This window comes from Martes martes, assembly GCF_963455335.1.
Source record: "Martes martes genome assembly, chromosome: 17".
NCBI lineage: Eukaryota > Metazoa > Chordata > Mammalia > Carnivora > Mustelidae > Martes > Martes martes.
The window spans coordinates 35,393,393-35,465,481 of record NC_137905.1 but is presented as its reverse complement, the minus strand read 5'-3'; the positions used below and the strand labels follow the sequence as shown (position 1 = coordinate 35,465,481).

The 72,089-nt window shown below is 37.3% G+C and overlaps 1 protein-coding gene across 1 annotated transcript; it reads right to left on the bottom strand.

Moving 5' to 3' along the window:
* Window positions 1-17,226: 17,226 nt before the first annotated feature.
* Window positions 17,227-70,403, bottom strand: NETO2 (neuropilin and tolloid like 2; the record flags this gene model as incomplete). The annotated part of the gene is made up of 9 exons (XM_080828525.1): window positions 17,227-19,279; window positions 20,643-20,756; window positions 40,777-41,005; window positions 59,766-59,893; window positions 59,976-60,020; window positions 64,095-64,343; window positions 65,000-65,140; window positions 67,809-67,865; window positions 70,268-70,403. 9 exons carry the CDS (start codon window positions 70,401-70,403, stop codon window positions 18,699-18,701), a joined length of 1,680 nt encoding a protein of 559 aa, XP_080684651.1. The 3' UTR covers window positions 17,227-18,698.
* Between the last annotated feature and the right edge of the window lie 1,686 nt (window positions 70,404-72,089).

Below are 72,089 nucleotides of genomic sequence, written 5' to 3'. Positions count from 1 at the left end.
AGCGTTCACTTCATCAAGCAGAATTTGAGTCTCTCAAGTCTTTGGAGTTATTTGAAGAAACTGTGATCCTTTCATCTCTTCCGGTTTCCTTGGAGCTTATTCTATTCCCTTTCATCTCAGGCTCAGCACTATGAAAAGGTGTAATCGTGTGAGATCCTGGAGTCTGGATGTGTAAGAAAGTATATTGGCATATTCTGAGCAATCAGAATTAATAATGTGGCATCCATATCCTACTTGCTTTATCATCACAGTCTTTTTTTTTTTTTTTTTTTTAAAGCATGCCTGGATGAATGGGACATCCCAGGGAGGCTTGTGTAGTCCTCTCTGTCTGGTGGCGGTGCAGGAACAAGGTTGGTCGCATGTAGTCAGGGACACAACAGGCTGACACCTTATTGCCAGTTTGAGGATTCCTCTGCAGTCTGAGGCTGTCTTCCCATTGTCTGGGAATTCCACCCACCTTCTCATCAGGTTGTCCCTCTCTCCTTTAGGAAACTGCTCAGAACATTTCCGAAAGCCTTCTGGCTTGATTCCTTTCAGCGCCAGTAAATCCAACATTTGTTTTTTCTTACATGTGCTTTTTTATTTCTTTGAGCCACCGATATATTACTTGGGGGACCAGAACAGTGTATCCTTAGATTTCCTTTAAGAACATCATAGAAAAAGCCAGGGATAGGGCTCAAGGCCAGTTTAATGGGTTCTAGGGTATGTCTAGATTCCATCATGGAGGTGAGGATATAGGACTGGAAGGAATATGCTTTGTGGTGTTGTACTCTCTAGGATAGAAATACTGAGAGCTGTGACCAATTTAGGGTTTTCAGTTTCATAAAATTCATAAGAAGAAATAAAAAGGATGTTTTTCCTACTCTTTATTTCATTTATCTCTGCTCTAATCTTTATTATTTCCTTTCTTCTGCTAACTTTGAGTTTTGGTTTGTTCTTTTTCTGGTTCCTTGAGATGTGAAGTTAGGTACTTGATCTGAGATCTTCTTTCTTAGTGTAAGCGTTTATGGCTATAAACTTTACTCTTTGTGCTGCTTTCACTGTATTCCATAAGTTTTGGTGGGTTGTGTTTTCATTTTTATTTGTCTCAAGTTACTTTGTAATTTCCTTTATGAGTTCTTTGACCCATAGTTGTTTGTGTGTTAATTTCCACATTTCTGTGGATTTTCCAGGTTTCCTGCTGCTGTTTGTTTTAGTTTCAGTGTATTGTAGTTGAAAAAGATTGTATGATTTCAGTCTTCTTAAATTTGTTAAGAATTGCTTTATGGCTAACATGTGGCCTATCCTGGGGAATGCTTCATTGTACTTGAGAAGAGGTATGTTCCGTTGCTCTTGGTGATAAAGTCTCCCTCCTCAACTACCCTGTAGTCGGGTTCCTCTAAGGTGGTGAGGCCTTAACCTTAGTGATTGTCCTCTTTGGGGCTGCCTCACCCAGCTGTAGCAATAATCTTGTGATTAACTTAGAGAGAATCCCCCAACACTTGACATCTGATTACCCTCAATCTCTGATCAACTTCCTCATCCCCCTACATCACTCCCAGGTGACGTCTGGTCACTTTGGCCTGCCTTCCTGTTCAAGTCTGTTTACTAGAATCTCTCCTTATGTCAGATGTTTCCTTTTAATAATTTTCTATCCACTGACCCCACCCTGCTCCTTGGCAATAAATATTCACTTGTCCATGTTGTATCTGGAGTTGAACCCAGTTCAATACTGAAGTCTCTTTTCTTTGCTTGCAACAGTTCATGAGTAAAATTTGTTTTGGCAGGCTTTGTTTTTCCTTAACATTGGGAAGAGGAATTTTTTGAATATTCACAAAGATACATATAAATGTGCAAGTGACTTTTTGGCTTGATTTGTTGGCATTTGCAAATATAAACGCTACTGTGATAACTTCATTACAAACCAGTCAACCAGTGATATCTGAACAAAAAAGGATCAAGACTTCCAACCAATGTCCTAGTGGGTCTCTCTAGAGCCCTAAGGGGTCAGCAAAAGTTGTGGACCCCACCAGTGATAAAGTGATAAAGAGAAAATCTTAAAAGCAGTCAGAAAAAGAGGCTCATTATATATAGAAACAACAAATGGCCACAGACTTCCTGCCAGAAATGATGCAAGCCAGAAGACAATAATAATCCATCTTTAAAATGCTGAAAGACAAGAAAAATCTGTCACCTTAGAATTATATAACCAGCAAACATATTTTCCAAAAATACTTTTTCAGACAAACCCCATGAGACCTATACTACAAATTGTATGGAAGTTCCTCAGGCAGAAAGAAAATGATACCAAATAGATACTTGAATCTTCACAAAGAAAGAGTACAGGAAATAGTAAATATGTGGGTAAATGTAAGCGATCTCCTTTCATTAACATTTAAAAAAAATAGTTGACTACTTAAAACAAAAGTAGTAACAATGTATTGTGGGTTTTTAGCATAAATAGAAGTAATATGTATAACGACTGATAATGGAAAGGATGGAAGGGAGAAAAAGAATGCTACTGGTATAAGGTTCATATATTACACACAAAGGGAAATAAAATTATTTGAAGGTAGACTTTATAAGTTAAAAATATGTATTGAAAACCATAGAGCAACCACTTAAAAAAGAAGCAAACCTGTAACAGCTAATAAGCCTTTAAGTGAAAATAAAATGGAAAAATGAAAAAAAAAAAACCCAGTCTAATATAAAAGAAGGCAGGAAACAGAAAAAGAATAAAGAGCAGATGGGACAGATAGGACACACAGAAAACGCATAGCAAGATGGTACATTAAAACCTAACTATATCAATAATTACATTAAACGTAAATGGTCTGCATTGTCTGGGTTCAAATGTGTAGGTCTATAATCATTACATTGTCAAGGATAAAGTGGATAATTTCATAACAATAAAGGGATTGATTCAACAAGAAGATAATCTTATATGAGTTATGCATATAACAGAACTTCAAAATACATGAAATAGAAACTGACAGAAGTGAAAGAAAAAAACAGGCAAATGTACAAGTATGGTTTAAGATTTCAAAATACTTCCCTTAACAATTGATTAAAAAGCAACAGATATAGGGGCACCTGGATGACACAGTTGGTTAAGCAACTGACTCTTGATTTCAGTTCAGCTCATGATCTCAGGATCATGAGATCAAGCCCAGCACCGGGGTCCGTGCTCAGCAGAGAGTTTTCTCCAGATTCTCTCTCTCTTCCTCTGCCCCACCCCCGACTGCCTCTCTCTCTCTCCGATAAATAAGTCTTTTTTAAAAAGCAGTAGATATATAGAAGTCTTAAATAATGGAATGAAGACTATCGATCAACTGAACCAAATGATATTTATAGATCACTACACCCAATAACATACAGCACGCATTCTTTTAAATTTCAAATGAAATGTTTACCAAGAGAGACCATATGCTGGGCCATAAAATGAATTTTAACAAGTTAAAATAACAGAGATCATACAAGGTGTGTTTTTTAACCACACAAGAATTAAACTAGAAATCAGTAATGGAAACTTTGCTAATAACAAAAGTCTAAAGCCAATGATCAAAGCTTCCATCTTAAGAAACTAGAACAATAACAAATTAAACTGAAATCAAGAAGAAAGAAGAAAGCAAAATTATAGGAGTAGAAATCAGTAAATAGAAAATAGACAAACAATAGAAAAAATCAATTAAATCAAAGGCTGGACCTTGGTAAAAATCAATAAAGTTGCAATCTAGCTGGACTGATAAAGAAAAAAGGAGAGAAGATATAAACTGTTAATGTCAAGAACAAAGGAGGAATCAACAAAATTAAAAGGCAACATAATGAATAGGAGAAGATATTTGCAAATGACATGCCTGATAAAGGGTTAGTATCCAAAATATATAAAGAACTGACACAACTCAACACTCAAAAAACAAATAATCCAATCAAGAAGTGGGCAGAAGGCATGAACAGAAATTTCTCCAAGGAAGACATCCAGATAGTCAACAGACACATGAAAAGATGTTCAATATCACTCATCATCAGGGAAATGCAAATCAAAACTACGATGAGATATCATCTCATACCTCTCCGGTCAAATGGCTAAAATAAAAAACAGAAGAAACAACAGGTGTTGACGAGGATGTGGAGAAAAAGGAACGCTCTTACACTATGGTGGGAATAGAAACTGGTGCAGCCACTATGTAAAACAGTATGGAGTTTCATAAAAAAATTAAAAACAGAACTACCCTATGATCCAATAATTGCACTAGTGTGTACCTATCCTAAAATACAAAAACACTAATTCAAAGGGATACATGCACCTCTATATTTATAGCAGCAACATTTACAATAGCCAAGTTATGGAAGCAGCCCCGTGCTCATTGATAGATGAATGGATAAAGAAGATGTGGTATATATACACAACAGAATATTATTCAGCCATTAAAGAGAATGGAATCCTGCCATTTGCAAGGACATGAATGGAGCAAAAGAGTATAATGCAAAGCATTATTTGATTTGAGTCATATATGGCATTTGAGAAACAAAACAAATGAACAAAGGAAAATAGACAAACCAAGAGACAGACTCTTAACTCTAGAGAACAAACTGATGGTTACCAGAGGGGAGATGGGTGGGGGGAATGGGTGAAATAGGGGATGGAGATTAAAAAGAGCCCTTGTCATGAGCACTGGGTGATATGTAGGATTGTTGAATCACTATATTGTACACCTGAAACATATAACACTATATGTTAACCATACTGATATTAAAAAAAAAAAGAATAAAAGAGGAGTGCTTGCTTTGGAAGCACATTACACTAAGAACAAAAAAGGAGACATCACAAGAGATGTACAGAAATCTAAAGGATAAAAAAAAGAGATTATGACTGATTTAAGTGAAATGCTCACATTCTTTGATTTCCAGAACAAACCCAAGAAGAAACAGAAAAACAAAATGGCCCTGTATCAATTTTTTAAATGAATTTTCCATTAAAAGTCTTTAAACAGGTTTAGTCATGGCTTCACTGGTGAATTTTATCAAACACTTAAGGATGAAATAATACCAATTCTATGCAAAATCAGAAAATGCAGGAAGAAGTAAGTTATTTCCCAATGAAATTTCATGAGGCTAGTATTGCCCTTACACCAAAATCAAAGACATCACAAGAAATATTATAATTCAATATTCATCAACATCGATACAAAAAAACCCATAATAAAATATTAGAAATTAAATCTAGCTATGTATGCGAAGTATAATACACTATGAAAAGTGAATTTATCCCAAGAATGCAAGTTTGGTTTAACATTTGAAAAATCAATCAATGTAATTTTTGTATAAGAAAGAGGGAAACCATATGATCATCTCAATAGATGTCAAGAGAGCACTGGATAGAATTCCACACCTCTGTGTAATAAAATCTCTTAGTAAACTAGGAATAGAAAGGACCTCCCTCAACCTGATGAAAAGCATCATGAAAAATGTATATCTAAATAATACTAAATGGTGAAAGACTGAATGTCTTTCCTCCCAGATCAAGAACAATAAAAGGATATCCACTCTCACTATTTCTATTCAAAATCTTACTGAAAGTCCTAGCTAATGTAAAAGGCAAGAAAAAGAGAAAATGCATGCATAATGTAAAACTGCTTTTACTCACAGATATTATGTTTGCATATGTAGAAAATCTAAAGGAATCTGTAAAATACTACTAGAATAAGTGAGTTTAGCAAGCTTGTATATCAAGGCAGTATATAAAAGTCAACTTCATTTCTATTTATCAGCAACAAGCAATTGGAAATTTAGATAATGAATCATTGAACACAGAATATGATTATATTTAAATGTTTAAAGAAAAAAAAGAGAATAAAAATCAGGAAAATTTCACATGCATATATCTGATACAGGACTTTTATTCAGTATATATATAAGTATTATTGCACTTAAAAAGAAGACAACCCAATCTAAAAAAATATATTGGCAAAATATTTGTATAAAAGCCTGACCAAGGGAGGTAAAGAAGCACAACATCACTAGTCATTCGGGAAATACAAATTAAAACAATGTGGTGTCATACTCATTAGCATGGTTAAAATTAAAAAGACTAATCATACCAAATGTCCATGTGCCATAGAGCAGTTGGAATTCTCATACATTGCTAGTGAGGTTGTAAAATGGCACAACAACTTTGGGAAAACAATTTGGGAATTTCTTAAAATGTTCAACATGTACTTATGCATGATCTATTAATCCTACTCTTTGATATTGATGTGAGATATATACATATATATGTCCACAGGAAGAATTGTAGGTGAATGTACACAGAAACATTCTTCATAATAACTGAAAATTAAAAACAATCCATATGTTCAACGAAAGAATAAATAACTTGGGGTATACCCAACTATGGAATACTACTCAGCAATCAAAAGTTATGTACTCTTGATACACACAATAATATAGATTAATGGGAACACTATCTTCAATGAGAAAGCCAGATACAAAAGAGTACATAAGATACAATTCCACTTATAGAATATGACTCTGGGGGCGCCTGGGTGGCTCAGTGGGTTGGGCCTCTGCCTTTGGCTTGGGTCATGATCTTGGGGTCCTGGGATCGAGCCCCGCGTCGGGCTCTCTGCTTGGCGGGGAGCCTGCTTCCCCCTCTCTCTCTGCCTGCCTCTCTGTCAAATAGATAAACAAAATCTTAAAAAAAAAAAAGAATATGAATCTGTACTATGGTGACAGAAAGCAAATCAGTGGTGCTAGGGGTTAAGGGTTTAGGTGCTCAAGGGAATCTTTTGTGGGTGATAAAAAGGCTTTATATCTTGATTAAGATATTTATATCTTGATTAGATAGGTGCATACAATTATCAAAACTCATACAACTTAAATCACATGCATTTTATTAATGTCAATTACACTTCAACGGAGTTAATAAAGAATTTAATATTATCTGTGGTTTTTGAAAATCCCAATATGAGAATTAGTCTAAAGTCATCCTGGGTTGAAAGTACCCTGGAGGCATCTCACAGAAGCAAATACAAATCCCTTGGGAGATTCCCAGAGATATAAAACTTTTTCACAGATGCATTCACAATAAAAAGAAAATAAGCAGATAAGCCACCCACAAAAAACAACTACCATGTGTGTAAGTCAACAGAAAGAATAAGTAACTACAACTTTCAAGGAATTTTGGTAATGAAATTATACAGAATATAAAATATGTATAAAGTTGTTTAAAAGAGAAAAGAGAATAAAAACGCAAGAAAAGCAAAAGGTACCATAGAAAGAAGAGCAGATAGATTTGGAAAAGAACTAAATTTCTTGAAATAGCCAATATAATCATTCAAGATAAGTATTCATTGGGATCCAAGAAAATCAACTACCATGAGTTAAATAGAAGTTAAATAGAAGTTGGAAGTTAGGGGGGCACCTGGGTGGCTCAGTGGGTTAAAGCCTCTGCCTTCGGCTCAGGTCATGATCCCAGGGTCCTGGGATCGAGCCCCACATTGGGCTCTCTGCTCAGCAGGGAGCCTGCTTCCTCCCCTCTCTCTCCCTGCCTGCCTCTCTGCCTACTTGTGATCTCTGTCTGTCAAATAAATAAATAAAAATCTTAAAAAAAAAGTTAGAAGTTAGATACCATGAGCTAAAGAGAATATGTAGCAAATGGAAAATATAAAGGGATAGAAATACTACTGAGAGATTAAGAGACATGCAAGATAGAATTTTCTACAACAGAAGCATTTGGAACCACAAGAATAATATAAAGTAAATCCATATGTAGACATATTATATTGAAAAGGCAGGGGCCAAAAAAAAAAAGAAAAAAGAAAAGAAAAGGAAAGTCAGTGGCACCTGGGTGGCTCAATTGGTTAAGCCACTGCCTTCGGCTCAGGTCATGATCCCAGAGTCCTGGCATCAAGTCCCGCATCAGGCTCTCTGCTCAGTGAGGAGTCTGCTTCTCCCTCTGACCTTCTCACCTCTTATGCTCTCTCTCACTCTCTCACTCAAATAAGTAAGTAAAATCTTAAAAAAAAAAAGAAAAGAAAAGGCACAATAGTAAAGAATATTGTATAATCATTAAAAAGGAAAAGAGGTTATAAATAGAGGAATTTAGATTTATAAAAGAAGCTAGATCATCCTGTGATAAACACTGGGAGAAAATAACTGGCAATGTGACTTTTATACCCAGATAACCTATCATGCAACAATGAGGAAGAAATAAAGTTTCAGAAAAGCAAGAATTGGACAGATCACTAGGTAGAGTGTCCATAAATAACTTCCAAAGAAGGCAGAAGGAAAGCGAGCCAGATGTAAAGTCTGGGATGCAAGAGCATATGAAGAGCAAATGAACTAAAAATCATAAAGGTCTATATATTCACTATAGAAACAAAAATATTGACCATTTGGTGGATATATAAACAAGTTAGAACTAAAATAACATGTAAGATGGAAGGGGTGACTGAAGATATTATATGATTCTAGTTCTATCAGGAAGAAAGCAGGTAGATTAATTTTAGACTTGATGCATATATGAGAAAACATGAAGGTCAGTCACCAAAGTAAGAGGTAGATATATGACTACTACTTCTCCTCCTCCTCTTCCCCCTCCTCCCCCTCCCCCCCTCCTTCTTCTTCGTCTTCTCCCCCTCCTCCTCTTCCCCCTCTTCCTCCCCCTCCTCCCCTCCTCCTCCTCCTTCTTCTTCTCCTTCTCCTTCTTCTTTTTTCTTCTTCTTCTTTCTTCTTTCTCCTTCTCCTTCTTTTTTTAAAATTTTATTCATTTGGGGTGCCTGGGTGGCTCAGTGAGTTAAAGCCTCTGCCTTTGGCTCAGGTCATGATCCCAGGGTCCTGGGATCGAGCCCCACATCGGGCTCTCTGCTCAGCAGGGAGCCTGCTTCCTCCCCTCTCTCTCCCTGCCTGCCTCTCTGCCTACTTGTGATCTCTCTCAAATAAATAAATAAAATCTTTTGACCCATTCATCTGACCCACAGAGAGAGAGTACAAGCAGGAGGAACGGCAGGGAGAGGGAGAAGCAGGCTCCCACCGAGCAGAGAGCCCAATGCGGGGCTTGATGCCAGGCCCCTGGCATCATGACCTGAGCTGAAGGCATACGCTTCACTGACTGAGCCACACAGGCACCCCTATAACTTCTAACCAATGTAGACATGGGAATAATAAAAACCAAATTTGGGACCTCTGAGGGATGGGGCCAGAAGGAGGGAGATGAAACTGGGCGATGTTAACTAGGAGTCTGGATATGTGGGTACTCACTATTCTTTATAACTTTCCAGAAGTCTGAAGTATTTCTTTAAACTTAAATTCAACAGTTTGGGGCACCTGGGTGGCTCAGTGGGTTAAGCCTCTGCTTTCAGCTCAGGTCATGATCTCGGGTCCTGGGATCGAGTCCCACTTCGGGCTCTCTGCTCAGCAGGGAGCCTGCTTCCCCCTCTCTCTCTGCCTGCGTCTCTGCCTACTTGTGATCTCTCTCTCTGTCAAATAAATAAATAAATAAATAAATCCAACAGCTTCTGTTTATTATTTGTTAAACCCTTTAATCTCTCTACAGCAGTGGTTCTCAACCAAGGTTGATTTGACCTCTCTCCCCCATGGTACCTGTGGCCGTATATGGAGATATTTTTGTCAAGTGGGGGGCAGTGCTACTGGAACCTAGTGGGTAGAGGCCAAGACTGCTGGTCGACATCCCACAGTTCACAGAACATTCCCCTCCATAACAAAGAACTATTTGGCCTCAAATGTAATGGTGCCAAGTTTGAGAAATACCACTCTATTAGGATAAGAAATTTTTTTCCTCCCCCTTCTATTTTATATTTTATTTTTAAAGATTTTATTCATTTGACAGAGAGAGATAGACAGCAAGAAAGGGAACACAAGCAGAGGGAGTGGGAGAGGGAGAAACAGGCCTCCTGCTGAGCAGGGAGCCTGACCCAGGATTTGATCCCAGGACCCCGGGATCATGACCTGAGCTGAAGGCAGACACTAAACCAATTGAGCCACCCAGGCACCAGTCTCCTTTCCATTTCAAAGGAAATGAAACTCCATTTTGAAAATCATGAGAAGCAGAAATGATCAGATGGTGACTTCATTCACAATAATTTCATGTACATAATTATTTTCAGAAAGTAAAAGTGTTTGATAAAGTCTTCAGGAAAAACATGAACTTTGTAAATAAGCAGTGTTAACAATTAATTTACCTTTGGTTGATTGATAAAGTGCCATGAGCAAACCACCAACTACTATAGGTTGCTTTCGACTGGAAATTATGAGATGAGGTTTCTACGAAATAGTTTATTGCTTTCATTTTCTCCATCAAGTAAGGGACAAAAAAGGTAACCGAGAAAGAGGTCATTTGTTCTTTTGTTTTCTTGTTAGTGGCACATTAGTATTCGACGGTTGTACTGTACTAAATTCTGGGGCTGCTACTGAAATGTCGTCATTAAATTCTGAGTTTATACATCTGGCACACTGCCAAAATGCAGCTCAGTGTGTTATAGTGTAGATTACAGTCCAACAAATCAATGCTTTTTGATTGTGGCTTTATGTAAACCTGCAATTAAAAACAGTGTGCAATCACTTCTTTGCTTACCTGATGAGGGGAAGAGGAGCAAGTTGTTTTCCAGGGTGAAGAGGTGAGAATGCCAGCTTGAAATAGAAGCATTCTCTAACACATCCTTGAAGACATGGCTTTTGATAAAGGCAGTTTCTCTGTATACATCTTAGCCTACTACTGCCCATACTGTTCAGGGAAGTTCCTTCCTTTTCACTGACAGACTTGGGAGTTTCTTTAAAGAGCCGGTTTGGTGTTTCAGTATTTCCTTAAAAAATCTGTGAGTCTTTGTGGGCAACAAAACAAGAGCCATGAGGCCCCTGGTAGAAAAGCAGGCAACTTCTAATCCCACAGAAAATGAAAAGCTTCAAGCAGCATAGTGTAGTCTCTGGACTACCATCTAGCGTTAAGAATGGCAGGATGGGGAATACCAAGATTCATTTGATGACTCTTTTGCAGAGATCAGAGTACAAGGAACAGGTACCATCCTATTTCTAGAGGCTAAGGTTTCATGGATTCATATTAGAAAAAGATTTAGGACACAATTATACCCACAGGGCAGAACAATGTCAGTAATAGCTGGCTTCAAATTCAAAGGAAAAATTTACACACAGATACAATTAAAGATACAATTTTAGCTTTATAGCAGGTAGCTGTGGCTGTCAGCCAGCTATTGAAAACAATTTCAGAAAGAAAAACTCTCCAGGGTTGGTCTTTCAATCACATCGGCCAAAATAAAGCAAAGAAAGTCAAAGCAAAGCAAAACAAAGCAAAAAAAAAAAAAAATCATTCTTCCAAGAAATCTCTTTTCTATCACATCAGGAAGATCTCTGTATGGAAATGTTTTGGCCACATTTCTCATTTGGAGGGTAGGTAGGATCTGGACATGAAAGGCTAGTGACAGTCCCCTCCACCCTTTTTTTTTTGCAGGGGTTTTTCCATTGCTTTCTAAATTAGTTGTCCTAAGAATCACCTTTTTGGGGCGCCTGGGTGGCTCAGTGGGTTAAAGCCTCTGCCTTTGGCTCAGGTCATGATCCCAGGGTCCTGGGATCGAGCCCCATGGGCTCTTGGCACAGTGGGGAGCCTGCTTCCCCCTCTCTCTCTACCTGCCTCTCTGCATACTTGTGATCTGTCAAATAAATAAATAAAATCTTAAAAAAAAAATCACCTTTTCGTGTAATGATAGAGTTGTAACCAGCCCTTCAGTCTATAAACTGTTAATGTGATTGGGAATGAGCAAGATGTTGACTGAATTATGGGAATACCATATAGAATCTGAATAGAATTTTATCCTTTACTCATTTTTAGATAATTTCATTTTACTCAAAGGAGACTTGACGAGTCACTTAAAAGGGACACTATTCAAGAGTTAGGATTTAATATAATTTATAATTCAAACGTAGAATCAAATTCCAGTATTCTGCCATATTTGGTATATGTGCTGCCGAAGCGAGCACTATTTTGCCATATTTGGGAGAGAACAGATCTAGGTAAGAGCTTTTATCTGTGGCTAGGGAGGCAAGGTAGCTGACAGGTTCATGCTGGAGGAACACCAACTCTCCTTATTCCATGTTGCCAGATTCAAGATGATATGCCCATTGCTTTGAGGACTTTTTTTTTTCCCCCAACTCAAAACATATCGTTAAATTTCATCAACTACTTTTCCCCCAGGGGTCGAGTTGGGATAGCCATTGTCCTTTTCTAGCTTTGTATTAGTTATCGATGGCTGTGTAACAAATTACCCCAAGATTCAGCAGCTTGAAACAGTATATATCTTGGATTTCTGACCAGTGATCTCTCTTGGTATTCAAGGTCTTTTACAAGGTACAATCAAGGTGTTGTCTGTGGTCATCTCAAGGCTCCAGTGTGCGGAGGATTTTCTTCCAGGCATGTTGCTGGCAAGATTCATTTCTTTGAAGGTGGGTGGATTGAGGCCCTCTGTGCCATGTTAACTGTTGGCTTGAAATCCCCATCTCTTGTCATATGGGCCTCTCCATAGTGCAGCTCAGCACATGGCAATTGGCTTCCATCTGAGCAGGAAATCACAAAACTACTAGTAGGTGAGCAAGACAGAAGCCAGCCTGTCACCTAGTCTCAGAAGTGACATGGCACTTTCGGCACATTCATTGGAAGCAGTTCCCAGATCCAGCTCACACTCAAGGTCAGGGAATGATACAATCTTGTGAACACTAGGAGGCAGGGATCATGGGAGCCATCCTAGAAACCTACCGCAAGCTTTATTCATTTTTTTATATTAAAAATACATGACAGAGGAAATAAAATTGCCTTTAGACTATGAATGTAAAAACCAGAGGAAGTTGTGGCAAGTTCACTATTGCTAGCTGTGAACATTTTCAGAGCTTAACTGTCTTCTAAGTGTCTGGAAAGAACTTCCCTACAATTCATGTGACTATTTTTTGGTTCAAAACTTGTGAATACTTCTCTGAAACACTGCTTAATACATAGGACAAAGTCATCAGTTGAAGAATAGAACATTTGAAAAGCATGGTTCAATACCTAGATTTCTGATGAAAATTCCTTCTAGCAATCAGCAGTTACTCATAATGTTTCAATAAAGTATGTACCGGCTCAGTGGCCTGCTAGCACCAGATGTTACAGAGTATGACAAAGCTGGGCAGGTGAAAGCACTTTCAGATAAAAGCTGTTTCTTGATCCTAAATAACACAGAAAGTAAAATTGCTCTGTAGCTATTTGCAGAGACAGGCCAGCGGTAACTACCATTTTCTTTCCTCTTTCTTTGCTCCTTGATCTGTGTCTGTATGATTGCAAAGCTCGGAGTTTTTGCCTTCCTTTGCTTTCTCCTCAATGTACACCTTTTGTGAAATCTACTCATCCATCTTTGCGAAGCTGTGGCCATGACTGATGCACTCTGCACCTCAAAAGGACACTGTGTTCTAACAACCAGCTCAGAAAGTCCTCACTGCCAGGTTGGTGACTGGGTGTAGCACACTGCATCGGTAGGCAACCTAACACTAAATTCACCTTAAAAAATTTTTTTTTAACTTCACTGGAAGATTAACTTGAAAACTTAAATGGTGTAAGAGCCTGAGGATGCTTTTACTTTTTATTGTAACTAAGATTATTTTACTTTGGAAGCTGTTGGGTAGGAAATGCCAACTTCTCCCTACAAGGAAATAAGGATTCTAGAGACTCTGGAAAATGAGACAAGCAAGGAAATAAAAAAATAAGGTCTATTTCCAGTTCAAGGGTCATATTTTTTTTTTTTTTAAGATTTAATTCATTAATTTATTTGACAGACAGAGATCACAAGTAGGCAGAGAGGCAGGCAGAGAGAGAAGAAGAAGCAGGCTCCCCTCTGAGCAGAGAGCCCAACGCGGGGCTCGATCCCAGGACCCTGAGATCATGATCTGAGCCGAAGGCAGAGGCTTTAACCCACTGAGCCACCCAGGCGCCCCTCAAGGGTCATATTCTTTACTGTGAAGCATTCAATCCAGGATTAGACATAGAAGAATTCTTACATGGTCTGGATATTCATCTCTATGAATTCACTGCTTTATTTATTTTTTATTTTATTTACTTATTCATGAGAGAGCGATAGAGAGAGGCAGAGGCAGAAGCAGGCTCCCCGCTGAGCAGGGAGCTCAATGCGGGACTCGATCCCAGGACCCTGGGATCATGACCCCAGCCAAAGGCAGATGCTTAACCGTCCGAGCCATCCAGGCACCCAAAATTCACTGCTTTAAAAAAACATATACTCAAGGGACACCTGGGTGTTCAGGCAGTTAAGCGTTCAACTCTAGGTTTTGGCTCAGGTCATGATCTCAGGGTTGTGAGATCAAGCCCTGTGTCGGGCCCCACGCTCAGCACAGTTTGCTTGAGATCCTCCCTGTCCCTTTCACTCAGCCCCTCCTCTCTCTCTCTGAAATAAACAGAATCTCAAAAAGAATTTACTCAAGACAGTATATACTAAACAGGCACCCCAGCCATTAGCTTCTTGGGCTTTTGTAGTCATTAAACAAATCACAGAAATATATGAAAAGTGACTAAAAAAAGCAAATTCAGAATTTTTAATTTGTTGAGGTATATAAAACATGGAAAATTGATTTTGCAGGGACCTAAAAAGGATATCTGAGGTCAACTTGTCATCGTGGCTCAGAACTCAAATCATTCGCCAAACTCAAGAGATACAGCACACAAATCTTTAATTTCTAGAGTATACATTGTTTCCTTTAGATTTAATAAAGATGACAAAAGCAAAACACTGAAGCTTTTTTTAAAATCTAGTGCCAAACCTATAAATTGTTAACATTGTTTATTAAGAATTCACAGTAATTGTCTTGCAGTTTGCAGATGCCAAGAAGTCATGGCAACAAAATTATAAAATAGTGTTACATAGATTTAAAATAAAAAAAGTAAAATATTTTGAAAAAAATTATTATAGAATAAATTACATTTTAAATCAGAATGACCAACAAGCTTACATGGAACATCTGGGCTGCTGTTTAGAACTGCTTGACCTTTAAAACTTCCAGCCAGCTAAAGCAGGGGAAAAACAGCAAAGGCAAGGCAAGAGCATGGGACTGTTCTGAGATGTGGGTACTCACTCCTCTTCTTTGGACCTCAGAATTCTCCTTCGTGAGGTTGGAACAGATCATCTTTCCTAGATCTTAAAAGCCCCCAAACTCAAGGTCCCTTTCTAATCATGAATAGCATAGCAGACACCATTTTGTATGAGGGCATAATTCCCTTTGAGAATCACAACTAGGCTTTTCTCCTGTCCTGTTTCATCACTCCACACACTCCTGAAACCTAATTTATCCTGTTCATCAGGCAACAGCAGAACTATAAAAATGTTCAGAAGCAGACATTTAGGAGGTTTTTTAAATGCCTAATAATTACATGAAACGTGACAAAGACAGACACAAAAGCTATTAACAAGTCAAAGTGAAAGGAGCCTTTTTAATCTCTTTTGTGTTGTGAAAGGTGGAAAATCTTTTGCTTTTTGTTAAACCTTTACGTTGAAGACTTCCCTCCACAAAAGGTGCCTTTATTTGTACATACTTTAGATGTTGGGATTCATAGTTTCCTGCAATTTGTGGGCACTTGAGTGTTGAGATCTTGTGCTAAACTCAGGATCGTAGGTGAAAGGAAACCCAGGATTGGAGATGTTCTTAGGCCGCTCCTGAACTGAAGATATTCTCCCCTCCAGATTTGCATTTTTCCACTGTATGGTTAACAACTGGCTTCTGTATTTTCTGTGAAGGGTGTAATAACTTCCACAAGATGGCTAAAGTTCATCTTCCATTACTAAAATTTATGGCTTTTATTTTAGTAAACAATTTGTAAAGTTTTCTTACTGACCTCAAGATGAAAGACTATAATACAGCAATTAGCATTATGCTGGTAATAATGCCTAAGAAAAGTTTCATTCTCTTCTCTTCCTGTAGTGTACCGCCAAGTAAATGTTTGGCTAAAAAATGTTTAAACAAGGCCTCATACCCATCTATACTTCGATGAAGGCATACAATATATGGCAGTTTAAGGCTGGCTCAGCTAATACTGATCATCTGGCTCTTCAGTTCTAACCCCTGTAAGACACAATGATCAAAACCCGATGATCCTAGACTGTATTAAAATGTGCCTTCACTAGATAAAGATTTACCATTCTGACTTCTCTCTGCATTTTGCATCTTTTTTTAAATTCTGAGGAAATGTTGTTCTATATACAGATCCTCTTTCTTTAGTTGAAGAGAAAACTAGTCTCTGCAGATAAGTTTGGGTCCTCTACTGTGAAAAACAAAGACTATTTCTTTTAGCAGCCAGAAACTTTAGAACCAAAATCGTTGTCCAAGCTTTACTTGCTAAGTGGAGTTGTCTGAAGCTATGTAGTTCTATGCTGTTTTAATGTTGAATGTCTTCTTTAAAGGCTCTATTTTGTAGGCCTCTTCATGCCCTTTTAAAAGAAAATAGGATACACATTTCAAAAATATAGTTACAAGTGACTGTAGTTAATGTAGTTAAGCATACTGTATTAGTTTCTATTACAATGTAGGTGTTAAAGATGGACTTAACAGCTGTTTTTGTAATGGATATAATTTTACATAGAAAATATGCTAGTTTTCCTTCATGAGCATTAAGAATGAGATCACAGTTATATTAAATATTTACTATGCTGTTCAAATGTTGGCTGGCTACTAACTACTAGAATGCCTATTCAACATAGCTACTGAAAGAATTTCTATCTAATCTGGCTCTGGCTCATTAGTTCAATGAATACTACATTCATTTAGTCTTTCTACCTTCCAAAATTGTATTTTTAAAACAGGAAAGTATGCTGACTTTAAAAAATGCTAAATCATGAATATATAGTATTTATAGGTTTTCTTATTTCCTGGATATTATGTACTTTGAAAAATGAAAAATGTGATATAAGAAACATTTTGAAGGGGTATTTTATATGTATCATATTTAAAGGTCCCAGTTTTCACTAATCTGAGAAAACCCATAGATGTGGTATCTTAAAAAAATCAGTGAAATTCAGTGAAACTTCAATCTCTCGTTTCATTGAGAATTTACTACAAAAAAATATCAAAATGAGAATTGACCTCTTTTAAATGGCATGTCTGTATTAGTTATAATTTGATAAACAGATTTCTTTCCATATTTATCTTAAGATTCAAAATCTCAGTGCAATAACATGATTGAAGAATCATGTAACAATGTATATTTTAATATAAGATTTGTGTAGTGATTTAGAATAAATAACACACAGTGAAAAATTTATCAGAAACTAAATGCAATAACAAAAGGAAACAAAAGCTTATGTACACATTACCAAGGTCTTTACAATAAGTTAATATGTGTAGTTCCATCACAGCATATTTGTATACAAAGCCACTAATGTGAACACTGGAAGAAATCTCTCGTGTAGGTCTTTAATCTTGATTTAATAAAGTTTGTACAGTATCAAATAATATCAAAAGTCTAAAAAAACACAATGAGTTTTTATATCATGTTTATAAATTATTGTTTATATACCATAAAAAAAAATAAGGTCAAAAGTGCAGTTTAAAAAAAAGTGGAAGTTGTTATTCTTGGTAAGAACTAGAAAAATGTATTGTCCCAAGTAAGAAGCAATCTGAGGGCTCTTAGAGTTTCTTAGGAATTTTCCTTTAACTCTCATACAACCTTGGCTACTATATGCCATAACATAAACCAGTACAAAGGGAGCAAAATCATCTTCTTACAAAAATATCAGGAAACACAAATCTGGTGATGAGAAATGCTGTAAAGAAACATAATTACAGGCCTCCCCCAAAATGAAAGAAACGACATTGCACACAGGAATGAATAGGCCACCATTGTATGTGACCAAATTTGGGAAAATTCAAAGGATTTCTAGAAGTTTTAATCTTTTTCAAGTTTTTAGTCACGACTGGCAAGGGTGCATATATCCCAGGATTATGAAATCTTCTACTGTAAGACAAAATATGACTTAAAGGTGATAAAACTTATCATCTACTATTCACAAAAGATAAGGACTAAGGATCCAGTAATTAAAAGGCAGCAGTATAGAAATTAGTCAAGAAGAAACAGATGGGTGCGACAGAATTCTGGGTCTTCATTGGCACTTAGCACAGTAACAAGTTATATTTTGACAAATCCTAGAACAAATGCCTGTATTGAAATATGTGTGGTACAGTAACCATTTATATTTAAGAAACCAAAATGGTAAAATCATGGACTTAAAAAATAAATTAAATTTCAAGAAAAGAAAAACAAAAGGAATGTAGAGACAAATCTTATTTTTAAACTTATCATGGGATCAAAATGTTGACAAGCTGTATCAACCAGAGCAGTTTCTTGTTGCTAAGCCTAACAGGCAGCCTGAGCCAGGCTCAGCACCACCAGTCCCCTCTTCAGATGCTATTTTGCTCATACCTTGTGTGTGTGACACCAAGCAATAGTGACTGTTACTTTGTTCATGGACTGGAGTAGGTCCCTTGATTGGTTTAACACATAGGCTGCCTGAGACAATAAAAGCTTCACCATTAGAGTAGGTTAGTGGGAATGAAGGTCTTCCTAGTTTTGACAGGAGAAAAGGGTTGGCGGCTGAAGAGTATGGGTGCTTGGTAGACTGCATACGTACACACTTAATAACTAATGTCCCCTTAGTAGAAGATTAAAAATCAATGGATATGGACGCTTGTGCAGAATCTTCTCGCCCCCTGACATAAATCTCACAAGGAATCTCCTCCATTACTCTGTCTTCTAGGGCCTGTTCAGGGCACTCATGTGCCTGTTTGAAAGTGTAGCTACTCTTTTTGAAGGTGCTGTTAAATGTTTTCATTGGCTGTGGTTGTGCAAAATCATTTCGGAAAGGCAGCTCCATGGAACTCAGGTTGGTCCTGCTCTGTTTGACACTGGATGCTTGTGACCCACAGTGATGGTCATGAATGCAGCGGGAGGCGGTGGAGGAGCGCCGCATCTTCTGGTAGTTGTCCAGTTCTTCTGACAGGTCGGCTAAGTCTGCAGAAATCTCTTTGTCCCTTAGGGAGAACAGTTCATAATGAGGAGGATCAAACACTTCCTGAAATCCAGTTTTATTAAATGCAGTTTTGCAAGCCATGACCTTTTTTCGAGGCTGTTTCACTTGTACTAAAATAGAAATAATGAGAAGGACCAAGACAATCCCTGATGTGATGCCAATAATTGTTCCATGGGTTTTAGTGACTTGTTCAAACAGTCCTGCTTTTTTCTTTTCTGTAGAAAGAGAAATAATAAGCCTTTCAAAATTCATTGAGTTCTGTCACAAGTTGGTAAAGTATTTTTAGGTAAAGCAGAACACTTGGGTCAAATATACTACAGATGATGCCACTTAAAATTAGGTTTTTAAACAAATAAAACAATCCCATTAAGATTTCTGGTTAAACAAACCAACGACAATATAGTCAGATAGATTACATAAAAGAAAAAGGACTTGGTTCTTTACTCAGAAGGTACATGAAAGTATACAATTTGCAAATCAAATTAAAAACATGAATCTAGGGGCTCGTGGGTGGCTCAGTTGGTAAAGCGTCTGACTTCAGCTCAGGTGATGATCTCCAGGTCCTGGGATCAAGCCCTGAATCGCGTTCCCTGCTCAGTAGGGAGTCTGTTTCTCCGTCTCCCTCTGTCCCTCCCCTCACTTGTGCTCTCTCTCTCTCAAATACATAAATAAAATCTTAAAAAAATAAAATAGAAAAATAAAAACATGAATATAGAGAAAATGCCCAAAGAAATACTCTTGTTCTATCAGGTCAGCTTTCTGCTCTGTGGTGTTTGGCCAACTGCCACGCTGAAGTATATACACAGTATTCCTTTCTTTTTTTTTTTCCCCACAGTATTTCTACTGATGGCCATCAGCAAGACAGGACTAAAGCGATCAGGCTAACCCACTGAGGTATATCATCAAGATCCAACCTTTGAATGATTACCTGAAAATACTTCAAGTCAAATACTTAAGAAGCCATATCAGATCACAATAAATTCTCATAGTAAGATATTTACTGAACTCTTGGAGGATAGAAGGCAGGTAAACTTTAAGACTGAGATAGTGATTTGATAATGCCTGTAGACATTGTTTTATCACAAGTCATGTTTACCTTAGATACACACTAGAAATATAGCATAGAAAATTTTATAAAATGAAAAAGCAGTTCTTACTAGCCTGCTTTTACTGCTTTTTAAGACTGAATCCATCAGTATTTATTAAATAGTATTTCTATATAATTTTAAAAATACTAGTATTGTAGGTCACTTTCTAAATTATTCTGAGAATAAGGTATCTTTACAATACAAATGACTAAAATAACACACGAAATATTATGGCAGACTTTTGAACAACTTCAGATAAAAAACATAGTTCATTAAAAAATACTTTCATTGAGAATAAATATTTTTTTCTTTGCTTTTACCACATACCAGAGATGCATGATCTATTTAAAGGAACAGTTATATTCTATGTTTCCATTTTGGCTGAAGCAGCTATGCTAAGCACAGTTATAGAGGACATTTTAAGTGTTTCTTAATGAAGGGCAATGGCCACTTTTCTCTCAAAAAGGTTGGTCTTTGCCAGCGCACTCACCTTTACAGTGATTTTCATCCCAAGGGTACGCACAGTTCTGAACACCGTTACAGACTAAAGAATTATTGATGCACATGTTGCTGTGGCAGAAGAAAGTGCTACCTGTGCAGGGAGCTGCAGGAAAGAAGAAGTTTGTTGCTAAGAACTCATCCTGGTTTACTGACCCTTCCTCGTTCCATGAAACCCTCTGTACTAGAGACGCAGTAAGACGAGGGCCAGTATTCTCTGAGATGGTCTGAGGTAAACACTTTTTACTCCAGCTGGGTGCCAAATGTCACTTTTAGTGTAATGAGAGTATGAATACATTTGCCATGGTGCTTACGGAACCAGCATATAGCCTGGTGAATTTTTTCAAAATGTTAAAAGAAAATGTTGGTGAGGATGTGGAGACTCTGGAACCCTTGGTGCACTGCTGGGGGAAATGTAAAACGGTACAGCTGCTGTGGTAAACAGGATGGGGTTTCCCCCAAATTCCCACCGATTACCGTCTGCTCCAGCAATTCCACGCCCAGGTGCATACCCCGAACACCTGAAAGCAGGGGCCCGAACACAGAGTACACCAGTGATCATGGCAGCATTAGTCACAAAGCACACAGCAGCATTATTCCACCAAAAGGCGGAAACAACCTAAATAAATGTCTGTTGATGGGTGAATGGATAATCGCAATTAGGTACACACATAAGTAATGGACTATTATTCAGGGTTAAAATTCAGAAGAAAATTCTGACAAATGCTACAACACGAATGAATCTTGGAGACAATATGCTTGGAAGAAGCCAGACACAAAAGAACAAATTATGTATGAGTCCAGGTATATGAGGTACCCAGTGTAGTCAGTTCATTGAGAGGAAAAGAGAACATCAGCTACCAGGACCCAGTAGGAGAGGGGAATGGGGTGTTTAATGGAACAGTTTCAGCTGGGGATGATCAAAAATTTCTGGAAATGGATAGTGCTGATGGGTGCACAAAGATATGAATGTACCTAATGCCACTCAACTATGCACTTAAAAATGGTTAAAATGGCAAATTCTATGTTATGTAGATTTTACCAGAAAAAAAAAATCACTCCTTGGAATTTGTAAATTAAAAATTTTTTTAAATGATAAAGATATATGGACTATATACCATGTAACTTCACGTTTTGTGTAAACTGTTCTTCAGCCCGAAATGTCGTCTCCTTCCTTCCTGGTGACTACCTGCTCATCTTTCAAGATCACTGAAAATGCAGCCCTCTCTGTGAAGATTCCCTCAATTCTCCTAGGTACCTAGTGTGACTCCTGTGTTCCTGTCATACTCTAGATGTGCTTCTATTTAACACTTCTCCTGTATTTGTTACACTACATTATGACTCGGTGTGTTTACTTCTGTTAAGAAATAAAGTCCTGGACTGGAGACAAAAGTACCAACATAGTAATAGTGTGTTTTTCAGTATAAAGACATACACACAAGAATCTGAAAGCCAAGAAGCATGATGCCTTTTCTCTCACATTTACAGAAGCCCGTAAAAATCAACTAATCATTGTGACTTCCAGAAACATAATCAAGCAAAATGTATTTCCTGTCTAAAAAATTCTACATTTAAGATAGGTATCTCATCAAAGAAAGAAAACTGAATACCACTCTCTATTATACTGATAGACCTCAAATATTTTTTATATATTTTTTAAAAGTTTATTTTCAAGATGAAAAGAAATATGTAAAATTTTATAGGACGAGTAACTGAATTTCCTCCCCTAAATATTTTTTTAAAAAACAAATATACAATGAACCTTATCAAAACAGTGAATTTAGTATTTCTTTCCCCTCTAAAGAGAAGGCTCTCTCTTTAGGTTACAAACACAGGAGGTTTTGGAATACTTAAACACATTGTCCAACTGCATCACCAGTAATAAAACCGACAGTTTGGCAAACACAAACAAACAAACAAACAAGACTGTTTGGTATCCACCTGCTTAACCCCCTTTTGTCTATTTCTCAATTTGGCTCTGAAGATGGGCTGTAAAAATAGGTATTTATTGAGACCCCAGGAATATTATCAAAAGGACAAGAAATAAGTGTCAGTGGAGATGTGGAAAAATGGGACCCCCTGTGCACTGTTGGTGGGAATGCAAACTGGTGCAGCTACTGTGGGAAACAGTATGGAGGTTTTGAGGTTCCTCAAAAAATTGAAAATTAAAAATAGAATTACTATATAATCTGCAATTCCACTCTTGGATATTTATCCAAAGAAAATGAAAACACTAATTGGAAAAGATACAGACATCCCTATGTTCACTGCAACATTATTAACAATAGTCAAGATACGGCAGCAACCTCAGTGTCCATAAATGGATGAATGAATAAAGATGTAATACATATATAAATTGGAGTAATGGATGGAACTAGAGGGTATTATGCTAAGTGAAATAAGTCAATCAGAGAAAGGCAATTATCATATGATCTCACTGATATGAGGAATTTGAGAAACAAGACAGAGGATCACAGGGGAAAGGAAGGAAAAATGAAACAAGACGAAACCAGAGAGAGAGACAAACTATAAGAGACTCTTAATCTCAGGAAACAGTGTTGCTAAAATGGAGGGGGATGGGGGAATGGGGTGGCTGGGTGATGGACACTGGGGAGGGTATGTGCTATGATAAATGCTGTGAATTGTGTAAGACTGATGAATCACAGACCTGTACCACTGAGACAAATAAAACATTATGTTAATGAAAATAAAAATGTTTCTACAAAACAAACAAAACCTGTAGTACTACTGAGCCATAAAAAAGAGTGAAACCTTGCCATTTGTGACAACATGGATAGACTGAAAAGATATGCTAAATAAAATTAGTTAGAGAAAGACAAATACATATGATTTCACTTATATGTGGATTCTAAAAAAACAAAACAAATGCACAAACAAAACAGAAAGACTCATAGATATAGAGAACTAATGGCTGCCAGAGGGAAGGGGATGGGGAGACAGGACAAAGTAGGGGAAGGGGACTAAGAGGAACAGTCTTTCAGTTATAAAATAAATAAGTCACAGGGATGTAATGTACAGCACAGGGAATATAGTTGATAATACTGTAACAACTTTGTATAGTGACAGATGAAACCTAGACTTATTGTGGTGATCATTTTGTAATGTATGTAAATATCAAATCACTGAAACTAATATCAAACTAATATTGAATGAATGCCAATTATTTTTCAATTAAAATAAAAAAATAACATCCAAAATTGCTTTGCAATTAGAGGACAAATATATAATCTCTCTTTAAGGCAGAATCCCCAAAAGGTAAAAGTCACCCAAGTTCTAGTTCAGCAGTCTCATCATCTACGGTTAATTACTATGACCCAGGATTTGTGAAACCCTTCTCCTTCCCCATTATAAACTAAATTGAGTTTCAGCATGAGTTTTATCCATATACAATTAAATATTCTCTGTAAAACTTTTAGACTTGCTTATTTGTTGGGTACTTACCCACTCCTGTTCAAGTATAATAACCCCTAGGTGGCTCTAATGACTCAAGAATTTAAAATAAAATAGCTAAGAACTGTGAGTTTGGGAAATAGTCCTAAGAAACAGAGAGAAGAGGTAACGATGGACTAGTAATTAGTCCATTAGTCCAGTAATTAGGGTCTCTAGTAATTAATAAAAATTGTTTCGGTTATTGGTTAACCTGTCTAACTTAAAATTTTAACTGATGGACTACCGGGTATTTCAGACTTCTGGTTCTCAAATCAATGAGACTGGGACACATGGGTGGCTCAGTTAAGTGTCTGCCTTCAGCTCAGGTCTTGATCCCAGCGTTCTGGGATCAAGTCCTGTGTTGGTGGGGGAGGGTCCCTGCTCAGTAGGGGGTCTACTTCCCCCTCTCCCTTTGCCCCTCCCCACCATTCTTGTTCTCTGTCTCTCAAATAATAAAATCTTTAAAAAAAAATCTTTTTTTTTTTTAAAGATTTTATTTAATCATTTGACAGAGATCACAAGTAGGCAGAGCGGCAGGTGGGGGGTGGGGGAGCAGGCTCCCCGCTGAGCAGAGAGCCTGATGCTGGGCTTGATCCCAGGACCCTGAGATTGTGACCTGAGCCGAAGGTAGAGGCCCAACCCACTGAGCCACTCAGGTGCCCCTCACATAAAAAAATCTTTTTTTTTTTAGTTAATAATACACATTTATTTGACTTGATTTTTTTATTCATTTAATTTTTTTTAATTTTTATTTTTTATTAACATATAATGTATTATTAGCCCCAGGGGTACAGGTCTGTGAATCGCCAGGTTTACACACTTCATAGCACATACCTTTCCCATGTCCATAACCCCACCACATTCTCCCTACCCCCCTCCCCCCGGCAACCCTCAGTTTGTTTTGTGAGATTATCAAATAATAAATTCTTAAAAACAAAAATAAAATCAGTGAGACTGAAATTAGTGGTCTCAATCATGTTGATACTTCTATTTTCAGAAGAATCATGTATATAACCAGTAATTTATTCAGAAACTGAATCCACCACATGGTACCATTTAACCATTAAGTATTTCATGATTCTTTAAGAAATGCTTGATGGCTTCAAAGCTTATCGTTAAGGACAAAAGATACCAGTTACATAAATAAGCCATTAGGTTGAGGACAGAAAAGCCAATGAGAAGGTATGTTGGTATTTTATTTCAGTACAAAATTAGCTAGTGTACCTACCTCAGCTGTGTCCCATAGATCATAAAATTATATTACACTCAGGTGTGCACTTTAACATAATAAATGGCCTAGAGAACACACAGTAGTTTTGAATACTTCTAAAAACTGGGGTTTTCCGTTTTGTTTATATGTCATACCACAACTCTTTTTCATACTATATCATATTACCTACTGACCTTTCTAATTTTACTAGTCTTATCCAGTTCACAAACGAAGAGACAGGGAACAGAAGCTATTTTCAAGATGGGCTGAGTGAGGTTATAAGCAGCACTGCGGCTGCTAGGTATTCTGATTTTGAATCAAACTATCATTAGGTCCTAAAGTTTATCCACAGAACATTGTGTGACACAGAACATTTTGATGTCTCTTTATAATCCTCAAAAGGGGGGAAAAAAAAGGTTTTCTGGTCAGTGTTTCTCACTGATTGAACAGTGAGTAGAAAACACCCTGAGTTTTTATTAAAGAATTCTTTACAACTGCTTCTCACATTATTTAAAGCAATTAGAAAGCAGCGCTGACATCGTCAGATATTGTTTTGCAGAAATGTATTATACTCATAGATGCATTAAGCTCTGTGGATTTTCAATGGACAAGCAGAGCTGTTTAAAAAGAGAACTGAAGTATCAGTTACTGACATGGGATGCTAATGACATACTTCAACCAAGAACTATAAAAAATGGTTGAATTATTGGAATTTATAAGTAAGGGACAAAGAGAATTGCAAAAATAGTGCCAGTTATAAACTCTTTTCTACTTATAGCCTGAGGACTTTCTACTGGGTCATGGTGTGAGAAAGAAGAAGGGTTAGGCTTTCAGTTCCCCTCCCTTTCTCATGAGATGTGGCAATGATGCTGAGAGATGGTCTGTCCCTCAAGGAGGCCTGCAGGACCGCCACAGGCAGTATGTCACTGAGAATCCCATTATGGATTAATTCTAACAAAAATAACTTCTGCTGCTTTCACAGTTGTAGTCCTAGAAATTATTTTCCTAAAACCATATCCTGTCTCGAAGAGTGAAATATATATTAGTATTCAGTGCTTGGAAAGTACTGTTCTGTATCATTCGTTTTAGCCAAGTTATATTATTTTAGTCATATCTGTAATCTATAATGGGTAGAATTAGTCCATCCATATAAACCTTTTCTAAAATATTGATTGTTTTCATGAATGGATTCATAACAATTACACATCATTAATAGCTTAGAGAAAAACAAAAGAGTTTAACACTTTGAATCAATGATGAGCATATAAAAATGTACTATTTGGAGCTCTCTAATGCGCTTATTAAAAGGAGATTTCCAAACTGGGACTTTTGTTTTATAAAAACTTACAAAGTCCTTTATTTGATCATATACATTACTTTTTTTTTTTTTGGAGGGATAGTTTTCCTGTTCTTCATGGATAATAAAGCTAAATTTAGGATATGGAGCTAAGTCTTATATTTAGTGATTATTGTGAAGATACAACTTGAGGGAGATTTTCCACATATTTACTTAACAGATCTGTACTGATGGAGAAATCATTAGTGTATATAGAGAAATACCTTAACTAAAACACATTAGAGAAGAATTTTGCTTGTAAGATTTGTATCAGTGATGCCCAAAATAAATATAATGCAAGCCAAAATGTGACCAAGTAGCCACATTATAAACATCTTTAAAAAGAAACAGGTGGAATGAATTTTACTAATAGCTTATTTAACCCAATATATCTGTGCAGAAAAGAGTTACTACAGCGGGACTGAGGACACTACCTTTAGAAGGGTTTGCGTGCAAGGTTGGCCCTTAGTTCTGATTGATAAGGTCCATAGTGCCTAGAGTTTGTGTGAACAATGTCATTTATGCCGAATACCTTCTTTCCTTCTGTGAGTCCACAATTTTGGTACAGGCAACGCAGAATGTGCCTATGAGACCAGTTCCTAGTAAAAACCTTGGGTGCGGAGCTCGAATGGGCTTCTCTGGACAGAAACATTGTCTATGTTACTGCATTTTTTGTTGCTGGAGAAACACAAGCTCAGTGTGCCCCTCATACGAGGGAGCGAGTGTTGAGGAACGCTGTGAGGATTTCCTCTGAGAGGACTCAGACAGTAATTCCCATTTGTTGGTCACATATCCTTTTCTGTCAGAAATCTCAGCTGTAACTATTCAAATACATGTGGAGTCCTGTGAGTCCTTCTAGCAAATCACCTAACATGTGGGTGGTGTTGGGGAGCCCTGAAACAATCCCCCAAACATTCTCATTTAACACATATAAAATATTCATGAGGTATTTTACATTATTTCCTACCAAGTCTTTGAATCCAAGATTTATCTTTATGATTATAGCACATTTCAATTTAGATGGGCCACATTATGAGTGTTCAACAGCCACATGGGGCTGCTGGACACCACTGGAAAGCACAGGTACGAGACGCTGGGAATAAATAAACTGAGGAGTAAGGGAAATGGCTGAAAGGCTTTCTTGCTAACTGAAACTATATCTTTGTATCAAGCACTGCTTTGTAGTTATTTGAAGTGAAGCAGCCTTTACATAGCAGTTTTTTTCAAGTGTGAAAAGTTGATAAAAATTTTTTTGGAAACAGCTTATATGCATCCATAGGGCAACAAGAGGCAGCAACACAGTTTGCTCCTGGTAAATATCACTGCTGCGCTCTTGACATTTCCAGCTACTTGAGAAACTCACTAAATCCAAAATAACTCAATACTTATTCCTCTTATCTCTCCAATTTTTATTTCCAAGTCAGTCAGACTGAAACTGTAGGTATCTTTGACTCATTCTGTTACTTTTCAGTCTGGTCAGTCACCAAATCTTGTTGCTTCTACTTCCACAACTCTCCCTCTGTCTCTGCTCTAGTTCAGACCATCTTCGTCTAGCCCCCTGACTATGGAAGTTAGCCTCCCTCCTCCATAGCCTCCACACTCCAACTGAAACAAGGTTCTGATTATGTCATTTTATAGTATGAAACCCTTCAAAATTCCCCAATGCCTGTGATAGGAACTCTAATTTTAGCCTTTAATTTAAAGGCCGTCTAACTTTGGTTTTAGTCTACCTCTCTTGACATATTTTTCCTCTCTTCTTTCTTCTACTACTTCTTCTGATCAAATAAGCCTGGGCTGTATGTGTTTTGTTCATTCCATACCCTGTTTGGAATAACAACCTCAGTTATTCAACATTTCTACCTTCTCAAATCTACCTGCCCTCAAGGATAAATAAACTCAAAGGCCCTCCCTTCAAGGACTACTTGCTCCATAATCGATGCTGTCTGCTAGAAATAACCTAGATACTTAATCAGGAAGCACTTCGTTTTCTGTCTCAAATAGTCTTTGTCATTGTTATTCCTGCAACTGCCCCATTTGCACGTATGTTACCTCACTTGAAAGACCATCCTTTAGAGCAGGGACTGTTTCATTCATTTTCGTGTCTTCACAGCAAACACAGTATCTCATATGATAAATGTAAAATAAATGAATGGAAGGCAAGTAGGAAGGCTGATTGGCTAAATTGGCTTCATAACCCAACTATCCATCTGGCAATTCATCAAGTCTTTAAAAATTATAGATGCAAGAGTTCAGCTATGATAAAGCTTATGTAGGTCACATACGATCATGATCTTAACAAAGAATCCATGGAATAATAATAATATAATATCTTAAAATTATATCTCCTTCTCTTATGAGGACAATACAGAAGATATACACTTATTTTTAAAATATATGTGATATGAACATACACAGTCACCTATATTGGGGCAGTGTAGATGAGTCTTTAGATGGTAATTTTCTTCATACAGAGGTGACTGTGAGGAAAGGGACTAGTCAGAGGGATTAATCAGCACTATCCAAATATAGATTAAAGTTAAACCAAGCCACTCAAAACCAAGCCAAAAACATGATGGTATTTTTGAAAGCAGTTTTTCAAAAAAAATCAAAGCTAATTAATATGATTTGTATTTCTAATAAGCAAAGTCAACAAAATAATTATTAGAAAGTACAGACAAGTCACTTGGACTTTGATAGGAGATAGAAAGGCAATAGAACCAACTTTTCCTGGGATTTGTTCACATGAATTATCAGGAGCTAAAGGAAAGTATCCTAAAATCTGTCCTCAGACATTTTCCACTTTTAAGCTGGGTCAGTATCTATACATGAGTTACCCCGTTCTTTAATATAAAAAGGTTCTCACGTGCTCACAAAATAGTAAAAATGACTTTTAAAGTCATTTAACCAACTCATAGAAAGACAAACACATAACCATAAAAAAAATATCTAAAGCATATGCACAAAAGGAAATTCAAATGTGTTGCCACAAAAAAATCTAACCAAAAAAGAAGGTTGTGATGAAGAAAATGAGGGACAAAAAGCTTTAAGACATTTAGAAAACTAACAGCAAAAGGGAAGAAGTCCTTCCTTCTCAGTAATTACTATAAAGGTAAATGAGTTAAACCCTCCATTCAAAAAGCAGAGACTGGCAGAATAGATAATTTAAAAAACCCCAAAGGATCCCACTATATACTGTTCTACAAAAGGCTCACTTTAGATCTAAAGATATACATTGATTGAAAGTGAAAAAATGGAGAAAGATATTCCATGCAAATAGTTACCAAAAGATAGCTGGAGTGGCCATACAAATATTAACAAAAAATAGACTTTAAATCAAAACTGTTGCAAGTGACAAAGAGGGACACTGTATATTGGTAAAAGGGTTCCTTAAGAAGATAATAATTATAAAAAAATATAAACCAAAAATCAGACTCCTAAAATCTAAGAAGCAAACACTATCAGAATTCAAGGCACAATTAGATATTCTACAATAATGGTTGGAGAGTTCACTATCCCACTTTTAATAATGAGTAGAACAACTACACAGATTAATAAGCAAATAAAGAATAATACCATAAACCAACTAGACCTAATAGATATATACAGAAGGTTCCATCCAACAACAGCAAAATACACATTTTTTTTCAAGCATATATGGAACTTTCTCCAGGATGGACCATATGTTACACCACATACACACAAAAATCTTAAAAAACTGACATCATACAAAGTATCTTTTCCAATCACACTAAAATAAAACTAGAAATCAATAACAGAATGAAAACTGGAAAATTCATAAATATGTGGAAATTAAATTACACACTCTTAACCCACTAACTGGTCAAAGAAGAAATCAGAAGGGAAATTAGAGAATACCTTGAGATAAATGAAAATGAAAATACAACACAGCAAAACTTTATGAGAAGCAGTGAAAACATGCAAAGAAGGAAATTTATACCTATAAATGCTACATTAAAAAAGAAAGATCTCAAATCAGTAACTTAACCTTAAAGAATGAGAAAAAAAGGAAAAACTAAACTTGGGAGTTCTATGTCTTTGTCAGAAATGCTAAAATTATAGAGAAGAGAAACAGAGAATGGAAAAATTAGAGAAAAGAAAAAAAAAGGTTCTTTGAAGAGAACAAAACTGGCAAAACTTTAGTTACAATGACTAAGGTAAAAAGAGAAACAGATGAAAAGATTCAAATTACTAAAATCAGAAACTCAAGTGGAGACATTATTGTAGATGTTAAGCTATAAAAGGGATTAAAAGAGAATCTTAAAAACAATTCTACATCAACAAACTGCTAATCTAGATGAAATAGACAAATTCCTAGAAACATACATTCTACCCAAACTGAATGAAACTAAATAGAAAAATTGAATAGATCTCTAACTAGGAGTTTGAAACAGTAATCAAACTATCTCCCAACAATGAAAAGCCCTGGACTGGATGGCTTCATTGGGAAATTCTACCAGATATTTATAGAACATCAATTCTCAAACTCTTCCAAAAAGCTGGAGAGAAAGGGTCACTTCTTTTTGATTCTATGGACCAGCATAACCCTGATATCAAAGCCAGACAAAGATACTACAAGAAAATAAAACTACAGACCAATATCCCTTATGCATATTGATGCAAAAATCCTTAACAAAATATTAGCAGTGAATTCAGCAACATTTTAAAAGGATCATACACCATGACCAAGCGGGACTTATTCCTGGAACATAAAAATGGTTTTATATACAAAATCAATCAATGTAATACAACACATTAACAGAATAAAGAGGAGAAAAATGATATAACCATCTCAACTGAATCAGAAAAAGCTTTTGAGGAAATTGAACATCCTTGCATGATGAAAACACTCAATAAACTAGGACCAGAAGAAAACTTCCTCAACATGATAAAGGCTATATATGAAAACCCCACAGCTAACACCTATTAATGGTAAAAGGCTAAAACCTTTGCTCCTAAGATCAGAAAGAAGGCAAAGGTGTCTCCTTTAGCTTCTATTCAGTATAGTACTAGAAGTCCTAGCAAGAGCAATTAGGAAAGAAAAGGAAATAAAAAAATAAAATAGTACCCAGAATTGGAAAATTACCTGTTTGCAGACAACATGATCTTACATGAAGAAAACTTTAACAAGATTATGTGCACGTGTGCACACATGCGCGCACACACACACATACACACACCCCTAATGAACTAACTCAGCAAGTTGCAGGATACAAACACAACATAGAACAATCAGGTGATTTTCTACACACTAACAATGCAGACTTGTAGACCTGCATACTAAGCAGTACAAAACACTCTTGAAAAAAATTAAAGACAACAAATAAATGGAAAGACATCCTGGGTTCATGGGCTGGAAGACTTAACATTTATTAAGATGACACTACTAAACTACTCAAAAGCAATCCACAGATACATTACGATTTCTATTAAAAAAACCCCAAAGGTGTTTTTAGCAGTGCCTTCTGTAAGAGAAGAAAAGGGCTTCTAACCCTTTTGGTCTCAGGGCTGGGCTAAGGAACACACAGTTGAGCCTGAGTCATCTTGTGGTGACAGAAAGTAAGAAAGTGATTTAAGAAAAAAAAAAAAAAAAAAAAAAAGGAAGGGCACATCCAAAGTTGAAAGTGACAACTTGAAGGAGCTCCCAAGGGCCAAAGCTGGAACTTTGAGTAATAAATTATTGTTAGTACTATAATAATTACATGTTATATATAATTATATATACAATGATGGCATAAAATAAATATCCATAAACTCATACTGATATAAATCATTGAATAGATAATTGAGGGGAAAAATAACTCTTCCTCACAGTAGAATTACAACTAATAAATAGAGAAGGCATAATGGAAGCAGAAAACTACCATTAGGTAAACATTACAATAATTCCTATCACAAGCAGAAATCATTAACAGATGCTAAAATTAGTAAGCAAAGAGATATTTGCATAGTCTCAAAGACAATTATTACCTAGAAATGAAAATATCAGTAACTTTATGGTGGAAAAACCTGACAGACAGCACCTTAAGGAAGTGACCAAAGTTAACAGGCGACAAATCCACATGTACCCCCCTACCTCACTGGTGTGATGAGCTAAGAAAGGTGTAGTATCATTTCTGTGATATTGACAGAAATACGTAACCTCAAAAGAACCGAGACAACATCAGACAAACTCAAATTGACATTCTACTAAATAAATGGCCAATGCTCTTCAAATATATTAAGGTCATTGGGGCGCCTGGGTGGCTCAGTGAGTTAAAGCCTCTGCCTTCGGCTCAGGTCATGGTCCCAGGGTCCTGGGATCAAGCCCCGCATGGGGCTCTCTGCTCGGCGGGGAGCCTGCTTCCCTTCCTCTCTCTCTGCCTGCCTCTCTCCTTACTTGTGATCTCTATCTGTCAAATAAATAAATTAAAAAGAAAAAAAAAGCCTTACTCAAATATATTAAGGTCATTAAAGGCTGAGAAACTGTCACAGACTGAGGACACTCAAGGACAGATATCAAGTAAATGCAGTGTGGGATCCTGCATCAGAAAAAGACACTAATGAAAAACTAGTGACATGTGGATAAGGTCTACATATATCGGTCGATAATACTATATCAGTGTTAGTTTTCAGTTTTACCACATTATTAGGGGAATCTGAGTGAAGGACATATGAAAACTCTATAGTAGAGAGGGAAGAGCAAGATGGTGTAGGAGTAGGAGACCTAAATTTCGTCTGGTCCCAGGAATTCATCTAGATAGTTATCAAACCATTCTGAACACCTACAAATTTAACAGATTGTTCAATTCTATGAACAGAAAAGAAAATCCTAATAGATCAAATATTTTTGATATATATTTGGAATAGACCAAATAAATAGATACTTTCTAGAAGGTATCTTCTGACTTGGTTAGTGTGTATTTTTCTGAGGTTGTTGTTATCTTTCCAGCACTTTGTTCTGTCATTCATCTATTCTTCTCTGGACAAAATGACAAGGCAGAAAAACTCACCTCAAAAAAAAGAAGAGGCAGTAATGACAGCTAGGGACCTAATCAATATGGACATTAGTAAGATGTCAGAACTAGAGTTCAGAGTGACTATTAAAAAGATGCTAACTGGGGCACCTGGGTGGCTCAGTTGGTTAAGCAACTGCCTTCGGCTCAGGTCATGATCCTGGAGTCCCAGGATCAAGTCCCACATCAGGCCCTCTGCTCATCAGGGAGCCAGCTTCTCCCTCTGCCCCTCGCCCCTTTCATGCTCTCTCTCTCTCTCTCTCAAATAAATAAAATCTTAAAAAAAAAGAAAAAAAAAAGAAAAGATGCTAACTGGGCTTGAAAAAAAGCACAAAAGATAGTAGAGAATCACTGGACAAATAAAGTCCCTTTCTGGAGAAATAAAAGAACTAAAATCTAACCAAGCTGAAATCAAAAAAGCTATTAATGAGGTACAATAAAAAATGGAGGCTCTTAATGCTAGGATAAATGAGGCAGAAGACTATCACTATATTAGTGATATAGAAGACCAAATGATGGAGAATAAGGAAGTTGAGATTAAAAAAAAAAAAAAAAGAGAGGTAAACAACTACTGGATCACGAGGGGAGAATTTGAGAGATAAGTAATACCATAAAACAACCAATATTAGGGGTGCCTGGGTGGCTCAGTGGGTTAAGCCTCTGCCTTCGGCTCAGGTCATGATCCCAGAATCCTGGGATCGAGCCCCGCATCGGGCTTTCTGCTCAGCAGGGAGCCTGCTTCCTCCCTCTCTCTCTGCCTGTCTCTCTGCTTACTTGTGATCTCTGTCTGTCAAATAAATAAATAAAATCTTTGAAAAAAAAAACAAAAAAAACAACCAATATTAGAACAACTGGGATTCCAGAAGAAGGAAGAGAGAGAGGGACAGAAGGTATATTGGAGCAAATTATAACAAATTATAGAGAATGTTCCTAATTTAGGGAAGGAAACAAGCATCAAAATCCAGGAGGCACAGAGAACCCCCCTGAAAATCAATAAAAATAGGTAAACACCTCATCATCTAATAGTAAAACTTATAAGTCTCAGAGACAAAGAGAAAATCCTGAAAGCAACTCGGGGCAAGAGGTCTGTAACCTACAATGGTAGATAAATTAGACTGGCAGCAGACCTATTCACAGAGACCTGGCCAGCCAGAAAGGACTGGCGTGATATATTCAGAGCACTACATGAGAAAAATATGAAGCCAAGAATACTATATCCAGCTAGGATGTCACTAAAAATAGAAGAAGAAATAAAAAGCTTCCAGGACAAAAAAAAACTAAAAGAATTTGCAAACACCAAACCAGTCCCACAGGAAATACTGAAAGCAGTCCTCTAAGCAAAGAGGGAGCCTAAAAGTAACAGACCAGAAAGGAACACAGATGATAAACAGTAACAGTCACCTTACAGGAAATACAATGGCACTAAATTCATATCCTTCAATAGTTATCCTGAATATAAATGGGCTAAATGCCCCAATTAAAAGACACAGGGTTTCAGAATGGATAAAAAACCAAAACCCATCAATATGTTGTCTACAAGAAACTCATTTTAGACCCAAAGACACCTCCAGATTTAAAGTGAGGGGGTGGAAAACAATGTACCATGCTAATGGTCATCAAAAGAAAGCCAGAGTGGCAATCCTTATATCAGACAAATTAGATTTTAAGCCACAGACTATAATAAGAGATGAGGGAGGACACTATATCATACTTAAAGGGTCTGTCCAACAAGAAGATCTAATAATTTTAAATGTCTATGCCCCGAACATGGGAGCAGCCAATTATATAAACCAATTAATACTTCAGCTCAGGTCATGATCCCAGCGTCCTGGGATCGAGTCCCACATCGGGCTCCTTGCTCGGCGGGGAACCTGCTTCTCCCTCTGCCTCTGCCTACCACTCTGTCTGCCTGTGCTTGCTCGCTCTCTCTAACAAATAAATAAATTTAAAAAAAAATAAAAAAAAAATAAACCAATTAATAACAAAATCAAAATCAAAGAAACACATCAACAATAATACAATTATAGTAGGGGACTTTACTATTCCCCTCACTGAAATGGACAGAACATCTAAGCAAAAGATCAACAATAAAGGCTTTAAATGACACACTGGACCAGATGGACATCACAGATATATTCAGAACATTCCATCCCAAAGCAACTAAATGCACATTCTTTTCTAGTGCACATGGAACATTCTCCAGAATAGATCACATCCTGGGTCACAAATCAGGTCTCAACCGGTACCAAAAGATTGGGATCATTCCCAATGAAATGCACTTGAAAACAACTGCATGTTTTCAGACCACAATGCTTTGAAACCAGAACTCAACCACAAGAGGAAAGTTAGAAAGAACTCAAATATGTGGAGGGTAAAGAGCATCCTACTAAAGAAGGAATGGGACAACCAGGAAATTAAAGAAGAATTTTAAAAATTCATGGAAACAAATGAAAATGAAAACGCAACTGTTCAAAATCTTTGGGACACAGCAAAGAGAGTCCTGAGAGGAAAGTATATAGCAATACAAGCCTTTCTCAAGAAACAAGAAGGTCTCAAATACACAACCCAACACTACACCTAAAGGAGCTGGAGAAAGAACAGCAAAGAAAGCCTAAACCCAGAAAGAGAAGAGAAATAATAACGATTAGAGCAGAAATCAATGAAACAAAAGAACAGTAGAACAGATCAATGGAACTAGGAGCTTGTTCTCTGAATGAGTTAATAAGACTAATAAAACCCTTGGTCAGACTTATCAAAAAGAAAAGAGAAAGGACCCAAATTAATAAAATCATGAATGAAAGAGGAGAGATTACAACCAACACCAAAGAAATACAAACAATTATAAGAACATATTATGAGCAACTATATGCCAGCAAATTTGACAATCTGGAAGAAATTGGTGCATTCCTACAGACGTATAAATTACCACAACTGAACCAGGAAGAAATAGAAAACCTGAACAGACCCATAATCAGTTAGGAGATTGAAGCAGTCATCAAAAAATCTCCCAACAGGGGCGCCTGGGTGGCTCAGTGGGTTAAGCCTCTGCCTTCGGCTCAGGTCATGATCCCAGGGTCCTGGGATTGAGCCCCACATCGGGCTCTCTGCTCAGCAGGAAGCCTGCTTCCTCCTCTCTCTCTGCCTGCCTCTCTGCCTACTTGTAATCTCTATCAAAAAAAAAAAAAAAAAAAAAAATCTCCCAACAAACAAGAGCCCAGGACCAGATGGCTTCCAGGGGAATTCTACCAAACATTTAAAGAAGAAGTAATAGCTATTTTCCTGCAACTGTTGCTAAAAACAGAAATGGAAAGGAAACTTCCAAACTCATTTTATGAGGCCAGCATTACCTTGATCCCAAAACCGGGCAAAGACCCCATCAAAAAGGAGAATTAGGGCACCTGGGTGGCTCAGTGGGTTAAGCCGCTGCCTTCAGCTCAGGTCATGATCTCAGGGTCCTGGGATCAAGTCCTGCATCGGGCTCTCTGCTCAGCAGGGAGCCTGCTTCCCTCTCTCTGTCTCTGTCTGCCTCTCTGCCTACTTGTGATCTCTGTCTGTCAAATAAATAAATAAAATCTTAAAAAAAAAAAGGAGAATTACAGGCCAATATCCCTGATGAACATGGATGCAAAAATTCTCACCAAAATATTAGCCAATAGGATCCGACGGTACATTAAAAGGATTATTCACCACAACCAAGTGGGATTTATTCCTGGGCTGTTAGATTAGTTCAACAACTGCAAATCAATCAGTGTGATACAATACATTAATAAAAGAAAGAACAAGAACCATCTCAGTAGATGCCAAAAAAGCACTTGAGAAAGTACAGCATCTTTTCTTGATCAAAACTCTTCAAAGTGTAGGGATAGAGGGTACATACCTCAATATCATCAAAGCCATCTATGAAAAACCAACAGCGAATATCATTATGAATGTGGAAAAACTGAGAGCTTTTCCCCTCAGGTCATGAACACAGCAGGGCTGTCCATTATCACCACTGCTATTCAACATAGTCTAGAAGTCCTAGCCTCAGTGATCAGACAACAAAAAGAAAAGGCATCCGAATCGGCAAAGAAGTCAAACTCTCACTCTTTGCAGATGATATGATACTTTATGTGGAAAACCCAAAAGACTCCACTCCAACTGCTAGAACTCATACAGGAATTCAGTAAAGTGTCAGGATATAAAATCAAGGCTCGGAAATCAGTTGTATTTCTATATATCAACAACAAGATAGAAGAAAGAAAAATTAAGGAGTTGATCCCATTTCCAATTGCACTCAAAAGCATAAGATACCTGGGAATAAATCTAACCAAAGAGGCAAAGAATCTGTACTCAGAAAACTTACAGAGTACTCAAAGAAATTGAGGAAGACACAAAGAAATGAAAAAACATCCCATGCTCACGGATCGGAAGAAGAAATAATGTGAAAATGTCTGTACTACCTAGAGCAATCTACACAGTTAATGAAATGCCTATCAAAATACCACGAAGCGGGGCGCCTGGGTGGCTCAGTGGGTTAAGCCGCTGCCTTCGGCTCAGGTCATGATCTCAGGGTCCTGGGATCGAGTCCCGCATCGGGCTCTCTGCTCAGCAGGGAGCCTGCTTCCCTCTCTCCCTCTCTTTCTGCCTGCCTCTCTGTCTACTGTGATTTCTCTCTGTCAAATAAATAAATAAAATCTTAAAAAAAAAAAAAAATACCACGAAGTTTTTTCAAAGAAATGTAACAAATAATCTTAAAATTTATACAGAACAAGACGAGAATAGCCAAAGAAATGTTGAAAAAGAAAACCAAAGTTGTTGGCATCACAATCCCAGACTTCAAGCTTATTACAAAGCTGTAATCATCAAGATAGTATGGTACTGGGGCGCCTGGGTGGCTCAGTGGGTTAAAGCCTCTGCCTTCAGCTCAGGTCATGATCCCAGGGTCCTGGGATCGAGCCCCGTATCAGGCTCTCTGCTCAGTGGGGAGCCTGCTTCCCTTCCTCTCTCTGCCTGCCTCTCTGCCTACTTGTGATCTCTGTCTGTCAAATAAATAAATAATCTTAAAAAAACAAACAAACAAACAAACAAAAAACCTTAAAAAAAAAAAGATAGTATGGTACTAGCAGAAAAACAGACACATAGATCAATGCAACAGAATAGAGAGCCCAGAAATGGACCCTCAACTCTATGGTCCCCTAATCTTCGACAAAGCAGGAGAGAATGTCCAATGAAGAAAAGACAGTCTCGGGAACCTGGGTGGCTCAGTGGGTTAAAGCCTCTGCTTTCGGCTCAGGTCATGATCCCAGGGTCCTGGGATCGAGTCCCACATCGGGCTCTCTGCTCAGCAGGGAGCCTACTTGTGATCTCTGTCTGTCCAATAAATAAATAAAATCTTTAAAAAAAAAAAAAAAAGAAAAGACAGTCTCTTCAACAAATAGTGCTGGGAAAATTGGACAGCCATATGCAGAAGAATGAAACTGGACCATTTCCTTACACCACACACAAAAACAGATTCAAAATGGATGAAAGACCTCAGTGTGAGACAGGAATCCATCAAAATTCTAGAGCAGAACACAGGCAGCCACCTCTTCGACTTCAGCCACAGCTACTTCTTCCTAGAAACATCGCCAAAGGCAAGGGAAGCAAGGGCAAAAATGAACTATTGGGACTTCATCAAGATCCAAAGCTTTTGCCCAGCAAAGGAAAAAATCAACAAAACCAAAAAACAACTGACAGAATGGGAGAAGATATTTGCAACTGACATATCAGATAAAGGGCTAGTATCCAAATTCTATAAAGAACTTATCAAACTCACACCCAAAGAACAAATAATCCAATCAAGAAATGGGCAGAAGACATGAACAGACATTTCAGCAAAGAAGACACCCAAACCGCCAACAGACACACGAAAAAGTGCTCCATGTCACTTGCATCAGGGAAATACAAATCAAAACCACAGTGAGATACCACCTTACACCAGTCAGAATCGCTAAAATTAACCAGTCAGGGAAAAATAGGTGTTGGCGAGGATGTGGAGAAATGGGAACATTCCTACATTGTTGGTGGGAATGCAAGCTGATGTAGCCACTCTGGAAAATAGTATGGAGGTTCTTCAAAGAGTTGAAAATAGAGGTACCTATGACCCAGCAATTGCACTACTGGGTATTTACCGTGAAGATAGAAATGAAGTGATCGAAGGGGCATGTGCATCTGAATGTTTATAGCAGCAATGTCCACAATAGCCAAACTATGGAAAGAACCTAGATGTCCACCAACAGATGAATGGTTAAAGAAGATGTGGTAGATAAACACAATGGAATACTAAGCAACCATCAAAAAACTCTGAAGTCTTTCCATTTGAAATGACGTGGATGGAATTAGAGGGTATTATGCTGAGCAAAATAAGTCAATCAGAGAAAGACAATTATCATATGATCTCACTGATATGAGGAATTTGAGAAACGAGACAGAGGATCATAGGGGAAGGGAGGAAAAAATGAAACATAAAACCAGAGAGGGAAACAAACTTTATCTCAGGAAACAAACCGAGGGTTGCTGGAGGGGAGGGGTGAAGGAGGGATGGGGTGATGGACACTGGGGAGGGTATGTGCTATGGTGAATGCTGTGAATTGTGTAAGACTGAATCAATCACAGACCTGTACCCCTGAAGCAAATAATACATTATATGTTAATTTAAAAAAACAAAAAAAAAAACCCAACTCTGTACTATTTTTATAACTTTAAACTTAAAATTATTTAAACATAAAAAAGTTAGAAACAAAGAAAACATAGCCTTTCTGAATTTTGATGAGCATGGTTTGGTAGATTCATAAATTATATACCAAACTGAATTAAACCACTGGTAATTATTTTTAATCTTGAAAATCTTGAAAGGAGTTTCCACTTTCTGCTTTCCCTATTATGTTTACACCTCTATAATAAGGCAGTGTTGCAATTTATGTTTTAACATGGTTTTTCACCCAGGACAGTTAATTCCTTGAGAATAGGGACTCAGACTTAGTTATTTCTGCATTCTCTTTGACTTGCAGTCTTTGTCAAAAGGAAATGCTCAATAATTAAATTCTGAATGAATGAAAATTATGTAAAAGATCTCAATGCTATAGGATTTACTTACGCTCCACAAAGGAAGTAAAGAGCATTCTGAATCTGCTTAGCCGACTACCTTCATCTGCCCACATTCGGATCACTCCAACTCCTGTTTTCAGCATCACATCATTGGCCACAGTGCTGCAAAACTTAGCCTTCAGATTTTCAATAGAACTGCTTCCATCATAAACTGCAACGAAGTTTCTCTTGCATTCATTTGAGTGCTCCATTTGATAATCTAGGAACCTCAAATAAATCTGTAACATTAACAGAGAAAAACACTGCTTTTGAAAAGATTAAAATTGAGTGTTGATTTCTGATTATCCAGTCAACATGGTAGAAATATAGAAATATGACAGCTGACAGGAGCACAAGAGCTAAAGGCTGGTGCCTAAGGAGTCAAAAGAACCAAAACTGATGGTTTCCTTCTTAATGGAAGCAAGCATTAAGGAACCTAAGTTTGTGTTTTGTCTATAAAGAAACTTTTTGCTCCATGAGGCAAACTGGGTCTCTTACATAGTTTTCTTATTATGAAAGCAACCTCCTGGTACTGACAAATTGGGAAAATGAAAGAATCACTCTTGCAATTGTTGCAATTCTTTTTCAGTTTTTCTTCACATTTTAAAAACCTAAGTTTAATTGTAAGATACATACATCCTGTAACAAACACATCGAAACCATTTTTATCTTACCTATACTCCTCAATACCAAAAACGTTACCATGGTGTCTTGTCGTTTGTTTATCTCCTATTCTATACTGGACATTTAAGTGGTTTTAAGACTTCACCCCATAAATAACAATTTCTATGTTTTCAGTCAGGAAGATATCAACTGCAGTATCAAAATAAGCACTATTAATATCTATTTTATTTAGCATCCTCTTTCTTGAAATTTTATAGGCAGTTGCTACCTGGTACTAAGTTCTTAAAATATGCTTGGCCCACTTTTGTTTGAAGATTTCCTTTAGACTGCAGGCTTAGAAATACTGTGAGTGGGGTGCCTGGGTGGCTCAGTGGGTTAAGCCTCTGCCTTCGGCTCAGGTCATGATCTCAGGATCCTGGGATCGAGCCCCGCGGGCTCTCTGCTCAGTGGGGAGTCTGCTCTCTCCCCTCTCTGCCTGCCTCTATGCTTACTTGTGATCTGTCAAATAAATAAATAAAATCTTAAAAAAAAAAAGAAATACTGTGAGTGTTACTGTTCAGGTTGTGGACTTAGAAACACATTGTACATATCTCTAGGAGAACTGAATGAAATGGCTATTATTCCTTACAGGCAGGGAGAAAATGAAGGCTCAGTTTGTTAAGAATTTGCCCAAGGTTACTCAGGGTGAGGATTTGACCTGGGTTGGCCCGACTCTACCATTCGTGTTCTTTCCACCCTCTGGGGTGCCTTTTCTGCACGCATGCACAGACAGTTCCCTTTTTGCTCTAGTTGCTCCTCTGTGACTCTACAATTGAAATTTTAGTGAATAGAGAATAAAAATTTCCTTTGTTGCTAAAGACATGAGTATTCATTCTAGTTTCTATTTCTGAGGTAGCAATGTGATGCCACCTCCACCTCTCATTTTAAAGATTTTATTTTTGGGGTGCCTGGGTGGCTCAGTGGGTTAAAGCCTCTGCCTTCGGCTTGGGTCATGATCCCAGGGTCCTGGGATCGAGCCCCGCATCAGGCTCTCTGCTTGGCGGGGAACCCCCTCTCTGCCTATTTGTGATCTGTCAAATAAATAAAATCTTAAGAAAAAAAATAAAGATTTTATTTTTAAGTTATCTTTATACCCAACATGGGCTTGAACTCACAACCCTAATAATCAAGAGTCACATGGTTCTACTGACAGAGCCAGCCAGGCACCCCAGCCCTTGCCTTTTAATTTAAAAGACTTCATGGGGTGCCTGGGTGGCTATCATTAAGCGTCTGCCTTCCGGCTCGGGTCATGATCCCAGGGTGCTGGGATGGAACCCTGGATTGGGCTCCCTGCTAAGCGGGAAGGCTGCTTCTTCCTCTCCACTCCCCCTGCTTGCGTACCCTCTCTTGCTACCTCTGTCAGATAAATAAATAAAATCTTTAAAAAATTAAAAATAAAAGACTTCATATAATAAAAATGTAATATCTGGTATCTCTTCCCACTAAAATACCTTGATGGCATAAAACTAAGAGCAAACAACTAAAAAATATACCTCAAAGGGATAACTTTTGATCAAGTAACTTTGGCTTATTCGAAATGACCAATTTGTTACTTCCAGGAGAATTGTAGAAAATAGGTAATTAAATAGGATTACCATTTCAAAATTTCACACATAATCTTCATGCATGTATTACATAGAAACAATAACTTTCCTTATATGTATCATTAGTACTCATTCATTTCTCTATTTGTTACATAATTATAACATTCTGCCCATGGTTTTGTGGTAATGGGCAAGTATCACCAATACTGTGACTGTCTTCTCTATTACACTGTGAAGACTTCCAATGAGAGAATCATGTCCTAATTCTATCTAGTGTAATTCTTGCTCATAGCAAGTAATGAATATATGACCAGGTTTATAAAACTATGAACTTGGTAGATCTAAATATAAGAAAAACAAGAAGTCTGAAGTATATCTTCCCTGTGTATTTTTTTTTTTAAAGATTTTTTATTTATTTGCCAGAGAGAGAGAGAGAGAGAGTACACACAAGCAGGCAGAGAGGCAGGCAGAGGCAGCGAGAGAAGCAGGCTCCCCGCCGAGCAAGGAACCCAATGCAGGACTTGATCCCAGGACCCTGGGATCAAGACCTGAGCCGAAGGCAGCGGCTTAACCAACTGAACCACCCAGGCGTCCCTACCCTGTTTTTTTTTAATCCAAAGAAACATGGTTCTATCCAAGGCCATAGTAAATGCTCTTTAAAGGTACTGAACTCAAAAGGTTTAAGTCATAGGACAATGACATTCTTTTCTATTGTGAATGCAGCTCAATATTGAAACAGTTCAGTTCAACTAATTTTCAGAAATTATTTCTAACAAGGGGCACCTGGGTGGCTCAGTTGGTTAAGCATCTGACTTTGGCTTAAGTCATGATCTCAGGGTCCTAGAATCTAGCCCTGCATCTCCACAAGTCCAGCTCCCTGCTCACTGCGGAGTCTGCTTCTCACCTGCCTTCTGCCCTCCCCCTGCTTGTGCTCTCTCCCAAATAAATAATCTTAAAAAAATTTTTCTAACAAGCAAAACTGACAAATTGAAACAGGGAGGAGACACAAACTACTCTTCTGTCAGCGAAACTGCATGACAACAGATCTGCTAAAGGCTCCTGGTCTCTTATCTCACTCCTATCACCCTCCTCAGGGAGGTGGAGTGAGTTACCTTAATGGTGGGGAGGGATTCTGATCTCTTTTTCCTTTCCTCTTTCCCTGGACTGGAGAGTAGGTAGCAGTTACCTCAATAAGCGGGTTTTCTCTGCATATGCAAACTTTCCTTGGGCTGGACTGGTCCAGGCTAGACGTAGGTGGGAAGTCAAACTGGTGGCTAGGGAATTAGCAAGTCTGATACAACTCTCTCATCAAGCTGGTTCCTCTAGCCCTGTTGTAATAAAGGAGCTATTTGGAATCTCCACATTCTCCATGTGGAGGGGAAAAAGATGGTGTCTATTGGAACACGCCCCCACCTGCCCCCGCCCAATGCAATGAGATCCTCAGAGAGCAACTATGGACATAACCCTGGACCTACTACATGTTTGGTTCCAGACCATAATAAAGTGAACACTGCAATAAAGTGTGTCAAATGAATCTTTTGGTTTCCCAGTGCATATAAGTTAGCTTGTACTGTAGCTGGTTAGGCATGTAATAGCATTGTCTAAAAAAAAAAAAAAGGAAATGCCTTAATTCAAAGGAAAGGAAAGTCTTGGAGGGCCTTGCCTCGATGTGGGTGGCTGCTGACTGATCAGGGTGGTGGCTGCCAAACACTGGGGTCGCTGTGACAATTTCTTCAAATAAGATAATAAAGTTTGTTGCATCAATGGTATCTTCTTTCACAAATATTTTCTCTACAGCATGTGATGCTGTTGGTAGCATTTTGCCCACAGAACTTCTTTTATCTTTAAATTTAAATTCTATTAATATGTTATTTGTTTCAGGGGTACAGGTCTGTGATTCATCAGTCTTATATAATACCCAGTGCTCATTACAACACAAACCCTCACCAATGTCCATCACCCCTCAGACCCCCAGCAACCCTCGGGTGGTTTCCTGAGATTAAGAGTCTCCTATGGTTTATCTCCCTCTCTAGTTTTGTCTTGTTTCATTTTTCCCTCCCTTCCCCTATGATCTTCTGTCTTGTTTCTTAAATTCCACATATCAGTGAGACCATATGATAATTCTCTTTCTCTGACTTATTTCGCTTAGCATAATACTGTCTAGTTCCAACCACGTTATTGGAAATGGCAAGATTTCATTTTTGATGGCTGCATAATATTCCCGTGTGTGTGTGTGTGTGTGTATACCACAGTAGAACTCCTTTCAAAATGGAGTCAATCTTCTAAAACCTGCTGCTGCTCCTTTATCAAAGAAGTTCATATAATATTCTGAATCCTCTGTTGTCATTTCAACAGTCTTCACAGCATCTTCACCAGGAATAGATTCCATCATGTGAGCAACTCTCACATGATATAATGAGAAGTGGGCATTATAGAAGACTGATGAATCACTGACCTCTAACTCTGAAACTACTAATACATTATTTGTTAATTGAGTTTATTTTTTAAAAAGATTTTATTTATTTATTTGACAGACAGAGATCGTAAGTAGGAAGAGAGCAGGCAGAGAGAGGAAGGGAAGCAGGCTACTGGCTGAGCAGAGCACCTGATGTGGGGCTCGATCCCAGGACGCTGGGATCATGACCCGAGCTGAAGGCAGAGGCTTTAACCCAATGAGCCACCCATGCGCCCCTGTTAATTAATTGAATTTAAATAAAAAAATAAATTAATCCTAAATCCAAATTAAAAAAAAGAGCAACTCCTCATCAGCTCAAGTTTGATCATGAGATTGCAACAATTCAGGCACATGTCCAGGCTCCACTTCTAAATCTAGTTCTCTGGCTGTTGCCACATCTGCAGATACTTCTTCCACTGAGGTCTTGAATCTTTAATTTGTAAAACATGCAGTATTTGCGAAGCACAACAAAAGGAGGTATGCCTGCATAGCATCCAGATCTAAGGGAGACACCGGATAACTGGCAATGCAACAGACTCCCTGACATTAGGTCCCTGTCTTACGGTGGACATAAAATCAATTCTTAAATGTAAAAACGAACACACACAGATTAAAAATATAGAAGTGTAGTTCTATGACCTTTGGTTAGGAAAGTTTATTAAAAGCAAACACATAAGACACAAAGTATAAACCATAAAGATTATCAATTTTATTATATAAAATAGATTTGACTTTGAGAACCAGCCAAGATGAAACACAGTATGGCTTATTTCTCTTACCGCAACTAAAAACTGAGGATAAAATATGAAAAGCAACTATGTGAGGATTCTGGAAAGTAAAATGTGGGCGTCGATGGGAAGTCAAACTTGAAGCACCCATAAAGAGGGTGACACTCAGTTTTTTCCTGGTCTCCTGGGCTGATATTCATGGAATTCAGGGAACTCAGAGAAAGTGCTGCAGCCATAAGACTGAGAAAGGGACCCAGCTGAAGAGTGGGGTGAGGCAGGCAGAGATTTCTGGTTTGTTTTTCCCACTCTACCAGCTCTGCTCAAGGTCAGCACCAGTCATGGATCTGCATGAAGCAGCTTTTGGAGCAACTAAAACCCAAGAGAAATCCCATCTCTTTAATTAGCAGAACTGAGAAAGGATAGGATGTTAGGAGATTATGGAGGGAATCACCATTACTTTTTTTCCTCTTCTCTTAGTCACTCAAAACTCACAACAGGTAGGAGGCAGAAACTTAAGAAAACTTATCTTTCTGGCCACCAGAGGAAATGGGAAAAGGAAGCCATGTTATCTGGAGAATGTGAAGGAAATTTTGGAGAAGAGGGAGTTAAAGAAAAAGCACTAGTTCTGGCTTACCCCTAAGCTGTGTATTCATGAAACAGAACTAAAGAAACATGACAAAGGTGTTGAGAATGAGATTCTAATACAAGCCACTGTCCAAGTTCCTGAGTGGGGCATGGCTTGGGCACGTCGACACAGCAAAGACCGTGAAGATGACAAACACTGGAACCACCACCCACATAAAGTGACAAGGTACATGCAATCTGAATCTAATTGGGTCGATTGTCTGACAAAAATGAAATGAATAACAAAAATCAACATTTTCCAGGTATTTTTAACAGGACCCAGAGTCTCACAGTGTTATATTCAAACTGTCCAGGACATAATAAAAAAAAATTACTCACATATAAAGAACAAGGAAAAGTGATTAGTTCTGAAATGAAAGAATAGTCAAGAGATCCCAGGCCTAAGAAGGCTCAGATATTGGAAACTGCCAAAGACTGAAAGATTTTTTTTTTCCTAAGAGAGAGAAAGAGAGAGACTTTTAAGCAGGCTCCAGTGCAGAGCCAGATGCTGGGCTCACTCTAATGATTCTGAGATCATGACCTGAGTTGAAATCAAGAGCTGGATGCTTAACTGACTGAGTCACTGAGGCATCTCAGAATTGCCAAACACTTTAAAGCAATTATATAAATATGCTCCGTAAGGTAAAGGCAAACACTAAGGGAGTAGATAGACCACAGTGGAGAAATAGAAATTATGAAAAAGAACCATATGAAAACTCTAAAACTGAAAATGAAAAATATCTGAAATTTTTAAAAAATTCACTCTATGGGCCGAAGACGAGAATGGGGATGACAGAGGTAAGTCAGTAAACTGGAAAATGACTCAGGAGAAACTATCTAATATGAGTTACTGAAAAAAAAGAATTGAGGACAAATGAACACAGTCTCAAGGACCTGTGGGACTATTTCAAAAGTGTCACTTAAGTCTCAGAGGGAGGAGAGGTTGCTACAGAAAAAAATATTTGAAGAAATAACTGCTAAAAATGCCCCAAGTCTGGTGAAAGACAAAAATTTACAGATTCAAAAAAGCTCAGCAAACACCAAACAGGATAAAAGCAAACAAAAAAACATGGCCTACAGACATCAAAATCAAACTACTTAAAATCAGAGATTTAAAGTCTTGAGATCTGACAGAAAAATGATGCATTTTGTAGAAGCAAACGATTTGAGTGACTGTGGATTGCTCTTTAGAAATCATCAAAGCCAAGGACAGTGCAACAAAATTTTTAAGTGCTGAAAAAAAGAATTTGTGAACATCAGAATTTTGTACCCAGCAAACATATTCTGTCAGGAATGAGGGCAAAATAAGTACACACCCTGGTGAAGACTTAAGAGACTTAGAGAATTTGTTGTATACAGACCTGCAATAAAAGGAATACCAAAGAAAGTTCTTTAGATAAAAGAGAAAGGATACTATAATGAATCTTGGAACTTCACGAATGAAAGGAAACAGAAATGGTAAATATCTGGATAAATATAAACCATCAAGGATAAAAAAAGAGGCTATCACTATAGACCTTACCAACATTAAGGGAAAAAAAAGGGCGCTGGGCTGGCTCAGTCAATGACACGTACAACTCTTGATCTTGCGGTTGTAACTTCGAGCCCCATGTAAGGTGTAAACAAGAATAAAATAAACAAACAAACCAGTGAACAGCTCTATGACCCCAAATCAGATAACTCAGATGAAAATGGACAAATTCCTTAAAAGGAACAAACTGCCCAGACACTTCTAACAGGAAATATGTAACCTGAATGGCCATGTATTTATAAAAAATAATGAATTCATAATTTAAAACCTTACAAAAAAGTCTCTAGGCCTAGATGTATTCATGAACAAATGATACCAAACATGTAAGGAAAAAATTATGCCAATTCTTCACAACCTCTTCCAGGAAGATGGTGCACTTCTAAACTCACAAGACCAGCATTAGTGTGACACCACCAGACAGAAGGAAACTACTCATCAATATTCCTGTGATTTATAATAAAAAATATATGTATTTGAGCTTTGTCTGTTTCTGGCTCAGACCTCCCCAAACCCTTGGAATTTCCTGAGCAATAAGAGCAGCGGGTACATGTTCTATTTGGTCTCTTGTCCTCAGTTCCTGAAAATATTCCAGCCATTGAGTTGAAGTGGGTATCCTGTTAATCATAACAGGTCCCTCTCAATGACAATGACTTTCTATTAATGAGGTTATCTTCTGGAAATCCCTTAAGGATGGGGACTAGTTACTAGGGGAAATAACCATGAGTCGAGGGTTTAAACTTTCAGTTCCATGGCGATTTCCCTGGAGGAGAGAGGGGCGGGGATGGAGGTTAAATCAAGCATCAATTCAGTGATTTAATTAACCATGGTTATGTAGTAGCCTCCATAAAAACTCAGAAGGATAAGGTTTGAAAAAGCTTCCAAGTTGGTGAATCAGAATGTTTCCATATGCCATCGTGCCATGGAGTGGGGGCTCCATGGGGAGAGAAGCTCCTTTGTTCACGACCTCACCTGTGTCTTTTCATATGGCTGTTGAATCTTACCCTTTAATATGCTCTGTAATTAACTGGTAATTTAAGTAAGAACACTTTTCCTGCGTTCTCTAAGTCTCTCTAGCAAATTAATCAAACAAAAGGAGGGGCTCCTAGTATACTGATTTCCAGCCAGTTGGTCAGCACAGGTGACAATGACAACTTGGACATGAAACTGGCATCTGAAGTAGAGGCCAGACTTGTGGGACGGAGCCCCCAATTCTTAGAATCTGGTGCCATCTCCAGGTCAATAGTATCAGACCTGAGCTGAATTGTAGGACACCCAGCTGGTGTCTGAGAACTGCTTGGTGTTGTAGGGAAAAACCCCACAAGTTGGAAGTGGTATCAGAATCATCAGCCAGAAAAGCAGCAACATATAAAAAGTACAGTACTTTCATATATCATAACCAAATATAGTTTATCCTAGGAATACAAGGCTGGTTTAAATTTTGAATAATCAATGTAAGTCACCATTATAAATAGACTAAAAAAGAAAAGTTATATGATCAAAACTCAGAAAAACAGAGAACTTTCTGTAACCTGGTAAAGGGCAGCTACAAAAACCCAGAGGTGACACCATACCTCATGGTGAAAATCTGAATGCTTTCCCCCTCAAACTCCGTAACAAAGGTAAGTCCTAATCAGCACCATACTGGAAGCTACAGAACGCAGAAGTGTAGACTTTAAAGCTCCAATAATCAAGACAGTGTGGTACTGACAGAAGGAGACCCATACATACAAGAAACAGAATACAGCCCAGAAAGAGATTCTTACAAATAAAGCTATTATTATTATTTTTTTAAAAGATTTTATTTATTTATTTGACAGACAGAGACCACAAGTAGACAGAGAGGCAGGCAGAGAGAGGAAGGGAAGCAGGGTCCCTGTTGAGCGGAGAGCCTGATGCGGCGGATCCCAGGACCCTGGGATCTCGACCTGAGCGGAAGGCAGAGGCTTTAACCGACTGAGCCACCCAAGTGCCCCAAGCTATTATTAACAGAGATACAAAGGCAATTCAATAGAAAGGACAGTCTTCAACAAATGGTGCTGGAAAAATCAGTCATCCCTAAGGAGGAAGGAAGGAACGAAGGAACGAACGGTGGAACCTTGAGCTATACCTAGTACCTTATACAAAAATTAATTCAAAACGGGTCATAAATATAAAATGATAGAAATTTCAGAAGGAAATATAGGGAACAAATCCTTATGACTTTGGGTCAGGCAGAGAGCTCTTGGGATACACCAAAGGAAAATTCATTAAAAAAATTTACAATTTGACTTCATTAAAATTAAACTTTTTCTCTGTGAGAGATACTGTTGAGTGAAAAGAAAAGCCACCAACTGGTAGAAAATGTTTGCAAATCTCTTGCCAGAACACTTCTTTAATCCAGAACTCAAAACTGAACAGTAAGAAAACTGCCCAATCTTAAAATGGGCAGAGGAGACACTTCACCAAAGATTTAGACATTACAAAACTTCAAGTTAAAACCTGATGATAACCAAGTGCTGAGAACTATGTACAGCAACTGAAAATCTGATAACACTTCTTGAGGAAATGCAAAACAAAATAACCACTTGGGAGAACAGCTTGGTGGTTTCTTACAAAGCTACCATGTGAGTCAGCAGTCTCAGGGATGGATATCCAGAAAAATGAAAAAAACATGTTTACACAAAACCTGTACAGAAATGTTTATAGCAGTTTTATCAATAATAACCAAAAACTGGAAACAGTCCAAATGTTCAGATGGTAAGAGTAAGCTACAGTATATCCATAAAATAAAATCTGCTCAGCAATAAGAGGGATAAGCTAATTGGTCCATGCAGTAACAGGAATCTCAAATGCATTATATTACATGTAAGAATTCAGACTCACACAAACTGTGATTCTCTTTATATGAAGTTTTGGAAATGGTAAAACTATAGAACAAAAGATCATTAGTTGCCAGGAATCAAGACTGAAGAGAACGCCTGGGTGGCTCAGTCAGGTAAACCTCTGCCTTTGGCTCAGATCATGATGCCCAGGTCCTGGGATTGAGTCCCACATCAGGCTCCTTGCCCAGCGGGAAGACTGCTTCTCTCCCTCCCTCTCTCTGGAGAATAAATAAATTTCTAAAGAAATAAGTAAAGATTGAAGGTAGGTTTTGACTGCAAAGGAAGAGCATGAGATAATTTCCTTGGGGTGATGGAACTGTTCTTGATTCTGGTGGCTGTCAAAAAATTTTCCTGTAGGTTGACATGACTGAGTGTCCTGACACAACTAAGTGTCAGCAAGGATTGAGTAAAGGAAATGCTCTTAACTTGCTTTAAAAGCATAAACTGCCAAAAACACTTTGGAAAACCTTTTGACATGCTCTGGTGAAGCTGAAAATGGTCACACTCTACAAGAACTGCACTTCTGGATATATAACCATACAAAATCACCATAGATGGGCATAATGAAAATACAAAAATGGTTACAGCATTATTTAATACATTATTAAAATGTGAAAGTAGGGGTGTCTGGGTGGCTCAGTCGGTTGAGTAACCGGCTCTTGATTTTGGCTCAGGTCATGCTCTCAGGGTTATGGACTCAGTGGGGAGTCTGCTTGAAGTTATCTCCCTCTGCACTGCCCCCCATAAGCAAATCTTAAAAAAGTAAAACTAAATGTCTAAAAGGAGAATGGATAGTGATTTCTACAATTGATATAAAATTTTAAAGTATAAGAATAATGTATATTTTCATAGTACATAAATATGAAGATATAGAACTATATATAGGAATTATAAAGCTCAAACTCACAATAGGGTATGTAAGAAAAATAATGGGAACATAGATTTCCTCTATACCTGTAATATTATATAGCTTTTACTTTCTCATTTGACAGTATTTAATTTTCTAAGTGTTTAAGAAATTAGATAATATTTCTCAGATCTTGATTTTTCTTTGCCAGGGGGAGGTGGATAATGAGATGGGCAAGAGATCTTCCTCTCTTTACCAAGAGGAGGTGGGTAACATTGTTATTTCAAACATTGAATATTGGAGAATGTTAACTTTTTTTCTTTTTTAAGATTTTATTTATTTGACAGAGAGAGAAAGAGAGAGAGAAGAGAGCAAGCACATGCAAAAGCAGGGGGAGCTGCAGAGGGAGAAGGAAAAGCAGACTCCCCATTGAGCAGGGACCCGACACAGGGTTCGATCCCAGTACCCTGGGATCCTGACTCAAGCTGAAGGCAGATGTTTAGCTGACTGAACCACCCAGGTGCCCTGAGAATGTAACTTTTAATAACTAAATTTTTAAAACTGAAAAAGTTCAAAATATAATACATAGTTGACATGGGAATTGGATCAAATTTTTTAAACTATTGTTAAACTAGATGGGTAAATAAATTTTAGAAATTTAAGGAAAAAATGTTAAAGACTACCCTGAGAGTTGAATACTCAAAAATGGGATAAACTAGTTAATGGGTGATGTTTCAGAAAAATCCACTTATAAATATACAAAAGAAGTCACTGGTGTTCAGGTCCATTGTTCTCAGCGGCCTTTCCATAAAAATACAGGCATACTGTGCTTCTCAGATACTGCATTTTTTACATATTGAAAGTCTGTGGCAATCCTGTGTCAAGCAAACCTATCAGTGCCATTTTTCCAAAAGCATTTACTCATTTTGTGTCTCTGGATCACATCTGGTAATTCCCACAGTATTTCAAACTTAGAAATTATTATATGTGAATTGCAACAATCTCACGATAAAGCGTTAATGGGTGAGGAGTTTCTCATGGATGAGCAAAGTGGTTTCTTCAGATGGAATCTACTCCTGGTGAAGACGCTGTGAGGACTGTTGAAATGACAACAGAGGATTCAGAATATTACATGGACTTAGTTGATAAAGCAGCAGCAGGTTTAAGAGGATTGACTCCATTTTAAAAAGAAGTTCTCTGGGTAAAATGCTACCACACAGCATCGCATGCTGCAGAGAAGTCATCTGTGGAAGTAGAGTCATTGAATGCAGCAAATTTGATTACTTATTTTAAGAAACTGTCACAGTGACCCCAGCCTTCAGCAGCCACCACCCTGATCAGTCAGCAGCTGTCCACATCGAGGCAGCAAAAACATATAGGACTTGCTGAAAGCTTAGATGCTGGTTAGCAATTTTGAGCAATAAAGCGTTTTCGAATAAAGGGATGTACGTTGTTTTAAACATAATACTATTGCACACTTAACAGACTACAGTATAGTGTAAACATAACTTCTGTATGTACTGGGAAACCAAAAATTCTTTGACTCACTTTACTGCAATATTCACTTTATTGTGGTCTGGAACAGAACTGGTAGTATTTCCAAGGTGTACCTGCACATTTGTTATATACCAAGCTTCCATACATGTGTAGTTTTTTTTACTTAAAAAAAAAAAACACCAAAACTTGAAATACAGTTCACATATAGTGTTCTATTAGTTTCAGGAGTACCACAGAGATTCAACAATGACATACATTCCTCAGTGCTCCCCCACGCTAAGTGTAACCACCAAACAACATTATCACAGTATTATTGACTATACTCTGTATGCTGTCCTTTTCGTGTCTGTGCCTTATTTATAACTCAAAGTCCATACCTTTCAATTCCCTTTATCTACTTCACCTATTCCCTTACCCACCTCCCCCCAGCGACCACCATACATGTATAGTTCTACCTTCTAATTTAATCCAATTTTATTAGTTTGTGTATCTCAGACAATTCCATTCCATCCAACTACCACAACTTTATCTTGAAGCTTAAGCAGCCCCACATGTTTTTACTCAAAACTGTTATGGTTCTTGTGAATACTTTCTCTTCCACATGAATTCTGGAATTAGCTTGCCATCTTCCCTAGAAAGCCCTACTGGGATTTGGACTGGAATTACTTTAAATTGATAAATTAGAGAACAATGAACATTTTTATGATATTCAATCTTCCCATCCATGAAAATGATCTCTATTTCTGTAGGCCTTCTTTTATGCATTTCAACATAATTTTAAAATTTGCTTCCTGATACCTTCTGATTTGTTCTTATTGTAAATAGTGCTTTACAAAGTTTTATTTTCTAACTGCTTTTGGCTGTAGTATAAAGAAAAGCAACTAATCTGTACAACCAATGAACTTTTTTTCTTTCTCTCATTTTGTTGCACTGACCAGGATTTCAGAACACCAAACAAAACCTTGACAACAGGCATCCTTGACTTGTTCTGTGCTTAAGGGAAGTGCTTTTAAAGTTTTACCCTTAATTACAGCGTTTGAATTAGGGTTTTTGTAGATATACTTCATCATGATTAAAATTCATTCTCCTATGTTGCAGTTACTGTGAGATTTTCATCAATAGGTTTTAAGTTTCATGGAGTATTTTTTCTGCCATCTACTGATATACCTGGATTTTCTCCTTTAATCTGTTAATATGGGAAACTACATCATTCAATTTTCTAATATTAAACTGTCTCAGAATTTCTAGGTCATGATTTCTAAAAAAAACTTTACTAGGTTTAGTTTGTTATTGCTTAGTTTTTAGAGTCTCCCCCGCTCCATTTGACAAATAATCCTGGTTTATAACTCTCCATGTTGTTTAGTTTTAATAGAAAAGGCTGGGGAATGGTTTTTTTTTCTTCAATTTTCTGAAACCATTTATATAACATGTTCCTTGAGTACTTGATAAAATCCAATTTGACCAATTTTTTTGTTTATATATATGTGTGTGTGTGTGTGTATATAAAAGACTTTATTTACTTGAGAGAGAGAGAAAGAGAATGAGAGGGGGAGAAGGTCAGGGGGAGAAGCAGACTCCCCGTGGAGCTGGGAGCCCGATGCGGGACTCAATCCTGGGACTCCAGGATCATGACTTGAGCTGAAGGTAGTCGCTTAACCAACTGAGCCACCCAGGTGCCCCTTGTTTTAAGTACAAAATCAATTTTGTTAATTTGGTAAGATTTTTCAGGCTTTCTATTTCTGATTTAGTTTCTATAAATTTTATATAACTGTATATAAATATGTGTGTGTGTATATATATAAAAGTACATATATATATACACACATTATATATTTCAGGAAATTGTCCATTTAGACTACTTACAAATTTATCAGCAAATAAAATTACTTAGAATTCTTATAGTCTAAAACAGTGTGATTATGGAAAATTTCAAATGTGCAAAAGCAGACAAAATAGTATCATAACCTTCTCCTCATCCCCTAGCTTTACCAGTTATTAACTCAGCCAGTCTTGCTCGAACGATAACCCTCCCACATCTGCCTCTCACATACAGAAACAAATCCCAGAGAGAATTCACATGTCAACAGTTCTATGTGTATTGCTAAAGACCACTTAAAATACGATCAGATCTATTATCAAACCAAAGAAATAATTTCTTCATATCAAACACCAGTGTTCAGACTTCTGTCTTGTAGTGTTTCCTACACTATACTTTGAATCCACAAGTTCATTTGACTTTACATTTCTTTTAATCTATGATTCACCGCTTTTTTTCCCCCTTTGTCATTTATTTATTGAAGAAACTATAGGGTTTTTTTCTCTTTTGTTCAGCAGGTTTTCTTCATAGTTTGTCATATCAAGAATTTTTAAATCTCCGCTATAGTAGATTCATGACCTTTTCCATTTTTTTTTTTTTAAAGATTTTACTTATTCATTTGAGGGAGAGACAGAAAAGGGGAGCACAAGCGAGGGGAGACACAGAAACAGACTCTCTGCTGAGCAGGGAGTTGGACCAGGACCACGCGTGGGGCTCAATCCCAGGACCCTATGACCCGAGATCATGACCTGAGCCAAAGGCAGTCGCTTAACTGACTGAACCACCCAGACACCTCTATGACCTTTCCCATTTCTACATATTATTTAGGTCTTTCTGACTAAATCAATCTTGGCAGAGGTGTACCTATAGTTATTTTTTACAAAGGGCCAGCTTTTGGTTTTGTTGATTCTTTTAAAAATATCCTTTATTTCTGCTTTCATCAATTACCTTTTCTTTGGATTTCTTTGGTCATTCTTTTAACTTGAGTTGAAACTTGCTCATTAAATTTAAACTTTTTCTTCTTCTAAAAGAAACATTTATGAAAACTCCCTTATAGCACTTTTAGCTATATCTCACACATTTTGATATTCTCAATTTTATTGTTTTAACTGTGTTTAAATTTTCACCCTGATTTCATCTGTGACCTATTAATTACTAACTGGTATATTATTAAATTGCCAAACATATGGATTTTAAAGTTATCTTTTGGTTGCTGGTTCCTGATTTAATTGTATTTTTGTCAGAGTGTGCTCTGCATAATACGAAGCACTGGTATTTCAGACTTCTGTTTGTAGTCTAGTGTATGGATCAGAGTTTATAAATGTTTCATGCCTGCTCGCAGAGAATGCATATCTGCTGGATGTTGGGAATAGGACATGTCTCATCAGGCATACTGTGTTGTTTAAATCTGAGCCTTACCACTTTTTCTGTATGCTTAATTACTGAGAGGTGAAATTAGTTACCCACTATAATTGTGGCTCTGTCAATTTTCCTCAGCAAATGTCAATTCAATTCTGTAAATTTTGAGGCCATATTAATACATAAAATTGAAAATTGTATCTTCCGGGGTGCCTGGGTGGCTCGGTGGGTTAAAGCCTCTGCCTTCGGCTCAGGTCATGATCCCAGGGTCCTGGGATTGAGTTCTGCATCGGGCTCTCTGCTCAGCAGGGAGCCTGCTTTCCCTTCCCCTCTCTCTGTCTGCCTCTCTGCCTACTTGTGATCTCTGTCAAATAAATAAATAAAATCTTTAAACAAAAAAAAAAAAAAAGAAAAGAAAATTATATCTTCCTTGTAAATGGTGGCCTTCTTGATTTCTATTTTAATAGCTATATCAGATATCTTTTGGTATTTGTCTATTATTTCTTTCCTGTTTCCTTATTTTCAAAATTTCCCATAGTTATCCTAAAGCAGAATATACTTGGATTTTAATTGCAGCATTTGGTCCATTTATTATTTTTGCCCAGAAATATCTTAATTTGCTCACATTTTAAAATGATAGTTGAGTACTGAATTTTAGATTGGCAGTTACTTATTTTTTTTCTCAGCACTTTCAAGACATTATTCTATTGTCTTCTGGCTCCTATTTTACTATTAATGATTCTCACAGCTCTCTTTTTTCTCTAGTTGTTTTAAAGATTTTCTCATTGTCTGTTGTGGCCAATGTAGTGAGGTGTCAATATAATCTTTTTTCTTGCTTTGGGAGTCACTTGTGTCAATGCTTTTTGTCAGCTTGAACATTTTCTTGCTAAAATCCCACTACCCCTCCCCGACCCCCTGAGCTACATTCTGGGTAATTTTCTCAGATCTATCCTTTAATAACTAGACCTTTTACTTGAGGAAGTTCTACTTGGTGATTTTTAAAGTATACCTGGCCATTTTTCTCTCTTGTTTTTTTGATTCCTTCTTGTAAGATACTTAAAACACCTAACTTCTTAAGCATCAAAGAAACTTCTTCCTGTTAGGTCTGCTAATTCACTCATGATGGGTTGCTTCTTTACGTTTTCTAATTCTGGGTTGTGAGCTTACCTCCAGCAGTATTTTACTGATGGCAATCCTACAGCCTCTGTAGTTATTTTGAAGATTTATTTATTGCGTCTGTGTATGAGAGAGAGCACAAGCAGAGGAAGCAGCAGAGGGAGAAGCAGACTCCCCACTGAGCAGGGGGCCTGATGTGAGACTTGATCCCAGGACCCCAGGATCATGACCTGAGCTGAAGGCAGACACTTAACTAACTGAACCACCCAGGTGTCCCTCTGTGGTTATTCTGTATTTATTTTTGCCAGGTGTCTAAAAAGATTTTTGAGGCCAGGGCCATTTTGTTAATTTTCAGACTAAGTGGTTCCTGGATTGGGCCTGGAATGTCAATCACATACGTCCCAAATTCTAGTAAGAACAGGTTTCTTGGTAAAAGCTTTAGGGGAGACCCCAGCCTTATCCTGGGACTGAGCCCAGAAAGGTAAGCTTCTTCACTCTTAACCTATTAGTGGAAGAGGTTTCTAATCTACCACTTCATAGCAATTATATTTCCTTTTAAGGGTTCCAGTTTTATGTGAGGGATCTCGTAAAGGTCACACAAACCGCAGGCCTTTCCTCACTGTGGTTAGTAACACCAAGCTCCCGGCAGGTCTACTGGTGAGTAGCTGGAGGGTACTGAAATCAGCAAGAGGTATTTGTACCATCAGTTTCAGTTTTCAATTTATTGGTCTGTTTTCTATTTCTCTCTCTTCATTTCTAGTCCATAAGAATTACCTTTTTGGGGAGGGGAGAATCTTACTTATGCTTTTAAAAGCGTACCTGTTATATTTTACCCAATGAATCCAGATGTTTTGTAACGGTCAGGTTTTCACATTATCTAATCTATGCTACTACCATAACTCTAAATTTTATTTTTGTAATTCTTTTTAAAAAAATATTTTATTTATTTATTTGACAGAGATAGAGAGAGATCACAAGTAGGCAGAGAGGCAGGCAGAGAGAGAGAGGGGGAAGCAGGCTCCCTGCTGAGCAGAAAGCCCGATGTGGGGCTTGATCCCAGGACCCCGAGACCATTACCTGAGCCGAAGGCATAGCCTTAACCCACCCAGCCACCCAGCTGCCCTAATTTTTGTAATTCTTTAATGGTTTGTTCTCTTATCCTCACTTTCTCTTTTCACATATATCCACATTAAATATAATTTTCACTGTGAATATTCCTAGAAGTATAAATTAAGAGCAAAAAGCAAAAGTAGTCAGCAACCAATCCCAATCTGTCAGAGTTATTTAAAAACATCCTTTACTGCAGTACTTTCCAATAACAGCTCCACATCGTTAGCAGAGGATGGCATGGAAAGAACACAGAAGCGAGACTTCCTGCATTTGTGTTTTGGTTTAGACACTGCCATGACCAACTCTGAGAACTCTAACAAGATGCTTCATCCTCTTGTGGTCTGTTTTTCCTTCTCATAAAGTTCTTTATGAATCGGTAATCAGATGGATCAAAACTCGTACCCCTGATCCAGAATTATAAAGATTGACTCTCAATGTTTGTGTCATCTTCCTGAAACTAAACTGCAGTTTACTTAGATCTTAGGTGGCCAATCTGATTGAAATAAAAGTTGCAGGGGCACCTGGGTGGCTCAGTGGGTTAAAGCCTCTGCCTTCGGCTCAGGTCATGATCCCAGGGTTCTAGGATCGAGTCCCGCATCGGGCTCTCTGCTCAGCGGGGAGCCTGCTTCCCCCTCTCTCTCTCTGCCTGCCTCTCTGACTACTTGTGATCTCTGTCTGTCAAATAAATAAATAAAATCTTTAAAAAAAAATGTTTAAAAAAAAAAGAAAACAAATAAAAGTTGCAGTATCAGTTTCTATAATAGTATCTCCATGAATCAAAACAATGCATTATGCTAATCAATGTCTTGTTATGTTCTTCTCTAAAGTGACTCAATGCATAATAATACCTTGGCTTTTGGAGTAGCTTTAATTGTCCATATGCAATCAACGGCTTGACCAGGTTTTGTTTTTTCTTCTTGTTCTACCTGACTAGAACGCACTATTCCATCAGCTCCCGAGAGCTCAAACTGGCAATCTAGAAAGAATAGAGGAATGATGCTCAAAGGAAAATATGACTGATCAAAATGCCATGAGGAAAAAGAGGTGATATACTAAACCTGGGATGGGATTTAAAATACCTCCTAGGTAAGTAAAGTCTGGATCTGTAATAGAAAAAAGAAGAAAGTGATTGGCATTGAGATAGTTTAGAGTTACATTAAGGTTTCATGTCTTATGTCTAATCCTTCATTTAATAACAAAGCAAGAGAAAGCTTTCATAGGTGTAGAATACAGAGCACTGTTTTAAACCTGGGCATGTTTAGGTGCTTATTTATAGGAAAAGTTTTTTATATGTGCTGCCGAAGCGAGCACTATAGGAAAAGTTTTTTAAAAATGGTAATGTTTATACTTTTGATTCCATCATGAATAACTTATTTATGCCACCTGAAAACTTGCAATCCTCTGTCAAGAACAATAGATAGACCATTAATGGATGTATGAATCAACATAACGCAGTATACACAACAGAATATTTTTCAGCCTAACAGAGAAATAAGATTCTGATATATGCTATAACACGGATAAACCCTGAAATGTTACACTAAGTGAAATCAGACAGACACTAAAAGACAAATATTAATATTAATATGGAAATAAATGATTCCATTTATTGAGATCCCTACATTAGTCAAATTCATATAGATAGTAAGTACCAGAAGCTGGAGGAAAGGGGGAATGGGCAGTTCATATTTAATGGACACAAGGTTTCAGCTTGTGTTAACAAAAAAGTTCTGGAAATGGATGGTGGTGATGATTACACAGCATTGTAAATGTACTCATACACTTAAAAAGCATTAAAATGGTGAATTTTATGTTATCTGTGATTCAACACACACACACACACACACACACACACACACACACACACACACACAGAGTAGGAGCTAGTGAGCAGTGTTTTCAAAGTGGCAGGGAAAAAATGACTACGTGATATACAAGATATTCTGTCCAGTGAAGTAGTTCATAGAAGATCAAGAACCAATAGTTCATAACAAAATAACTGATTTCAGCAAATTGGTCAGGTATTTGATTTTTATGAACCAAATCAATTAACTGAAATAATGAGACTTTAGTGTCAAAAAGATGTTAAAAAGAAAAAAAACAAGATGTTAAAAAATCTTATATATGAATCAGATCTTTGTTAACTAGTTTAGCTACCTGAAAGAAAAAAACAGACATCAAAAACAATGCTCTTAAAAAACAAACAAACAAACAAAAAAACAATGCTCTTAATTGAATACTGTTTTTAAATATTAAAAATCAGGCTTTTTAATACATAAAGATTCTTACTTGAAGAAAAGTAGCTCTTTTTCTATTAGTTTATGTATCAGAATAGCACCTTCATATGGATTATGATTAAAATACAGACAAATTATAATAAAACACCAAGGATTTCTAGACTATACTACCTTACATTTGCATTTTATATTACTACAGAGTTTCTACATACATTATGCTTAGTATCATGCTCAGGAAAACTATGTAATATTCCACCTTGAAGATGAGGAATCTGAATGAGAGAGATTATGATTTTCTTAGAACATATTTATAATGGCAAAGCCAGGACTAGCTTACAATTCTCCAGACAATTTTTCTTACCCTATCATATTGCCTTTATAATGTGGGTCATGAGTCCACAGTTTAACCACTAAAAGAAAAAATATCAAAATAAATGGGTAGGGGCACCTGGGTGATCCAGTCATTAAGCGTCTGCCTTCAGCTCAGGTCATGATCCCAGGGTCCAGGGGTCGAGCCCCGCATCAGGCTCCCGGCTCAGTAGGAAGCCTGCTTTTCTTCTCCCCTCTCCCACTCCCACTGCTTGTGTTCCCTCTCTCTGTCTGTCAAATAAATAAATAAATAAATAAATAAATCTTAACCCCCTCCCCCAAATCAAAATATATGGCTGTGTCTAGTTATTTCAAGTCATACTTATAAATTTTGTTTAGGGATCAGTAAATCCAGAAGACTACTGCTAATAATAATGAGAAGTTGGTATATTGTAAAGATCTCATTTATTTGTTTGTTTTAGAGAGACAAAGAGAGAGTGCACATAAGAGGCAGGGGAAACAGAGAATCTCAAGCAGACTCCATGCTGTGCGTGGACCCCCGTTGTGAGGCTTGATCTCACGGTTGAGATCATGACACCTGACTGACTGCGCCACCCAGCACCCCAAGAAATTAGTATATTTTAAATGAAATTCTCTGGTTACTGGTTACTGGTTATCTATTGGTTCCTGGTGTTATCTACCGAGGATAGAGAACTCTTAATGAATTGTTAATACCTGGAAATAACTGGGATAATTCTGGAAATTTTAATGCAATAATGACAACATCCTAGAATAATTGTCTACACATGAAGAAATTCCGATTCATTTGGCAGGTAGCTCCTATGACTTTTTACTCCACTGCAGTTTAATTAAATTTGTCTTTGACATTTCTCTACAGAAGAGCTGAAAATGTTGTTGTCCCCATTCAGCAAGGCTGGGTTTAGTTTATTAAGTTAAAAGAGGAAAGTCTCTGAGATGTATTCTCAATTAAGCTAAAAAAATTTCCCCCCTACTTTTAAAAATATAACTATGAACAAAGTATCTGGAATTAAGGACAACTTTAACAAGAATTGAACATCCAGTTAAATACAATAAACTGTACATTGAAATAGGTTTTGCAGGCTATTTAAAGATCCTGAGATATTTTAATCTAGCAACTTTTTCGTTCTGGCAATTTGGTGTATATAATTCCTATTTAAACTTTCAAATTAAGTTTTTTTGGTAACTGTAATTTTTAAAAATTTATTTTTATTATAGTAAAATATGTTATCTTTTCAGCATTGAGAACATAAACATTGAAACAACACTTAAAAATTCCCATGTTTACTGACAAGAAAAAAAGTTGATTATGTTGTTCAGGCAAAAAAGCAGGTAATATAATTGTTGTCACTTATGTAAAACAAAATAAAGAGATACAGAAAAACATCTGAAGGGATACACACCAAATTGTTAAAGTGTTTTTTTTATATATAGGATGGTAAGATTATAGATTTTTCTTTTCATTTGGATATATATTTTTTTAAATTAACAAATTTCTTACATGAAAACAAAAGCAAAGAGAGGATATAATTGGTACATTGTTACTTTTTCATCTTGTTAGTCTATAAGTTGTTTGAAGACAGGAGCAATAACTTGTAGATCTTTGTGTTTCTGCATTAGGGATATGCAGTTTTACACCAGAGAGAGTTTGCAGGTCTCAAAGTGTTTGCACATACTACAGGGCCGGGTAAGATAGGCAGAGTGGGTTGAACAGAGATCCTAATCCAAATCCTCAGAACCTGTATTACTTTATGTGGTTTAAAAAAAAAAAAAAAGAGTGAATATTATATTACAAAACAAAAGATGGGACTAAGTTAAGGATTCTGAGAGGGCAATGTGATGACGGAGGCAGGGACTGGAGTGATGTGGCCACAAATCCAGGAATGCTGGGGAAGCCCCCAGGAGCTAGAAGAGGTGAGCAATGGATTCCCCCTTAGAGTTCCCAGAAGAAACGTGGAACTGCTGCTGGGTTTTCTGCCCTCCAGAATTCTGAGAGAATAAATTTCTATTATTTTCAGCTGCTAAATTTACAGTTGGTTAAGGCAGTCTCAGGAAAGTAATACATCAGGTATTCCCATTTTACCAATAGCAACCCTCAGGTGCAACCGTGCTGAACAGTCTTATAGCTGTCAGGTAACAGAGAACAGATTCAAACACAGGTCTTTTGCTTCCAAGTGCAGAGCAGTTTCTATTGCTCAATATTTTCTAGAGATTATTCAAATGAGTGGTTAATTCAAGCATTCCAATGGAAAAAACCTGCCAAAATAATTTTTGGTAAGGATTATGAAAATAAGACAATTTGCTGAATTATCTTTTAAAATACATTTATCTTGATGTTTTTAGCCTTGATATACATTATAAAACATAAAGAAATCTAAGAAAACTGTGATACCGTCTATGAAATGCTTCAAAATTCAAGTGATACAGTTCTATTTCCAATTTTTGGTTTTATTTATTCATGAAGTGATTTCCCTTTGGCCTTGCTAATTTCTTTAAAACCTTGATTTGATTAACTTGACTAAATTCTCTCTTTTCCAGACATAAGATCTAAAACCAGAGTAAACCCACTAAAAAAAAAGACAACTTCATTACCTGGAATAAATGAATATTTTGCTCGAAATCCCAGTCCTTCAAGTTCTTCATCAGAACTAAACTTAATCCACATGAATCTCCCTGTTGATCTAATTAGTGGAGGGCTTTTCACACCACAGTAACGATCTATAAGTGGAGAGAAACCAAATGGCCCATCTCGAACTTCCAAGTGGTCAAACCGACATTCAAATGATGGTTCTATATAATAATGTTCATCAAAGGTCAACTCTATTCTTTGACGTGGAGCAGCTAGAAAACAAGAAGCAAGCAAATCAGGGCAACACAAAGTATAAATGTCCTGACACAAGTGGAAAAAGCAAAGCAACTGCTCTGTTACTTTTCCACAGATAAAAATCACGAGGACTGTTATATATGAAATTCATAATTAATGTTACACTTTATATCAATAGTACAATGCTGCTCTGCAGAACTACAGTGATGTTTCCCTGTGGAATACGCTGTTTATTAAATTAGTTAAGTGTACTTAATTGATTAAAATTAGACTAGAAAAGCTACTGCTTAGTTCATGAGATACAAGGAATAGAAAAACAGAAGAAATGACACGACCTAATGTAACTATGGACGTAAATATTCATTAAGGCATAAGAGATGCCAGTAAGTTTGAGTCTCTCCCTCCCTCCCTTCCTTCCTTATTAGAGAAGTTTCTCATTTACACTGATGCATCTGGCTGGATTATATTTTAGGAGATTCAAAATTCCTATAAAATTTCAACTATTATTTTGTTAATGTGTTCAATATCCAGACATATTTATAATTACTAGAGTTTAATTCAAATACATGTATAAATTTTGTTCAAAGTGGCTTAAACTGGGCATCTTACCAATGTACTCAGTTTTACAATAAAGTTAAAATTCATCTGTTAAAAGACAGAAATTGGTTAATACCTTCCAAAATGTAGATACACTCCTTGTTTGGTGGATAAGAGTCAGGATAATTTGGTGAAGCAAAATGACCTCCATTGCTGGTTCGAACCCAAATGCCACACTGGGTTGCAGGAATATGCTTGATTCCAATATTTTGTCCATCTTAGGGAAAAATGGCATTTAAAATATGAATTACAGCAAAAGAGAACAGCATTCTTCTCTTTCCCCCACAATTCAGCCATACAATTGCCCACTCTATGTTACACAGATAGTGTATATAATTTTGCAAGAACCAGGGCCAAGTTTAGCGCAACAAACTGAATACAGCGGAAGTGTGAGAAAGGTAAAATTGTATGCTGTGCTGGTGGGAAGAACTTGCTGCTAGAGGCCAAGTTTGCCCTGTAGGAGAGCTAGGAAATAAAATGCTTAGATTTTACAAGGGCAAAGCTGTGTGGGAGAATCTGATAAATCAGTGCAACTCTATAAAATTCAGTTCTAACATAAAAATAAAAGGATCCCACGGGTTTATCTCCGGTATGGTACCTCTATATTTAGTTTAACACAAAAGCCAAAAAGGATCCAAAGATTACAAAGGGATGTTAGTTAAAGATTGTAGATTGAACACATGCATTTAGTTCTCTCTCCTTATACTCCACTAACAGTACTGGATTTTTTAAGGGCAAAAATAACCCCCTGAAGAGGCACAAAGAGATGCAAACACAACAACTTGCAGTATTGGTGAGCAGGAGAGGGCATGACAGGTGGTGGTGAAACTGTCCGTCCTTTCTAAAAACAGGAGGCCTGGCTAAAAGTCTTTTCAGAATCATTCTGATTTCTAACACCCTCCCCTACTCTACAAATCTAGGAAGCTGCTGCTCACCACGTCAGAAAATGAGATGATTCCTTTGCAGAGGATAAAGCAATGTTACAGGACCAGGTGACACCCGGCACAGCTGGGGGTGACCACACCAGCCTGCAAACAAGGAGACTAGGAATGTTAACACCTCAAATGGCATTCCTGGCCTCTTCCCCCACTCAACTCCTTCAAAGCCTCTAGGTGAGATGCTGAACGTCTGTCTGAGCTGGAAATGGAAAGCTTCCTCTCTGGGGATTCTCAAGAGTCCAAAGGAAAAGTGCCAGCAATACGGACTCAGAATTCCCCAGTGCTGGGTCACTCACCAGCGAGGGCCACAGCAAATAAGTCCTTCTACACCTACAGATGGCTAGTCATCAGATTTTAGTGCGCCTCTCATAAATAATCACCAGATATTTGAGGAAAGCCTCTAACACAAACAATGAATAAAAAACAAGAAGAAAGCAAATCTGAGGAAACAAAGATTATATTAAAAAAAAAACTAAAAACTAAACAAAACTGTCATTTAATCCCCTTGGATTAAAAAGAGGATATCTACAAAACAAGAATAAGGATACTTTAAAAATATTAAGAAAACAAAAATTTTCTAAAAATAAAAGAAGAAGAAAAAGAAAAAAAAAAAAGGAAAAATTAGTAGAAATTTTAAAGCAGAGGACCGCAAAGTGTACCTCTGGGCCGAGTACAACCTGCGGCCTGTTACCATAAGGCAAGTTTACAAAGGAACACATCGATGTCTATATGGTGCCTATATGGTGCATAGTTGTTTTCATGCTACAACAGCAAAAGTGAGTAGTTGCTCCTGAGACTGTAAGGCCTGTAAAATCTTAAATATTTACTGTCTGGCCCTTTACAGAAAAAGTTTTCCAATTCCTGGTTTAGAGGGTAAAGCTGGGGAAGTCCCAATACAGACTGAGAAGAAAACAAGAGTAGAAAGACAGATGGAAAATAGAAAACCAACCACAGGAATATTCCATAACCAAACAGAAGTTTCTTAAGAATAAAACAACAACAACAACAAAAGAAAAAAAGGAATTTAAAAACTTAAACAAGGAGAAAAGAAATAAAAATTTCCTAAACTGAAAAACAAAATTTTCATATGGAAAAAGCTCCATGAGTGACTTAAATTCTCAATATAGGTGTGACCAGAATTATGACAGAACTACACCAAAACAGGTGGTACAGAAGGAAAGTAATAGAACACTGGTATATAGTCAGGGGAAGAATAAGTAGGTGCATGAACGAGCTAAATTTTCATCTTTTGTGGTGGGAAAATATTGTCTAAATATGTCAAACTGAAATAATTAAGAAGTAATAGTATAACATATTATTTAGAAATATGCAGGGAAATACCAAGATTCAGCTAAAATTCTGGTTATCTCCATGGAGAAGGAAGTAGAGTAGCAGAAGACAGAAAACTATTTTTTCATAATTAGCTATTCAGAATACTTTGATTTTTGTCATGTGTATGTTTTACTTAGATGAAAGTAAAAAGTAAACCAGTAAATGTTCTAAACTCTGACATGAAAATCTGGTTTGAAAAGCACACTAGCTTATCCTCTTTCATAAACAAGGATAATCAGAACAGGTCCACAGGGCTTTTAACAAGATACTGATGGAAATATTTCATTTGTCTACATTGAAAAAAGGATTTTATTTTTGCTGAGTGATAATGCACGAATCTCATTTAATTTTTGGACATAATCCATAGTGTGCAGGAGCTACTAGTGATGCCCATTAAAAAAATTTATTAGCAAGACTTTATGTTGACAATTTACTCTAGTTAACTGCAGCTGAACCCAATAAAATTGAAGCTGCTAGGTTGACAGAAAGCCTTAGGTCATTGGAACACCCCAGAGGGATTATGGAAATAGTATTCAAAAAATTGCAGTCCTTTCCAATAAGCCATCCCACTCACTGTCCTGAATATGTGGTAAGTTATCACTGAAAGTACTTTACCTTGGGTCTTTTGGGCCACAGCAATCCCCTCGACTACAAGTATTGTTATTAACAACACTAGAGAAATAATAGAAAAGAAAAGTTAAAAAACTGAATCTATATTACATTTTACTAAATCTATAAGGAAAATCAGATGGTAAAGAAAAGATTAATTAAGGCTCCTATTTCTTACTGACAGTCAGTCTCAAGATTTTTAAGGGTTAAATGTTATGTTTTGATTTACTATTTGACACTTAAGACAACCCAAGAAAAACCACAATTGATACTGTAGTCATTTATACAAGCACTAACAATATATGGCATTTAAAGCATTTTTCAGTTTATGATAGATTTAAAACTAGTTTTTTGCAAAAAACTCTATTGACCCCAATTATACTACATTTACTGTACTTCATCTCAAAAAGAGTTTACATGCATTGTATGGCTAGCTCTACAATGTATTATGCCAGTAAAAGTTCAATTAGATTACCTGACCTGTGAGAAATTTATTACAAAGACAGAAGTAAGGGGGCAGCAGTCTCCCAGAAATCAATTCAAGACATTTTATAACTGTGTAGTACTATGCGGTGTCCTGCATTACAAAAGCCAGCATATTTAGAAAATGAAGCTTTTTTCCCAAGTTGAACATTTCCGAGACCCAGTCAATAACACATTGAGTTGTTTTGTATATGTATGTATTTTGGTTCAAATACATTAAAATTCTTTTAAACATTTTATTTTTATGAATGGTGCACTGATAGATCTTTCACTCTCCCTTTCAATGGAAATCACAGCGCCTCCAAGTCCTGTGTGAACTGGAGTTTTTATAATTCATTCAGTCAACAAGCACTGACAGAGCACCTACTGTACCAAAGGGTAGCAGGCACCAAGGATACACAGATGTTGGGGGGCGAAATACAGCAAAATAGTTAAAAGTATGGACTTTACTAGTTAGGTGGATCCAGGCTGGGATTCCAGTTTTACTGTGTACCAGTTGTGAGGCCTTTTTAGCTAAGTTTACTTAATTGTAAAATGAGGATATTGCTCCAGTAGCACCAAACCTCATAAGGCTGTTTGAGAAGATTAAATGAGATGATGACACACACAGTACTACTTGTTATATGCTAGGCATTCTGCTAAATAAATGATAGGAAACTACCATTCTTAAGGAGTCAATCTATTGTCAAAAAAGAATTTACAATACAAGGTGAACAGAAGTTTAATAGGAGTTATACAGAAAGCATAACGGAAGCAGAGATGGGAACCATTCATTCTGCTGGGGGTTAAGACCAACAGAGTGAGGAAAATTCCAGAAATAGAAGGTATATTCTATTTGGATGTTACAGGACTATACAATCTAGGATACAGAGAAAGAAACAGCTTAGACAAAAGCATGGAGGAGCACGATCTATGGAGGTTGGTGAACTCGGAGTATCAGAGTAGCACAGCACAAGGAGGGGGATGGTGGTATACCAGGTAAGAAACGGGATGAGCTCTGACTGTAAAAAGGCCTGACTGTCATGCTAAAGAGTTTGGACTTTTGATTATAATGAGAAGTCATTTGGGGTTTTTATTATTATTTTTTAAAATTAATTAATTAGGGGCGCCTGGGTGGCTCAGTGGATTGAGCCTCTGTCTTCGGCTCGGGTCATGATCTCAGGGTCTTGGGATCAAGTCCCGCGGGCTCTCTGCTCAGCGGGGAGCCTTCTGCCTGCTTGTGATCTCTCTGACAGATAAATAAATAAAATCTTGGGACGCCTGGGTGGCTCAGTTGGTTGGGCGGCTGCCTTCAGCTCAGGTCATGGTCCCAGCATCCTGGGATCGAGTCCCGCATCGGACTCCTTGCTCGGCAGGGAGCCTGCTTCTCCCTCAGCCTCTGCCTGTCACTCTGTCTGCCTGTGCTCACTCTCTCTCTGACAAATAAATAAATAAAATCTTTTTTAAAAAATTAATTAATCATTATTTTAAGGCGGGGTGGGGAGGGGCAGAGGGAAAGAGAGACTCTTAAGCAGGCTCCACGCTTTCACAACCCTGAGATCATGGCCTGAGCTGATAGCAAGAGTCGGATGCCTAACTAACTGAACCCTCCAGGAACCCCTCATTTTGGATTTTTAAACTAGAGAATGATATTATCCCATCTGTGTTCTAGACCAATAATCCTGATGGTTTCATGTAGTCTAAACTTCTAAAGAGAAGTGAGAAAGCCATTTGGGAAGCAAAAATGATAAGGTCTTGAAGCAGAGCAGTGGTACTGGAAATGGAAAGGAGGAGAGATTTATAACATGATTCAGATGTAGAGTTAACCACAAACGGTGACTTATAGGATGAAAGTGGTAGAAGAAATGTGGGCATTGAAGTGAAGTTGCTAGTTAAGTGACTGGTAGAAGGTCATATCATTGTTCATGCAGTAGCATGAACTGAGCATCCACTATCCAAGCCACCAATGTAAAAAAGATAATTCTTGCCATTCAGTAGTTTACATTTTGTAATGTAACCACCAACATCTTCATCTTTAGCTTCCTGTATCCTTGCTGACCTTTGTCTCCTCTGTCTTCTCTCAACAACTTTCACTTCCCCTTCCCTTTCTTTGCTTGCCAGTAGTGTCGAAGCCCTCATGTTATATAGGAAAAATTCTCCCTTCGAACTCTTCACAACTGCACTGGATCAAGTTTGAGGATGGAGAATTGAAACATGTTTTGCTTTTTTTCTAAACAGAATATTTATGATCAAAAACAAAAAACCTAGAGTAATATTAGGAATCTGACAATTCAGCAAATAACACATCCATTTGTATCAATTTATCTTGTTAGAGGACATTATGTCCCAAGGTTTATCATTCAGATGATACACAACTGATCAAAATTTTGTGCTCAGTATACCTTTCGTCCTGAATAATAGGCATAACAATTTACTAGTTTTCGCATTTATAAGTCACAGTATATAAGTAACACAAAGCCAGTCAGACAGGGCAAGTAACAAATCACCAAACTGAAACCAGGAAAGCAACAGTAAAACTATGGTAAAAGGATGAACAGTGCCAGTAAAATTATATAATGATCAATAAAATGTATCAACGTAAAATATCTGACTTATGAAATTTACAGATTGTGCAACTATGGTAGATCATTTTAAAAATAAAATTATAAGCCCAAATAAACCTATTATTCTTCTCTACTTTATTTAAAGGGTTGCTCACAATTTTCTTTTCCCCCAAATATTTAAAAAACTATCCACAACTCAATCAACCAAATGAGCTGTACTACTGAATAAAAAAATTTTATACAAAGAACAGGGTGAATCTGCACAACAATCAGGGACAGACGCAGTTAGTGATACAGTTGTGACTGTTAATCATTCTAAATTCTATAGCATAATAAACAGTTTCCTGCTAGTTGTATAATAGGATCTTTGCAAATTGCTTGTTATAACCAGGCTTGGATATTCAAACAAACTCCATTAATGGCAAACACAGGACTTATTTAGTACAGGAAGCAGGGCTGTGGTGCTTTGTTCTGTCTTTCGTTCCAACCACGTACCACTGTTCCCTTCTTCCTCTTACCCAAAGGATCAGTAATTTCTCAAATTCAGAAATACCACACATTTTGATTTCAAAGATCATGTGCCCAAGAAGGCACTAATTCTTTAAGGTAGAAATCCATGCCAAAACAAAAATTCTAAACTGCTTAACCATACTGTTTAGTTATATAGAGAACTGCTTGTGATTTGATGCTTAAAACAGGAGTGCCCACCATTTATCCCCACATATCTGGTTCTGGAGTTTAGTTGAGGCCCTGTAAAGATGTGTGTACAGCCTGGGTGGCTCAGTTGGTTAAGCACTGACTCTTGATTTAGGCTCAGGTCATGATCTCAGGTCATGACTGAGCCTGGCCACGAGCCCCGTGAGATTGAGCCTGGACATGAGCACTGTCTAGAGTCCTGCAGTGGGCTCCATGCTAGAGTGTCTCTCTCTCCCACTCCCTCTGTCCCTCCCTGCACCCCCTTCCTCTCTCTTAAAAAAAATTTTTTTTTTTATAAACGGAGATTTACATGATAAAGACAGATGCTGTTCAAGGATCAAGGATACTCCTTTTGCCTTGAATCACTGTCCAATTAGCTCTACGAAAGAGTCTTCTGCCCAGGCCTTCTAGTTTAAGGCCTTACTTTCCACTGTAAAAATCAAGATCAACTTTATTCTTTTTACTGTTAATAGTGGAAACCCTGGCCAATGCAATAAATACTGGAAAGGAGATAAAATTATTATTTATAGACAATGTTACTTAAAACCTAGAAATCCCAAGATAA